Source organism: Ranitomeya variabilis, chromosome 8, assembly GCF_051348905.1.
Source record: "Ranitomeya variabilis isolate aRanVar5 chromosome 8, aRanVar5.hap1, whole genome shotgun sequence".
NCBI lineage: Eukaryota > Metazoa > Chordata > Amphibia > Anura > Dendrobatidae > Ranitomeya > Ranitomeya variabilis.
The window spans coordinates 47,092,683-47,164,771 of NC_135239.1; the positions used below are offsets into that span (position 1 = coordinate 47,092,683).

Consider the following 72,089-nt stretch of genomic DNA (forward strand, 5'->3'; position numbering starts at 1 on the left):
CATTTCATACAAGTATGTTCAGGCGAGGGTCAGGGTTGGCGTCATCCTAGATGGAAAACTCCTTTTTATGTTTATTTTTACTATTGAACTTATACACATGAAAGAAGCCCTGAATATATCATTATAATTCCTGTTAGGTGCAGCATTCTACCTTGTCACATGTGACATCCAGAGCATTATAGACGATGCCCGAAATGATCTGTTTTCTGCCACACACAGTTCAATGTGGCGCTCCATGGTCCGGAGTGAATTGGCCACCATATCGGGAGGGAGCAGCAGCAATTTCACAATGGATTTTATTTCTTTAAATCTTCCGCAGTGCGAGGCAACATTAAGATTAATTTCTCAATACTGTACACCACCATCCTGGAGACATAAAGTGACTGAGTAAAAGTGTACAGGGGTATGCACTCTGAAGTCAAAGCAGAAGTCCAGCGCCTACCTCATTGCTCCGACACGGGGGCATCCTGGCTTTTTTGAAGCTCCATAAACTGAGGAGCACTTTGCACGCTGTTTCTTTAAGGTTGCTCCTTCCAAGAGAGAGTTAGTACACAATATTCTGGGTCTCTTTGGAGTGAATTCCCCTGTAGTTCCTCTATGTTAGTTGATCCTCATCTGCAATCTTCTGTTTTGGGACTTTCTCTATTATATTTATTAAATTATAACTAATGCCGCACTCCTGTGTTCATTTCTAAGATTGCGACACAGGTCATACATTAAATACTTTTCTTGTTACTATTCATTTATTTACCCAATTAGGGACAGGGCAGACTATATTTGGCGGCTTTATATATTTATACTCTTCTACTGTTGATAGTAACCATTTATTGTAATTTTTCCTAGAATATTGGTCATTTTTTCTGCCTATTACATGATGTATTCACGTCTGCATACTATATTGGGTTTTTCCTCACCTCTAATAACATCTCTTCTTCTGCTTAATGTGATCCTACTACAGTACAGAGCAAAAGTTTGGACACACCTTCTCATTTAAAGATTTTTCTGTATTTTTATGACTATGAAAATTGTACATTCACACTGAAGGCATCAAAACTATGAATTAACACATGTGGAATTACAGTATATAATTAACAAAAAAGTGTGAAACAACTGAAAATATGTCTTATATTCTAGGTTCTTCAAAGTAGCCACTCTTGGCATTCTCTTGATGAGCTTGAAGAGGTAGTCACCGGGAATGGTTTTCACTTCACAGGTGTGCCCTGTCAGGTTTAATAAGTGGGATTTGTTGCCTTATAAATAGGGTTGGGACCATCAGTTGTGTTGTGCAGAAGTCTGGTGGATACACAGCTGATAGTCCTACTGAATAGACTGTTAGGGCTCATTTCCACATGCAAGGCACACGTCCGTATCTCGCATGTGGAAACCAAGCTCTGGCGCCGGCACTTTGGAGCGGAGCTGTGCAGCTCCATGTGTTCCTATGCGGCCGCACGCTCCGCTCTGGAGTGCCGGCTCCACAGCTTGGTTTCCACATGCGAGATATGGACGTGTGCCTCGCATGTGGAAATGAGCCCTTAGAATTTGTATTATGGCAAGAAAAAAGCAGCTAAGTAAAGAAAAACGAGTGGCCATCATTACTTTAAGAAACGAAGGTCAGTCAGTCCGAAAAATTGGGAATACTTTGAAAGTGTCCCCAATGCAGTTGCAAAAACCATCAAGCGCTACAAAGAAACTGGCTCACATGAGGACCGCCCCAAGAAAGGAAGACCAAGAGTCACCTCTGCTTCTGAGGATAAGTTTATCTGAGTCACCAGCCTCAGAAATCGCAGGTTAACAGCAGCTCAGATTAGAGACCAGGTCAATGCCACACAGAGTTCTAGCAGCAGACACATCTCAACAACAACTGTTAAGAGGAGACTTTGTGCAGCAGGCCTTCATGGTAAAATAGCTGCTAGGATACCACTGCTAAGGACAGGCAACAAGCAGAAGAAACTTGTTTGGATTAAAGAACACAAGGAATGGACATTAGACCAGTGGAAATCTGTGCTTTAGTCTGATGAGTCCAAATTTGAGATCTTTGGTTCCAACCACCGTGTCTTTGTGCGACGCAGAAAAGGTGAACGGATGGACTCTACATGCCTGGTTCCCACCGTGAAGCATGGAGGAGGAGGTGTGATGGTGTGGGGGTGCTTTGCTGGTGACACTGTTGGGGATTTATTCAAACTTGAAGGTATACTGAACCAGCATAGATACCACAGCATCTTGCAGCGGCATGCTATTCCATCCGGTTTGCATTTAGTTGGACCATCATTTATTTTTCAACAAGACAATGATCCCAAACACACCTCCAGGCTGTGTAAGGGCTATTTGACCAAGAGGGAGAGTGATGGGGTGCTACGCCAGATGACCTGGCCTCCACAGTCACCAGGCCCGAACCCAATCGAGATGGTTTGGGGTGAGCTGGACCGCAGAGTGAAGACAAAGGGGCCAACAAGTGCTAAGCATCTCTAGGAACTCCTTCAAGATTGTTGGAAGACCATTTCCGGTGACTACTAGTGATGAGCGAATATACTCGTTACTCGAGATTTCTCGAGTATGCTCGGGGGTCCTCCGAGTATTTTTTAGTGCTCAGAATTTTAGTTTTTCTTTCTGCAGCTGAATGATTTACATCTGATATCCAGCTTAAGTATATGTGGGGATTCCCTAGCAACCAGGCAACCCCCACATGTACAGTTAGGTCCATATATATTTGGACAGAGACAACATTTTTCTAATTTTGGTTATAGACATTACCACAATGAATTTTAAACAAAACAATTCAGATGCAGTTGAAGTTCAGACTTTCAGCTTTCATTTGAGGGTATCCACATTAAAATTGGATGAAGGGTTTAGGAGTTTCAGTTCCTTAACATGTGCCACCCTGTTTTTAAAGGGACCAAAAGTAATTGGACAATTGACTCCAAGGCTATTTCATGGACAGGTGTGGGCAATCCCTTCGTTATGTCATTCTCAATTAAGCAGATAAAAGGTCTGGAGTTGATTTGAGGTGTGGTACTTGCATTTGGAAGGTTTTGCTGTGACGTATACATGCGGTCAAAAGGAGCTCTCCATGCAGGTGAAGCAAGCCATCCTTAAGCCGCGAAAACAGAAAAATCCCATCTGAGGAATTGCTACAATATTAGGAGTGGCAAAATCTACAGTTTGGTACATCCTGAGAAAGAAAGAAAGCACTGGTGAACTCATCAATGCAAAAAGACCTGGGTGCCCACGGAAGACAACAGTGGTGGATGATCGCAGAATAATCTCCATGGTGAAGAGAAACCCCTTCACAACAGCCAACCAAGTGAACAACACTCTCCAGGAGGTCGGCATATCAATATCCAAATCTACCATAAAGAGAAGACTGCATGAAAGTAAATACAGAGGGTTCACTGCACGGTGCAAGCCACTCATAAGCATCAAGAATAAAAAGTCTAGACTGGACTTTGCTAAAAAACATCTAAAAAAGCCAACACAGTTCTGGAAGAACATTCTTTGGACAGATTAAACCAAGATCAACCTCTACCAGAATGATGGAAAGAGAAAAGTATGGCGAAGGCGTGGTACAGCTCATGATCCAAAGCATACCACATCATCTGTAAAACATGGCGGAGGCAGTATGATGGCTTGGGCATAAATGGCTGCCAGTGGCACTGGGTCACTAGTGTTTATTGATGATGTGACACAGGACAGAAGCAGCCAAATTAATTCTAAGGTATTCAGAGCCATACTGTGTTCTCAGATCCAGCCAAATGCAGCAAAACTGATTGGCTTTATGTTTTGGGTCATTGTCCATCTGTAGTATGAAACGATGACCAAAGCAACCCAGGAGTTTATTAAAGCAAAGAAGTGGAATATTTTGAATGGCCAAGTCAGTCACCCGATCTCAACCCAATTGAGCATGCATTTCACTTGTTAAGACTAAACTTCAGACAGAAAGGCCCACAAACAAACAGCAACTGAAGACCACCGCAGTGAAGGCCTGGCAGAGCATCAAAAAGGAGGAAACACAGCGTCTGGTGATGTCCATGAGTTCAAGACTTCAGGCAGTCATTGCCAACAAAGGGTTTCCAACCAAGTACTAGAAATGAACATTTTATTTAAAATTATTGATTCTGTCCAATTACTTTTGGTCCCTTTAAAAACAGGGTAGTACATGTTAAGGATCTGAAACTCCTAAACCCTTCATCCAATTTTAATGTGGATACCCTCAAATGAAAGCTGAAAGTCTGAACTTCAACTACATCTGAATTGTTTTGTTTAAAATTCATTGTGGTAATGTCTATAACCAAAATTAGAAAAATGTTGTCTCTGTCCAAATATATATGGACCTAACTGTACTTATGCTGGCTATCAGATGTAAATCATTCAGCTGCGGCGCTAAAAACGAAAACTCTGAGCACTACAAAATACTCGGAGGACCCCCGAGCATGCTCGAGAAATCTCGAGTAACGAGTATATTCGCTCATCACTAGTGACTACCTCTTGAAGCTCATGAAGAGAATGCCAATAGTGTGCAAAGCAGTCATCAAAGCAAAAGGTGGCTACTTTGAAGAACCTAGAATATAAGACATATTTTCAGTTGTTTCACACTTTTTTGTTAAGTATATAATTCCACATGTTAATTCATAGTTTTGATGCCTTCAGTGTGAATTTGCAGTTTTCAGTCATGAAAATACAGAAAAATCTTTAAATGAGAAGGTGTGTCCAAACTTTTGCTCTGTACTGTATATTATTTCAAAACAATCTTTTTCGGTGATTACTTTGTATCTCCTTTCATACTGCACCCACACACAAAAATGATACACCATTTGAAAGGTAAACTTGCCCCTTCAACAAGAAAATAGCCAAGAAAAAACACACATCCACGATGTGATCACAAAATGCAGTTTAAACATTAATTTTCATAAACCTGCAGTAAGGAAAAATGACCTGCAGGTGGCACCACACTACCCCAAAGCACGTGATAAACTTGGCCATGTATTTTGAAACAATATGGCCCCCTGCCAGGAATATTAACAGAGTTCACTTGAACTGATGCAAAAGCCAAAGCATTATTAAATTGCCGTATATTTTGCAAATAGTTTTGAGCTATGTGATTATTCTTTTCAATAAGTGTCTGAAGTTCTTTACAAACATTAATGGCATGTAATTGAACCTTTCCCTTGTGGCAACAGATGGTAGCAGATTGGTCACACCGAGTTCACCTAAATAGAGCTTTGCTGAACAATGTGGACATACTTTATCCATACTCCCAACATGGGGGGCTTTAACTTCATTGTCTGGAAGTAATAAGGGAGCACAACAGTATGTCTTTCGAAGTGAATGTTAGCACCTCCTTGCACAGATGTCTTGTTGTAGAGGCATAAAGTAATCAGGTGGAACTAAATCAATACAGTGCTCTTGCAGTAGTGTTCTACGCTGATTCACTATCTGTTGTCTGTGCTTCTGTTGAGCCTATTGTTTTCAAGTCTTTGTTGCCTTTGTTGATGAGGTTGTAGCCTGTTTGATGTTCACCGAGATGGTGTCTGAAGAGGTCTGGGACATCTCGTTCGTGTTGGCCTGCCTCGAGGCATACTTTTTATACGCCTCTTCCTAGTCATCCTGCAGAGTAATTCCAAACCCAAACAATGTCAGGTCTGCGCTCCAAATGCAGCTTGAAATGAACAATAGGCAGCGCATGTTTCCAATGGAATAAGCAGTGCATGTTTCCAAATGTGTTTGCATATGTGACTCACCTGCAGTGAAATGTGCAATCTGTATGGATTTGTTTGTGATGTCTGTAAGCAGCTTCGTGGTAGTGGGCTTTGGGGTAGTGTGGTGCCACCTGCAGGTCACTTTTCCTTACTGCAGGTTTATGAAAATTAATGTTTAAACTGTATTTTGTGATCACATAGTGGATGTGTGGTCTGTTTGGCTATTTTCTTGCTGAAGGGGACAAGTTTACCTTTCAAATGGTGTATCAATTGTGTGTGAGTGCAGTATGAAAGGAGTTACAAAGTGATCACAGTAAAAAAGTGTTTTGAAATAATATAGAAGGATCTTCTAGGATCGGGTGAGTGCTGCAATTCTTTTTGTCCTTCCTGTTGATCTATGAATTAGATCATACATCGGTTCCTATTCCACCCAGGACGACAGCTGCAGGAGTTTGTTTGTTCTCCCTGGGTTGGTGTGGGTTTCCTCCAGGTTCTCCTTTTAACTTGCACACTTCAAGAGACATATTGATAGGGACTTTAGGTTGTGAGACCGTGATGATGACTGTAAAGCGCAGCAGTATATGTTGCCGCTGTACAATTCTAAAACTACATAACACATGTAAAAAAAAAGTCACATTTATTTTGAAATCTCCCTTTTAAAACATTAAACAATATGTAGAATAAACCATTTGTCACGTGTTAAATTTCAACAGTTACAACTAGTGACCAGCAGAGGTCAGGCTCACACACACACTATTGATTCAACATTCAGTGTATGGGCAGACAGTCATTTGAGTTTTGTTTTTTTAAAGATCATTAAAAAAAAATAACTTAAAATGAAAATCAACATTTGATTAAATATTTCTGCAGCAACGTGTTTACCCAGCATTTGGTATGAGAACCAAAAGGTGAGTGCAAACTTAACTCCTTGTAACCCATGTATGGTTTACAGTAAATGCCCTGTGATTCAGTATTTACAGAAATCAGACCCTTAAATACATCATCTCGTTTTACAATTTATTAATGTATATCACGAAAAGGAACTGTGACCGCACCTGACGTGTTTATTTTAGGGCTTGTTCACCTGCTGCAGATTTTCTATAAGGATTTTGCAGACAGAAAACCCGTGGCACATTGTATTAGCAGCAAAGAAAGAAGAATATGTTTTATCCACAGATAATTTCCATGTAAGAAGTTACCTCCAGTATTTTTTTTCCCCCCAGAGTGATACTTCTTACTAAGAAATCTGCAGCCGATCTGCCACATGTGGACATATCCTTAATTCTTGTATTCCCCATGAAACAATTCCGGAGCACGGTTTCCCTTTAATTCTGCCTTGTGCCGCTCCTCCGATTCGTCCTGAACAATTGGGTGCTACCCTTCTGAAAGGGGTGTGTCTGGGTAGTGACACTAGCAGCACTGATTGGTCCATTTAAGACACACCCCCACCTATGAATTTTTAACAGTAGCAACAAAGGAACAGAACTCAACAGAAGTTTGATAAAAGCTGCTGCAGAATTTTTACATGATTGGGAATATCAGTATTTACTGAAACAGACGTCAGGAGAGACTTACTTTTTAAGGACGGAATAGAAAATAAAAATAAAAAAAAATACAACAAACCCTACCAAACCTGGCAGTGTCAGCCCCTCACAGACATGACACCGATAGAGCAAGAGTTCACTGTAGACTACCGATGGCGCGCCGCCATACTGGTCACCCCGTAGACTACCGATGGCGCGCCGCCATACTGGTCACCCCGTAGACTACCGATGGCGCGCCGCCATACTGGTCACCCCGTAGACTACCGACGGCGCGCCACCATACTGGTCACCCCGTAGACTACCGACGGCGCGCCACCATACTGGTCACCCCGAAGACTACCGACGGCGCGCCACCATACTGGTCACCCCGAAGACTACTGATGGCGCGCCACCATACTGGTAACCCTTCTATGCCTCTAGCTATCAAGGTTCAAAGTTATATCCATACTTTGCTGACACCTTCAGGAGCGTTTATTTTCTTGGGGGTGGGGGGTTTGCATGTATTTTAGGCTAAAAAAATGTTTGCAATTGAGGTTCATTAAAAATGCTGTCAGTAGGCTGTCTGGCAAAGTTTGTATCTGTCTTGTTGGGAGCCCTGCCCATATGACTTATGACCACATGAATGTTTGCCCCCCCCTTTGACGTGATCGGTGGTCATAAATCATCTCAGTAAGGTTAAAGGTCCCAAAATGAATTTTTGATGCTGTGTATTATCGCTGCACAAAAAAAAAACAAAAAAAAAAACATTGTCTTATACTTCAGGAAATTGGATGGGATTCTTAGAAATCTCATGCCCCCCCCCCTTTTTTTTTTTCCGCAAAATAACCTAATAAGGGCAGAAAATTCTGTAACATCAAAAACTCACCAAATACAGGTGAAATAAGTTATAATCGCCTGATCAGAATGAGCCTCACTGACTGCGTCTTATTCTGCAGCTAGCAATCAGCACAGAAATTGACAGCCTTAAAAGCTAAAATGTGCAAAAAAAATTTTTAAGTAACCCAATAACAATACAATTTTAGCACAAGATACATGCATAATAGAAAAATATGCCCTGAAGGCGTCCATGTGCTTTAAGAAACCAGTGCCTCAAGCAGCATCTCTGCAGCCCAGCGATCACTACAGTAGAAGATTTTCCGGATATACCTCTGGGATCACCGTATAACCAGAAGATGAACTTTCACAACACTAAATTATACTTTTGCAAAAGCAGGAAGGGATGTCTGGATCAGATAGATGAGCATTAGTGATGAGCGAACGTGCCCGGATAAGGTGTTATCGGAGAACACTCGGGTCCTGACTTTTTTGTTCCAAAAATCAATGTTGGTTATTCCCTGCAATCACTGAGGAAGTGATACAGCACAATTGCACCTGTAAAGGATGGGGTTGTCATCAATGAAATAATGGCGCTTTTCTTCTGCGACATCCTTCTAGAGGTTTCTTGAATAACACTGTAAAAACTGCAGCTTCTACAAAGACGTCTTAAGAACAAGGCACATGGGCAACCGGCTGCCATGCTTTATGGCATTATTGAATTCTATAGATTTGACACCATAGAGCGCGTACACACTAAAGGACAGCTGCATGGCACGTGGACACCACAAAGGCGGCAGTGTGCAGCAATTTTGGCAAGGAAATGTCCATCGAATCTAAGTTTGGTCACGGACCATTTGTAGTTGGTCTTCCAGTTGTGCAGTGCTGCTGGTGAGACGATCCTCTTCTGTTGCTGTAGACTGGCCGGGCGCCACGATTTATGAGTACTATGAGCAGTGAAGGCTTCTTATGACACATCGACATTAATTACTGCATCAGCCCGAATCTTGGCCTGGTTCACACAAGTCCTTCAGTTTTGGTCTGTTCTTGTGCAATTGTTTCGCCATTATACTAACGGCACTAGAATAAGTTACATAATATACAATCAGGAAGGAGAATGTTCCCTCATCGATCCAACTCCACTCAATGCATTTCTTGGCCTAGAAAGGATACGTGCTGCAGATGGCAATACTGAGTTTGCAAGTTCACTTCCAGCCATGATGTTACACCAAAGGATGGATTACACAATGACATGTACATTATCAGTGTAAGAGGATGGATGAGAAGAGACAAACAAAAAGAACCAGCCACGCCTCGCATCAAAAATGAATAATGCAAGGAGCCGTCAGGAATAAGAATTAGGAGATTAGGAAGGAAAGCAAATGGTATGTTAGAGATTATCGCCAAATGGTGCCAACCCCATGCTCATGGCACCAATGGGCACTATTGTTAGAGCAGGTGACTGTTCTGTACAAAAGACCAGATATTACAATAGCTCTGGTCTGGGCCCATTTTGTACACTTGGCATTGCAGCGACGAGGACACATTGTGCTATACAGAGTGCGCAATTACGATATAAAAAGTGATCGCCGAGCTGTAAAAGGACACGCTCAGCCCAGAAATATAGTGAAGGAGCCCGTAAGCTGGGGGCAAAAAAAAAAAATATATATTCAGGTCGACGTCTGGTAAACGCAACCAGATCCAATGAAACAGATACAATGAAATGTCTGCCCCGATTACTCCAACTATCTCCAACGAGGAGGGGGTAGGGGAAAACTAAGAAGGCTACAGAGATCAGAAAATCTTTGGTTATGTAAATCAAGAGTGAAAGGAGTTTGCAAATCTCATTATTGCTTAGTAATGCAGCACATTTGATTAGACGTGGCATGGTGGACATTAGAGACCACTGACAGTCCTATTCGGGCCATGCTGTCTTCACGTGGGAATACATTCAGTAATACGTTGTGCAAAAGGCATTGGAGCATCAGTCGGCCAAGGTCCTGCCTGACATGCACAACTGAGAAACACAGTACAAGGACGGTTTAGGTCAATGCCATGAAGGCAAGAGAAGAATGGGATGGTCCAGGCACCAAATGACACAGAGAACCACATCCTGTATGTAAAAGTGGAAAAACTGAGCATCCTGGATATGTATCCATCGCTGGTTTTGGTGTTTTGTCAATAGGGAGAAAAGTAGAGAGATTTGGTTCCCAAGATCAGTTGTCACAGACCATTTCCAAGAAAACATTCAGTAACAAAGCGAGGAAGTCAGTAGTAGTTTCAGCATTGGAGGGCTGAACAATGTCGCTGCAGTGTCTCCAAAGTTCACAGTTTCTGCTCCTCTACATGGCAAGTCCAAGAGCGTGGCTTCAAGTAATCCAGAAAGGTGGGCTGTAAAACAAATATTAATGGTAGAGTGAGTAAGGAGTTAATGTTGGCAGGCCTGCCAAATCTCATCGGAGTGGGCAGATTCTCAAGAGGAGTGTTCAGAACAAAGACCTGCTGAGGAGCGTGAGCAACCTGGATGGATACAGACAGTGGTTTACTGACTTTGCAGCCCTGTGTTCTGCTATGTGTAGTTATGTATGAACCACCTAATTTATGTACAGAACACCCATATTGACAGAAGGTATAAAATAAACGGACACTCAGGTATGCCCAGGAGATCTGTGATTTTCAACAGTCGATATATTTCTTCTGTTCTCACCATCCGGAGTCTGAATCCCTGAAGCCTCCAAGTTAGAGCTTCTTCAATATCAGTACACAACTACAGGCCTTACTGTATTGTTAATAAAGTTAAATATTAGACCTTCTACCACTGCAGGCTTCATGCTTTTAACCAGCCATTTTACCCAGGCTGATAACAGTCTGAACGAGTGTTTGTCAGACCACTTATTCACCCGTGTGAACACGGTAAAGAATAGTGGAGGAAGCAGTTTGTTCGTCGGCTGATCCCATCTCTAATATGACCTAAATAATAACTAATTTATAGGGGAACAAAAACTGTATAGGGACTGAAAAATTGCATTAAGCATATGGTTTTCATCAACCCATGTAAAAAGACCTCAGTTAAAAATGTGCTTGTGTAGAACTCGTATTTTGTCCACTTTCACAAGTCTGTTTAACGTGTGAAAAACGTTCTGATCTACGTTAGCGTTTGATCAGTGTGCCATCAGTTATATGCTTCTGTTATTTAAAAAAAAAAAAAAAAAAAAAAAAGGAAGTTTTGCAAAATTCTATAAAAATCAGGCAGTGAAAAAAGGACACCAAATGTCAGTGGCATAAAAAAAAAAGAAAATCTAACATGTTGCTTTTTCGTTTTTTGTACATACAAACAACATGTACCCATTATAGTCTTTGGGGCCGTTTACATGATCTATACATTAAAGGAAAGATACACACACCAAAACCTAGCAGTGTACACATAATCGGATCATGCATTCCTAATTTCTTATTTATGTGAGTGCGGATTGTTACTTACATTGCTGAGCGAGCAGTGGCGCTGTGCGTACCACTCCTGAGAGTAAAGGCAGAGCAGGACACCTTGTCCCAAAAACAGTGATGTCCACATGATCACATTCCAAATGGGACCTCTCCGACGGTCGTGAAGAATGAAGTTAAAGATCACTGCAATTAAAGAATTACATTTATTTCACCCAAAGAAAGAAATGGGCTGAGATGAGCCTTCTGCACAACCTACATATAACGTAGCAGATCTGCAGCACAAATCAGAGATTGCAAAAGGCGAACTCTATAACACACACACATTTACAGATGTCACCATTTCTTTTCAGTTAAGCAAAAATCTGGAGCCAAAATCATAACCTTATATCTCCCTAAAATCTCAGTCAGTTTGCTGTCACAGCCACAATGAAATACATGCAGTCATGCTCGGGATGGGAGAATTTCTGGGCTGTCCGAGGATTGCGATCCCCGTCCAATGGTTCTTTAATAAGTCGTAATCCAGAGCAAGGACCCCTCCCCAGTCTATGAGTTGTATATGAGAAGAGGAGATCCACTTACTGCCAAATCCCATAAACAGAATGAACAAAACTGGGTAAAAGAATCCGAAGCAGATCCCGAGGGCATATTCATGAACAACAGCAGAGACCATAAACACGGACAACATGGCAGCTGCTTTAAACCTCCTGCCAAAGAACTGTAGGGAGAAAAAGCAAGAAACACACAACTTAAGCTCATACAAAACATAAAAAAAAAAATATATATATATAAAAAAAGTAGAAATCCATCCCTACCATTCACCTAAAAGGGACATCAGCTAAAGTAACACATACAAAAGATGCCAGAGAAACAGAGGCGTGAAGATAAAGAGCGCTACATTTCTGAGTAAATAAAAGGGAAGGTTCGACATCTTACCCAGAGGAAGTCCCGATAGGCGTAGTAGTACAGCCAGTCATGTACAACCACATTCCAGGTACGGTAATAGTTGGCGAATGAAGTGGAATTCCACCAATCCTGAAAATAACAGTTTAGGCAAAATAGTGAATTAGTGAATCTACAAAGCAGAACTGCTCTAAAAGTTAGGTGCACTTTGTATATTAGCAGATTTTCCTGCAGGAAAATAAAACAATGAAGTGTTCAGGAGAAACACAATCACACAGCTACTAGAGACGGAATGGAAATAAGCCACGGAGCCTCTGCTTCCCCCAAAGCTCAACTTGCTTTAAGACGGCATCTAATGTAAGGGCAGGTTATCGGGATATTACATGAAGGGAACGCGTCCTTTGTCTTCTTTACAGTGACTGATGCAGATACACAGCAGCCATCCCCAGCGGGAATAGTGGAGTCGTACCGATGGGCCACACTGCAATACTTTGCCATTGTATCACTTAGTAGAATGACTGTCCCTGTAATAAGTGGCCGTTACATAAGGCGAGTGTCCTGTATCTTCAGTCACTGGGATCGCCACATGTACAGTTTTAATCCTCTATTTATATTTTTCTGGTAAAACGGGTTTACAACCAATATCACATTATAGCTCCCACTTTCATCATATTGCTACAACATCTCACAATCAAGGAGTGAAATCTAAAAGGAAGTGAGCTACAGCATAAGTTGGTGCAATGTGTAAAAGCATGTTCACACTGGCCATTTCACAGAAAACAAAAAAACAAAAAACAAAAACACAACAACGCATATGCACTACCTCCCACCACGACAAGGTGTACCCAGTCGGTACGATCCTAGAGACAGGACACGACTGTCCCAACTGGGTTCACCTTGTCGCAGTGGGATGACTTACGTTTTTTGATCAAAACAGTGTTAGCCAAGTACCCTAGGTTATTTACATGTACTATTACCATTTACTTACAGGAAAGTATTTTTGTCCACTTTGGTTTTTCTTTTCATTTATTTTTATTTTTTTCCTTTTACTGTGTTTAAGAGAAATCTCTGGCAAATCCTATTTTATCTCACCCTAACTGCAGAGACTTGGATGACTCAAATGTTCAATATACACAGCCGGCACCTGCACTGTTCTAAGCGGGCCCGACACATACAGTACAGCAGCATATCCACTGTAAATGTACAGCAAATAAGAGATTACCGTATATACACGAGTATAAGGCAGGGCACCTAATTTTACCACAAAAAAAACGCTCCGCCTCCTCATGCCCCCATAAGATGCTCCATACAGACACTTGCCCCATATAGTGCTGCACAAACGTTATGGCCCCATAAGATGCTCCATACAGACACTTGCCCCATTTGCTGTTGCTGCGAAATATATAACAAAAAAAAAAAATACACATACTCACCTCTCCGTCGCTCAGGCCCCGCACTTTCAATATTCACCTGATTTCGTTCCGGCGCAGCTCCATGTTCAGCGTCTTCTGCACCGACGTTCAGGCAGAGGGCGTGCACTAACCACGTCACCGCGCCCTCTGACCTGAGCGTCACTCCAGAAGACACTGAAGACGGAGCGGCGCCGGAACGGGGAGCAGGTGAATATCATGCAGCGCTCCCCGCCCCGTTATACTCACCTACTCCTGGCGCTGTGCAGTCCCTACTTCCCCGGCCCCGCAGCTTCTTCTTGTACTGAGCGGTCACCGTTACCGCTCATTACAGTAATGAATATGTGGCTCCACCCCTATGGGAGGTGGAGCAGCATATTCATTACTGTAATGAGCGGTACCATGTGACCGCTCAGTACAGGAAAAAGCTGGGGTGCCGGGGAGCCAGGGACCTGCAGGGACCGTGCCAGGAGCAGGTGAGTATAATTAGACAGCCCCCGCTCCCCTGCCGACCCCTGTGTATGATTCGAGTATAAGCCGAGAGGGGGACTTACGGCCCCCCCAAAAATGGGCTGAAAATCTCGGCTTATACTCGGGTACATACAGTCAGTAGTGAAAAAAAAATTCCAAACTTTGCTAAAAAAATTGCGCCGTTTTCCGATACCCGTAGAGTCTCCATTTTTCGTGATCTGGGGTCGGGTGAGGGCTTATTTTTTGGCTGCTGAGCTGACGTTTTTAGTGATTCCATTTTGGTGCACATATGTTCTTTTGATCGCCTGTTATTACATTTTAATGCAATGTCGCCGCGACCAAAAAAAGTAATTCAGGCGTTTCACTTCTTTTTCTTCGCTACGCCATTTAGCGATCAGATTAATCCTTTTTTCAATTGATAGATCGGGCGATTCTGAATGCGGCGATACCAAATAGGTGTATATTTGATTTTAATTTTATTGTGAATGGGGCAAAAGGGGGGGGGGGGGGGGGGGGAGGGTGATTTAAACTTTTATATATATTTTTTTAGTTATTACATATTTTTTTTAAACATTTGTTTTTTACTTTTGCCATGCTTCAATAGCCTCCATGGGAGGCTAGAAGCTGGCACAACTGGATCGGCTCTGCTACATAGAGGCAAAGCATAGATCGCCTCTATGTAGCAGAATTACAGGCTTGCTATGAACGCTGATCACAGGGTGGCGCTCACAGCAAGCCGGCATCAACAACCATAGATGTCTCAAGGAGACCTCTGGTTGTTATGGAGACCCATCGCTGACCCCCGATCATGTGACGGGGGTCGGTGATAAGCGCATTTCTGGTCGTGCGGCTGGAAGCGGTAGTTAAATGCCGCTGTCAGCGTTTGACAGCGGCACTGAACTAGTTAATAGCGGCGGGTGAATCGCGATTCCACTCACCGATATTGCACGCACATGTCAGCTGTACAAAACAGCTGACATGTCGCGGCTTTGATGTAGGCTCACCGTCGGAGACCACATCAAAGCAGGGGATCTGCCCTCGGATGTACTATCCCGTCCGAGGTCAGAAAGGGGTTAATACCCTGAAAATCAAATGGAAAGGGTTTTTTGGTTTTTTTTAAAGAGTGTTGTATTTTTATGTTAGAATGACTGACCTAATACTACGAAAAGAATGGCCAGAGGAGACACATTAAAACTCATTACAACCCATCACTTTACCTTGTAGAACATTCGGTCAGCGAAACGGAGCATCTCAGCAAAGGCATTGAGCCAGCAATGCAGGAAAGCGAAGAAGGCCAGGAAGAGGATGAGCACACCTGTCGCACAGAACACACCGATATAAATGTCACCTAGGGACAACTAACACTGCCCCAAATCCAGGAAATGACCAAGTACCTGGAAGGATGGAGTTAAAAATACAGAGGACCAGGACACGGAGGCTGAACGGCTCCTGGCTAATGTTGCGGAAAAGCGGGATACAGAGTCGGACAAACACGTAGTAGGCGTAGAAGAGACAGCCGAGCACCTGCAACGTAAACCACCGACCATGAATGGGTGATCAGCCTCACTTACAGGACTAGGAGACAATTTGCAGGAAAAGTCTGTGCAAGAGGGAAATAAAGTAAGCGCATCTCCCAGCAGACTGCCTTGTAATAAGTGCCCCCTGTGTGTTGGCCAAGCTGCACAGTCCGGACCACCTTCCCTTAGTCACACTGGTAGCTGCACCCCTCGCTTCCATGACTGATGGTGCTGACTTCACTTGGCCCAGTCACCTCCCTGTTCTGTGCAGTCGGGACAATGCTGACCCAAGCGAAGGTCATGCAGTCAGTCAAGGAAGCAGGGGGTGGAGCTGGCCAGTCTGACTGTGGGAAGATGCTCCAGACCACGTGTCCCCACCCACTGTGCACAGAGCACCTCATTTGCATAATATGTTTAAGTATTCTTGAAATGTCAATAGTTTCTCCCCTCCCACCCATCCTTTGAAGTGAATATGCTTAGAAAAATATTGTACATGTCTCTCCTCTGATTCTTTCAGACAATATGTTCAGGCTTAAATATTGACAGTCCAGTACCCAAAACATTTTCTGACTTATTTCATTGCACGTTTGTTTGGATTACTAATTCCTATTGTTTCTGGACGCCATTTATATATCTGTTATTGTCTGTTAAAAATTATAATAAAAAGAAGCTTAAAAGAAAAAGAAATGTTGAGAGATTCGCAAAGAAACCGGAAAAAAAAAAAAAAAAAAAAACATTGCGGCGCATCATTTAAACAGCCATAGAATGAAGTCACGTAGGAGGGGATAATTTTTTTTTCATTCATATACCTTGAAATAAATTAGTACTTTACCTGAGCAAATTTCGTGGCAACGTACCCCCATCTTATAGATGGATTCCTACAAGACAAACAGATGCACTTAAAAAAATATATATATAATAATAAAAAAAATATATATAATAATAATAAGCATAAAAGCATTTGTATCCTAGTTATGGGAGCAATCACACGGAGTACAGTGCAAGTCAGAGGTTTATACTGGCCCAATAAAGACCATATTTCAGCCTCCATCAGGTAATATGATTATTATTTATCCATTCTATTACCACCTTCTCCTACAGAAAAAAAAAAAGAAATTCTACAGATCAGAAATAAGTCTATACTAAATTATCATTATCTTTAACATGAAGATGCTCTTCGGAGTACAAACTGCTATTTACAGAGCAAATTTCTTTTTTTGTGAAATTTCGTCAGGCGGCTGATACACGACGTGCGAGGATGGAAGTTGTAGACAAAAGGTCAGCAATGTGCTGTCAAACAGTACAAAGTTGAGAAACTCATTTACCTTGGATAGTTGTCTCGGTAAATCAGAGTAGGAACAAACAGGAAATACAAGTATTGTGTAACTTGTGGCACTGGAACAACCGCTAAAAGAAGAGAAAACAAGACTCATCAATTCCAACGTCAGCAACATAAAAACCAAAATAGTAATGAACATTCCATCTGCTAAAAGACCGCTAGCAAGTGGCAGACCAAAAAAATATATTGTAAAAGCAGAAAGAATGCCTCAAGGTCAAGAGTTTTCTAGATGATTCTCCATCTGAAAGTTTCCATTAGAACGAATTTCTCCAGATGATGGGATCTCATGTTTTATACTCACTTGACTTTTCTTTGGCAGAAGACAAGACCCGAGGGATATTTTCTCTTATGAATGAATGCACCTTCATGATCATTCGAACCTGGAAATGAAATATTATAATAAGTAGATTTTATTTAAAGGGTTATTCTTTTCTCTGGCTAACAATAGTTAGATCAGTTTGGGCTTCACTGCAGGGACCCCCGATAATTATAAGAATAGTGGGCTCATGTCCTCGTCCTCCCATGACCATATGAAGTGACTTGAGTGGCCAGTTGAACATGTCCAGTCGCAATGTGAGTAATGACGAGGACAAAGCAGATTTATCTGATAAGATTTATTACAAAAAAAGTTTAATTTTCATCTGAACTATTGATTGCTGAAATAAAATTGAAACCCAGGTTAAGTTTTAAAAAGTAACCTCAGAGATAAAGTCCTGAAGACCAGACTTGCTTACCTGCTCCAGAATGACAATGAACCTGGAAGCTGGGGGTAAATTATGTTGTAGAACTATGTATGCTGGACAGAAACCAAGGCCAAGCATCTGAAAAGCCAAGTAAAGCGACCCGTAGAACAGAGACCGGATGGTGCGGTGCGATGACGTCTTGTATCCCTGGGCCCACGTGTTTAAGAGGACATAGGGGACGATCAGGGTGCTCAAGAACATGCATATCCAGGTGGAGAACACAATGTGGAACTTGCCAAAAGCATAAAACAGAAGATCAAACTCCAAAACAAGTCTGCAAGACAAAGAGCATATAAATCAGCCGGAAAGAACAATAGCGAACAGCAAGTCATTTGATTTAATTCCAAATTTCAAGTGATTTATAACTGCATTGCCTCAATAGTCAGTATATGGATCCCAGAATACACACAGAAGAACCGATGTCTTCAGTACAGAGGAGTGGATCTGACCAGATTTGTATACAAATACAGTGGATTTTACAGGGAAATACTATTCACAGCAAATGTATGGTCCACGAATGGAATGGCCCTTATGTTATGGGGTCTGAAGAGCCCACGGCCTAATAAACACTTGAAGTATAGAAAGATACACAACTGGTCTCACCACTCACTGTCCCTTTTTGGTCCCATTCTTACTGCTGCTGTGCACTTAAGCTCTGAGCATTTTCGTGCCAGGCCTGTGATGTCCCTGCACATGCCTAGTCACATCCAGAAGTCTAGGCCTAGTGTGCATGCCATAAGGTCACATCGCACATATTAATGTGTTGACTTTACGAAGTGAATGCGCAGAGACATCCTAGGCCTAGTTAGTCGTGGCCGGAAGTGCTGACCTAGAGTGAACGTCGTGACTTCAGGACATACACCATGACCTTACAACATCCTTTTATGGCCGAAATCCCGGCCTAGCATGAAGAAGTGCTGAAAACTGCACACGGGCCAGTAGACAGCAGCCAGAGAGATGAGCAGTAAAGTATCAGGGTTTTTTTTGGCTACCATTTTGCATGGATGAATTACAAAACAATGGTATATATAATATATTCACATTTTGGAAAATACGTATTTTTGAACAATTAGAGTAGAATTAAATTCCACTAGAACAATTTGGCCTTAAGGAATAAAGTAATTAAGAGAAACATAAGAAAAGTAGTAAAAATAAGTACTATGCAGTCTGGAGTCAAAGAATATCCATCTATTAAATTAGAAGGCCAACCGTTTCATAACCTGGTCTTTTTACATTTCCATTTTTTTAATAATAATTCCAAATATACAGAACCATGAGGCAGCATGGCCGCCCATTACACCTTAGCTGATCAGTCGCAATCTGACAGCGGAGTAGAAATAAATGATCAGGGGGAAGGAAAGAAAAAAAAAAAAAAACAACAACAACACGAAGTTATTTTGAAAAAAACCGTACAGCAAAGAATTTCTATGTTTCCATTCAAAGGGTGAAATGATGCAAGAAACCTGAAGTTCCCCCTTGAGATTGCGGCAAATACCCAACTCACCTGTTCTTGTCGATGCAATCCACAACGACTGTACTGAGGATGAAGAGGATGAGGAGAGCGATAAACATGTGGTAGATGGTGCGGAAGTGATTGACTTCAAAGAGTTCACTGTAATAAAACAAGAAGGTCTTTACCTTGTGTTACCAGGACATACAGATGGCAGAAGATGAATGAGGCTTTCTGCCATTTATACGCTCAAATGCTGTCAGACGGGGAGAAAACACAAAGTAGTATCGCTCATAGACGCCGTAATACAAATTCTGCTGACGCTAAGGACAAGGAGCTCCCATGGTCCAGAGTAAAATCATACTATTACTATACTATGCGTTTTTCTGCATGGTTAGTTATAGCCCCCCTAGCTTATACTCCGCATGCATGATTCGTGGAGCCCACTGTATACTTTCTGTAGATATCAGCGCTGATGTCGGCAGCTCCACCTCCGGCTTCTGTTAGGAAACGGTCCTGTATTGTCACTGATGACAGGCGCTCATCGATTGGCTTATTTTAGTAGCTAAGCCAGCCCCCGTCTATCTGAAGCAGACGTGGTAAAGGAGGAAGGCTTAGTTCTTGACATTAACCAGCCTCCTTCACGCACTGCCCTGGTTATGTGCCGACAAGAAACACCAGCCTGAAATGGAGCATCCAGGACCTCTGCATACAAGGTGGCCGGCGTGTGACCACAGCAGCTGTTCTATGGTTATCGTGGCTCCATGGCCGAGTGCTGATGGCAGAATTAAGGCACATGCCCGCTACAGTCACCAATTTGCTTTTAAAAAGAATTTGGTAAAAACTGGATACACCTTTAACAAGAATGGAACCAAAAAGTGTCCTTACTTACTCTAGTAAAGAACGTCTTGATACAAATACCTTCCCGTGGTCCGGGGGTGGTCTCAATGTCCTGTAAATAAAAGTGAAGAATTAGACATGGATGATGATCATTGATGAGGGGACAGTAAATCAGCCGGACAGGACCACAGGGTGCACCACAAATTCAACAGTGCACAACCTCTATATAAAAATGAGAGCTTTACTTATTGTGAAAGGATATTCAGAAAGGGAAGCAAATTAATAATTACATAAGGCGTGAAGAGACTGTTTGCTTTGCTTCTGTAACGGACAAGTTTTTTCAAGCTCAACTTTTTTTTTCTTCATTTCATCACTGAACGTCACAAGGTTGGTTATTATATATGAATGTATGAAAATCTTCTTGTATTTTTCTGAACGGACCAGAGTTACGACATGCATTACAGTCCGGGGCAGCAGTGACAAACAACTGGTTGGTATTGGAGACAGTCAACAAGCTGGGCCGACAAATGGACGGCTAGCGGCTTGGCCGAGTGCCAATAATACAGTAGGAGTAAGGTATCCACTCATCGAATCGCTGTGCGGGAACTTTAAAATAGTTTTAGCCCCTTCTATAAATGTCTGCACAAAAGTAAACTTAAAATTTACCCAGGGTAAGAAATACAAAACCAGCAGCTCTCCTCTGCATCAATACCGATTGGGCGCTGCAGCCAATCAGTAGCCATTGATCAGCTGCAGTCATCACATTTTTTCAGAACAAGAAAAAAAGAAGCTTGTGAAGGCTGCAGTCAACCAGTGGCAGAGGAATGGCTGCACCAATCACATGAAACGCCCTACCAGATGCTGATGCCAGGAAACCAGCGGGGAATGCGGTACCGAGAATTGGCGCTGGTTCGATAGTTGTAGATTTCTGTCTGGATCTTCGGGGTGGAAAATCCACATTTAAAAAAAAAAACAACATCATGGATGAGACTTTATTAAATATCATGCATGCACTGCAAAGAGAATCAGCAGTGGACAATGACCAATCTGGACGATTTGACATCTGCAGCATTTTAATTTATAAATGTTCACCAAAAAGCGAACTCTGTGGTGAAGTCACTGCATTAATGCAAGAATTGCTGGAGATTTTGCTCCTGTAGACAGTTGCAAAAAGAATCCGTAGCAGATTATGCCCTTTCCATCAATCTCCACCATAGAGAAAATTGGCCTACTCAATCCCCAAATATCGGTAGTTATGGGAGACATTACCTCACTTTGTGGCCGTCTTTTTCAGAATTTGCAGGGTAACAGTTGCCGGAAGCAGAAGAGGCTTCTAGAGAAGTGGATTCTTCTATAAAGTTGTTCACAAACTCATTAAAGTGAATGTCCACTTCCTTCATCAATTCACTCTTTAAGACCTGGAGGCAACAAGAATGGACCAGAATGTGATGGATACAAAAACGTGGCAGATACCGTATATACACTCGAGTATATAGCCGAGAATTTCAACCCATTTTTTTAGGCTGAAATTGCCCCTCTCGGCTTATACTCGAATCATGCCCACGGGTCGGCAGGGGAGGTGGAGCGGCAGCTGTCTAGGCATACTCACCTGCTCCTGGCGCGGTCCCTGGTTCCCCGGCGCTGACAGCTTCTTCCTGTAGTGAGCTGAATATGGACCCCACTCCACTCCCATAGGGGTGGAGCCGCATATTCATTACTGTAATGAGCGGTACCATGTGACTGCTCAATACAGGAAGAAGCTGCCGGCGCCGGGGAGGCAGGGACACCGCGCCAGGAGCAGGTGAGTATAAGCAGTGCGCGATGTTCACCTGCTCCCCGTTCCACCGTTGCCGGCCGCCGCTGCGTCTTCTGCATCCTCTGCACTGACGCTCAGGTCAGAGGGCGCGGTGATACGATTAGTGCGCACCGCCCTCTGCCTGAGCAGTCAGTGCAGTCGACAGGGAACGTAGCAGTGGCTGGCGGCGGAATGGGAAGCAGGCGAGTATAGCAAGTGCCGGGGGCCTGAGCGACGAGAGGTATGTGATTTTTTTTTTTTTTTTATCGCAGCAACAGCATATGGTGCAAATGACTGTATGGAGCATCTTATGGGGCCATAATCAGCATTTATGGAGCATTACATGGGGCTAATGACTGTATGGAGCATCTTATGGGGCCATAATCAGCATTTATGGAGCAACAGTTTTTCTACATAAATAAGGTAAGCGGGTCATGTTTGATCAAATGCAGTCATTCATTAATCCAAGCTGCACACACACACAGCAAATGGTTTAGGGGTCTGTCTCCCTAAGTAAGATAGAAGGGAGACGCATCCTCCCAATAGTTGAGTTCTGTGCAAATATATTATTGGACAAAAGCCTTTATTTCTACAGAACGTCAGTATAAGGAGGACATGTCACTTCTATATTTGTGACAGAGCAGACGCTGTGTGTGCACATCGGTGAATGAGGATCTTGACATCTATTTTTTTGCTGTCAGTTGGGTAAAAATGTGAATAAGTTCAAAAGTGTCACTTACTGGGAAAGAAAACTAGGGAATTTTAGCAAAGTCCTGTGACTGTGCGCAATGCATCCTTGATTAATGTGAATGCAGCTTTGGTTGTTTGGTTTCAGCTGTTGACATCAATAACAGCAAGAGTGCGGATCGCGAGTTGGGACCCCGGAGGATTACTACAGGGTGCGCTGTACGACCTACAGATGTTACCAATATGGAGTATTCAGACCCGTCAACACTAGGGGGCCCTGACCATGGATCTCAACAATGATATATCTTTGAACTTGTTTTCAAGAAGAATGAGAGTCACTATAAAACACCCCTGATGCCATTAGAAAACATTATCAGCTGTTCTCGGTTCAGTGACTACATGGGTGCAGCCATGGGACTGCGTTTTACCTCTGCTTTCCTCTTCAATTCCATTTTTCTGTTGATCACATGCTCCAAGTCCATAAAACCTGTCAGTAAGAAGGCACAAGTCAGGTCACAGTAAGAAGGCACAAGTCAGGTCACCATGCTCTGAACATAGGCAAACAGCAATGTAAGCAGCGGAGTAAACAGGTACGTGGCTAGATCACAGCAAAAAGAAGAAGGATGACATGGCCCAGTGGATGGAGAAAGTCAAAAGTTCAGTGTATGAGCTTGAGTTAGAGAGTGTGTGTGTGTGTGTGTGTGTGTGTGTGTGTGTGTGTGTGTGTGTGTGTGTGTGTGTGTGTGTGTGTGTGTGTGTGTGTGTGTGTGTGTGTGTGTGTGTGTGTGTATATATATATATATATATATATATATATATATATATATATATATATATATATATATATAATTTTACATACACACACACACACACACACAATTTCCCTTTTTTATCTCACTTTACTATATGACCCGTCCATCGGCCCTGACAGTCAACTATGGCCACATCACAGGAGCCGTGGTAACTACATCTTTCCTGATTGCATCTATGGGCTTTTTTGAATAACCGGCCTGGGATATCGTCATTGTTGTGGTGTCACTTGTATTTGACGCCGTGCCCAACTGGCCAATCAAAAAGAGAGCCATGGATGCAGTCAGGTAAGCAACAGTTCTCATGGCTTCCATCCAGCAGCCACAGATTACTGATGAGGCCGATGGACTGGATGAATCATTTCGCACCATCTTTAAAAAAAAAAAAAAAAAAAAAAAGTGTACTTTACGAAGTTTCCGTTTTTTTCCGCTGATGATGCTAGCCTTCCCCTGTAGCGCTGCGAGTAAAGTTTCTGGATTTGTTTTGAGACTTTGAAAAATTACTAGGGATGGATCTGCAGTACCCCGTTGTGGCCACTAGGTAGTTGACGGAAATATGATGTTCCGCAACTCAAGGTTCAGCAGCCGCCGTTAACAGCTGAGCGACATGGGTGCCGGCTGTCACACCCCCACCGATCTGGTATTAATAACCTATTTTTAGGATAGGCCATCAACAATGAAGTACCCCTTTAATCAGGTCACAAGTCCAAGTACGACGTGCGGGATGCTGTGCTCTGTACCCTTCACAATTCAGCACGGAAATCTGACAACTGTCTCTGTAACAAAATAACATTCTACCATACATAATATATCTCATGTCTCTAGTGTCACCCAGGCTTGTATTCATAGTGAGCCAAGAACGGCCTCGTCATTGGCACAAAAAGTACAGATTTCATCTCAAGGTTGAATCAATGAAGCTTCTGGTACACGAGACAAACCGTGACATTCACAGAAAGGTCATGGATTTACTCTCATCACAAGAAAAACATTGTCCGAGTGCCTGCATGGAAAGTGCAGAGGATGGAGGTAGCATAAAAAAAAAAAAAAAAAAGTAAAAACGCACCTTACTGAATCTGGTACAACCCCAAATATTTCACTCTCGGTGACTCGGATCTACTGTACGGATCGAGGCTGTAACCACGCACCCAGCGAAAAAAAAGGAACTAAAGCTTTGCATTTTGTGCAAATTGTGCCATGTCAGCAAGAAGCCCAAACAGTGACTTCGGAAGTCACTAAGTGTGTAATTTACTGTAAAACTTATCAAGATACAAAATAAAGTAACAGTTGTGTGTAATTGAAGGAAACCAACTGTAGAACTCAGTGTGAAAGAAAATGGGGGCTAAAGTCTGAAAATAGGATGTAATAGAGAACATACGAAAAATAAATAAGGTAAGGAGTGATCCATGCCCACAGAGGCCTTCATTGAACAGAGCTGCACTGTATAACACCATTCATTAAATGTGTAGCAGCCACTGCTGGGTACAGCAGAACAACTCCCATTTACTGGAATAGCAGCTGATCAATGGAGGTACAGGTTAGACCTCAAGATCTTGTGACCAGGCAAATAAATATCTAATATTTAAATAGTTAAGAGTTTAGGACCAAATTAAAACTAGTGCCAAATATTGCAAAAAAAAAAAAATAAAAAATTGTGCAACTTTTTACACAAGAATTCTGACGGAAACCCCTCAAGGAACTGGGCACCAAGAGTCCAAACATTATAAATTGGTGGAATTTTTTTTTCAACACTAATAGTCTTGAAGGGGTATTTTTTTGTATTGTGAAGTGATTTATTGTAAAGCGATGGAATATTAGGATGTGCAAATTCTTTGTGATCTGTGAGTGACTTCTATGCAAACTGTCTTTCAGAAAGAAAGAACTTGAACTCTAGTGCAACTTATTGGAAGTAGCAATCCTAAAAGTCAATATCGACCTGCATGATTTGGAACAAAAGCCATATCAGAATCTCAGAAGGTCAGGCATGTCACTCTTCATAAGGAGAAACGTTACCCCTTAGGCCCGTGTGACCCCGAGAACAGGAAGTGGAAAAGCCGGCTCGATTCACCTAGACTCGCAGTGTTCCCCAACTCCGGTCCTCAAGAGCCACCAACAGGTCATGTTTTCAGGATTTCCTAAGTATTGCCCAGGTGATTGAATTATTGACTTTCCAGGTGATGCAATTATCACCTGTGCAATACTAAGGAAATCCTGAAAACATGACCTGTTGGTGGCTCTTGAGGACCGGAGTTGGGGAACACTGATAGAGGCTGTGCTACGTAAGTGGAACGCGATTTTTCTCAAGTAGCATCCGTAGGACATGCATATGCAGTTCATTTTTAACATCAGCTTTTTACATACAGCAACTGTAATTTCAACTTAATTTACTAATGAAAATATTTTATACTGACAGACTGATAGAGGTCATTGACATATGTAGTCAGTGCAGTGCGTGTGTAGTTTACTGTTAAAGTATTTAGCAAATAATTAAACAAAAAAAATGGCATGAGGTTGCCCATATTTTTCTTAACCAGTTTAGGAAAAGCCAACAGCTAGGGCTGATGTATGTAGTCTGGAAATGGGGTAATAAACATGGATCTTCCCTGGCTATTAATATCAGCTCCCAGGTGCCAACTTAGCCTTTACTGGTTAATATTTGGGGGGACCCAAAGTCATCCCTTATTAATAAACCAGTAAAGGCTAAGTAGGCACCTGGGAGCTGATATTAATAGCCTGGGAAGATCCATGTTTATTACCACTGTCCCAGACTATAAACATCAGCCCCTTGCTGTCGTGAACTCAACAACCATACAAGAGCCAAGGATTTGGGAACTGCGCCGGCAAGGGAGGTGATTATAAGCCTTATTTTATGGAGGCCAAACATTTTGATCAAGAAGAGGCTGTCCACTAGCTTTAACGGAAACATGGGTGGCAAATTAGAGCATGGCCAAGGAGTGACGTGCCTGCTCTGCTTTACTTGAGAATAAAACTTTAAGAATATCTCAAAAATGCTCCAATTATTCTCCAAGCAAGGTATGAATGTAATAAGCATTAGGCCACGTCCAGATGGTCTGTTTTTTTTACCTCAGTATGTGTAAGCCAAAACCAGGAGTGGATGAAAAATGCAGAAGTGGTGACTTGTTTCTGTTATACTTTTCCTCTGATTGCAAGTCAAAAACCAGGAGTGGAACAAATACTGAGGTAAAAAAACCCTCAAATACTGAACGTGTGAATGTGGCCTTAAAATAATTTAATAAAGGAATTAACATAAAACCAATTAAAAGCACTGAACTGTGTCCAGAAGTCCCACAGAGAGAGTAACAGGAGGCATGCCTGACCATCACATCAAACCAGAGGTAAGAGTCCTCCATTCTGGTGATTGGAGGGAGTGTCAGTAAGCAGACCCTAAAGGAATTTCCTGAAACACTCAACACGAGTCCGGTATTAGTAAAAGATGGTTAGAGATTAATTTTTTGGTCGTGATCCTATAAGGACTGATCGATAAGAAACTGGATGTATTGTCTGCACAGTAAATGCCGGCAGAGATAATTGTACAGAAGTGTAATAACTCTGGAGAAGCCAGAACAGAGCCATCAGCTCTACCAAATTACAACCTCCTGCTCCTTCTACAGCCCACTCACCACAAATCAGCTTTTCTACACATTCCTAGGGTTCACTAAAGTTCAGACTGAGATGCATCACTTATCTGTAAGTCACGGTGTAGACGTTATGATGAAACGCTTAGTAAGATCATGACTGAGCGTCCGGATGACAGGAAGAAATTGTGTCAACGTCACATGGCAGCATAAGAAGCAGAACGCCGACACCCTATAATTAGAGGTGGAATGACGATATGGAGAACTATTATCCATTCATTAGAACAAGCGTCCTCTGTTTTACACCATTTCTGAAACAGTCTTCCCTGACTTCACTTACTACAGGACTAGTCTGTTCATTTTGTATTATCAAGGAACAGGCTTCCCCAGACAGAGCCAGATCCAACGGTCCCCCCCAGACAGAGCCAGAACCAACGGTCCCCCCCAGACAGAGCCAGATCCAACGGTCCCCCCCAGACAGAGCCAGATCCAACCAGCCCCCCCCAGAGCCAGATCCAACCAGCCCCCCCCAGAGCCAGATCCAACCAGCCCCCCCCAGAGCCAGATCCAACCAGCCCCCCCAGAGCCAGATCCAACCAGCCCCCCCCAGAGCCAACCGCCTCCCCAGACAGCCAAATCTCCAACAGCCACCTCACCCAGACAGAGCCAGATCTCCAACAGCCACCCCCCAGACAGAGCCAGATCTCCAACAGCCACCCCCCCCCAGACAGAGCCAGATGCAACGCCCCCCACCAGACAGCCAGATCCAACGCCCCCTCCGACAGCCAGATCTCCAACAGCCACCCCCCCAAGACAGAGCCAGATCCAACGCCCCCCCCCCCCCCCCCCCCCCCAGACAGCCAGATCTCCAACAGCCACCCCCCCGAGCCGGATCCAACACCTCATGTACAGACATTTCGGTTGGTTCATTGATAATCCATTAAAGAGGACTTGCTGCTGGCCATGAATAATCCCGGAGCATCTGCTCCCATCACTCTGCGCCACTTTTCTCTATTATTCAACCTGAATGTTTATAAAAATAGACAACTGGGAGTTACCACTTGTCAGAGGTGTGTCCCTACAGAGTCTCATTCTGTTAGTACTGATTGGACAGCATCTGACTTTGTAAAGACACGCCTCCAAAAAGGTAACACCCATTTGTCAATATGTTCACAAACTTCCACGAGGAATAGCAGAGCAATGCTACAATGTTGTATGAAAATTTACTCTGGGACTAAAATTTCATAGAAACATATTATAAGAACTCACTAAAATAGATATGACAGCTTCTCAGGGGGTTTCAATTTCCTCTGTTCATTCTTTTTAGACCAGACAAGAGGCAGCTGCTGATCGCACAAGTCAGGTAGTCAGAGGGATGTTAAGTTGCCGATATTGAGAACAGGCCAATAAATAGCACATGTCTAAAGCCAACTTTACTAATAACTCCAGGGCCGCGCTCTCTCTACAATGGGTTTACCTTTATTGTACTTACAGATAAAGGAATAAAGGAAAACTAAGTGTGGTAAAAGTGGTGTTAAAAAAAAATAAAATAAAAAAATTATATATTAGTATTAGTGAAGGGCGAACCCTGGATGTTCAGGTCCAGCCAATCAGTTAAAAAAATTCAGTTTGGATACCAGAATAGTAAGGCCAAGTGCACACGCTGCGGATTCCATTGCGGACTTTTCCGCAGCGGATTTGATAAATCCGCAGTGCAAAAAGTACTGCGGATTTATTGTGGTTTTTTGTGCGGTTTCCACTGCGGTTTTAGACACCTGCGGGTTTCTATAATGGGGCAGGTCTAAAACCGCTGCGGATTCCGCACAAAGAATTGACATGCTGCGGAAAATAAACCGCTGCGTTTCCGCGTGGTTTTTTCCGCAGCACGTGAACGGCGGATTTCGTTTCCCATAGGTTTACATTGTACTGTAAACTCATGGGAAACTGCTGCGGATCCGCAGCGTGTGCACATAGCCTCACTGAACCGCATTCACAAGAATGGGGGCCCGAACATCCATTGTTTGCCTTGCTGTCATGTGCATTTTTTCACAGTGATCTCACTGAGGTCACCGCAGTTCATTGGCCCGGCTGGGAACAGTCTCAGTGACCTGCGGTAACCTTGACGACGTCACAGCTATTCACTAAGGCTGCACTTACAGCAGCTCATTCTCCCGTGGTTTTCAGACTGGACGGCTGAAGACCATTTATTGCAGACATCAATTACGGTGCTGGACAAACCTTGAGACAGGTGAGGGATGTTTTGTTTGTTTTTGTTTTTTTTTTTACTTTTTTTCCACAGATACCATGGCTTCAATGGAATGGGCGTAAGGGGAGTATAACAAGGTTTGTTATTTTTAAATAAATTACTTTATTCTGGGAGCGTGTTTATTCGCCATGACTATAGGATTAGTAATGGAAAGAAGTCCTATAGACAACTCTCCATTACCAACATGTGGGCATGATGTCACCTGACAATGCAAAAGGTGGCATCAACCCCACTTGCAACCATCACAGGGCAAGTGGGAAGAGCTAAGCAGAGCACCAGAATTGGAGAATCTAATAGAGGAGCCTTTTCTGGGGCGGCTGCGGGCTGCTATTTTTAGGCTGGAAGGGTCCAATATCCATGGCCCCTTACTTGCCTGAAAAAACCAGCCCCCAGCTGTCTGCTTTAGCTTGACTAGTTGTCAAAATTGGGGGGGGGGGGGGGGGGGTTCGGGGGCGCAACGACCTTTAATTATTAAGAAAAAAAAAAATTAAAATTACAGGGGAACCCACACCAATTGATGAATGCTCCCATCAGCTGGCACCTGCTATTAGCGACAGCAGGCATAGGATGATGGGAGTAGTACTCCCATCAGACGACACCTCTGTGACCAGAGGTAAACTTTTTACCTCGTCATTACTGTGGGCTCCCGCTATCATCTGACAGCGTGGGAACCGCAGCTCTTTGACCGGTGGTAATCTTACCGCCGTTCAGAGCCGCCGCCGTTTCTTGCACTGTCACGCAGATGACAACCTGAGAAAAAAAAACAAAAAACGATTGTTTGGGGTGTCGAACCCCAACAGTGACATGGACTTCCTGGACCAGTGTTTGGGGATGCATGCCCAAACAGTAGGTGTTCAGTACGGACCCTGAACTTTACTGTTCTCTAATTCGGATCCTATGGAACATCTGTATTGCACCTGATTCTTACAGATACATTGCCACTATTAAATCACGTACATTTGAAACTGCAGAAGAATGTTATACAGATGTTATAACGTCCATGTAGCATCCGTAATAATACATCCGCAGTTTCAAATGTACATTAAGACACATGGATGGCAATTGTGGTTTTGTTTTTTTGTTTTTTTAAGATAAAACTTGGAATTATTATTTTATTCTTCACATGCTCTCCTGAACCTGGTTTTAATCAAATGCTCATGATCAGTGCCCCATGGTGTGACAAAGAGGCTCAGAGCACAGTCCTGCATGCTCTGCCTCCAATTCATAAAAATCTGTACATCTATACTGTGCCTGCTGTATGGCCATATGAGGATCCTAGTTTTGGCATTTAACAGTAAATGCCATTTGAACACTGGAATCTATTGTCTGCAGTCGCTGATTAATTCCCATTGTTTGATTCACCTTGGTTCTTATTGCAAATCCAGATTAATGCTTTTCATTCACAAATTAAGTCATGTGACTAAAGCTTAAAGGGGTGGTCTGAAGGCAGTGTAATTTTCATTCTAAATCCCTATTTATTGCCATAATCTAAACTATTTTCTAATATACTGGCATTAAGCATTAGCTTATTTCTTATCTACACTATAACTGCTATTCTACTTTCTTTCTGATGACACTTTGTTTGATACACAAGCAAAGCGCCAATAGGGGACAGAAGTTGTGGTCACTGCCACAGCCTCTACCCCTCTCCCTGAAACAAAGCGTCATCATGCTCTGTGTAATGTGCACAGTGATAGCATGCTCTGTAGCCGGCTCAGATCAGCAACAGAGTAGTGTCAGAATAACCAGAGCGCACAGATCAGTGCCCCCCCACAAGCGACGTCACTGGTCTCTGCCCACCAGGTATTCTGACACTGCGCTCTGTTGCTGGCTCTTTTGTGCTGATCTGAGTCAACAACAGAGCGTGAGCTGTCATTGTGCACATCGCATAGTGACACTGCAGGGACTAGCCCAGTCCCTGTCCCTGAAAGGAGTGTCACTGATGATGCTTCGTTTCAGGGTGGGGGCAGACTATAAAAAGATGGGTTTTTACCATAATAAACATGATTCTATGTAGGACAGCCTGGTGGGTATGTCTTTGTCTCTCGATCAAAAACCCGGGTATAAGTATGCTGATCTACGTGATGGATGCCAGATAGCCTCCCACATTGCTCAGTGGGAAACAAAAACACACACGCACACACACACACACACACACACACCCCCCTCCAGGCTATGGTTTCCTATCTCTAGTGTCTAAATGAGCTTTACATGGACCAGCTCTCATTTTAAAAGCAAATCATACACTCCTAAACAGAATATTTGTGCCCTTAAGGCACAATTCAGGATAATACCCAGCAGCTGCATTTTCTAATGACCCGGCACTTCAGAAACTATAAGCCGAGAGGCACAAAACTTACAGCTGAACCAAAATTTAAGAAAAAAAAAATAAAATAAATCCACCACATACAAAATGTTATCACGTTCACAACATGTAGCAGGAAGTTTGTACAATTTGTTCAGTTTCGTTATATCAGGATATATTTTGCAATCATTTTGGAAATCACAGATCCCTTGCTGACCCCATGCTTAAGCTTCTACGGTAGATAGCAGCTGCTGAGTACATGGCCGTGTTAATAAGTAATGGACTGGTCACAACATCGTGTGTCAGGTTGCTGGAATCAGCAGAACGCAGTCACCGCTTCATTCTAATATACTGACCGCTTTTTCTGGCTGTGTTTGTGTGACTTTATGAGGGAGATCAGTATAATTTTTTTTATTTATTTATTTTTTAAACAGAGGAATACATCAATGAAGATATTTAAGTAGTTAAACGCTTAGAACAGGGAATGTTTGAAGCCAATGGAGATACATACATTAGAGCACTCTATTAATTGTGCTTCCTTGGCTAACGCCAACGTATTCCGCAGCGCTTGATAAAACATTGTGAGCCCCAATGGGGACAGCGGTGATAACCTAAATATACTTATCAATATGATTGCAGAGGGGGGAAAAAAATAGCAAAGAACTTGGAGGAAACCCATGGGGAGAACATACAAACTCCTTACAGAAGTTACCTGCTATTTGGTACCTAAAAAAAAAAATCACAGGGCGAGCCTCAGAACCCACAAGGCTCTGGGATTTACAAGGGGCGTCACTTTATTATGCAAATATCCATTAAAGGGAACACTGGCAAGGTGCTTGTCTTCCAATAAAAATTATATCCTTCTCTTAGAGATCCGATGAGCCGGTTATGAGAAGTCCAGCTCAGAAACCATATGCAAACCAGGCCGGAGTGCACAGGGAGTGTCATGGCAATCCACAAACATGGAGACTCTCACAATTTTTTTTTTTTTTTTTTATTTGCACATGGCTTTTACGTTAGATTTCTTATGAATGGCCCCCTGGATCTAGTCACAGGGGCCCGTTTACTCTCAGTAGGAAATTTAGCAAGCCAATCTCTATGGACTTCGCCTCTTTAATGCCGAGTTTACCAGCCACAATAAATGATGCTTGGAGATATATATATACACATACATACATACATACATATATACTTCAGTTCCCTATCAGTATGTCTTTGGAGTGTGGGAGGAAACCGGAGGAAACCCACGCAAACATAGAGAGAACATACAAATCCTTGCAGATGTTGTCCTTGGTGGGATTTGAACCCAGGACTCCAGCGCTGCAAGGCTGCAGTGCTAACCACATTTTTATGCCTGCTAATGAACCATAGCACCAGCTGAGTTAGCATTTAGCTCAGGCCGATTTTCAGGATCAAACATTCAACAAATATTGTCTATGATCAAAGAAAGGATAAAAAGTCCAGTGGATACAAGGTTCTCCTTCCTAAAGGCCCCGTCACACTTAGCGACGCTAAAGTGATCCCGACAACGATACGACCTGTCAGGGATCGTTGCTGCGTCGCTATGTGGTCGCTGGTGAGATGTCAAACAGTGAGATCTTCCCAACGATCGCTGCTGCGATCTCACTGTTTGACATCTCACCAGCGACCTGTACAACGATCTCACATGGGAGCTATTATGACGATTCAGTGTCTGAGTCGTCAACGAGGTCGTTGGTAAGGTGTCAAACACAGCGATGTGTGCTACCCAGCGGGACCTCAACGATCAAAAAACGGTCCAGGCCATTCCGACACGACCAGCGATCTCACAGCAGGGGCCTGGTCGCTGCTACGTGTCACACATAGCGAGATCGCTACTGAGGTCGCTGTTGCGTCACAAAACTTGTGACTCAGCAGCGATCTCGCTTAGTGTGACGGGGGCTTTACACTCAGAAACCAGCCTGTTTAGGGTAAAAACAGATTGTGATTTTCCTTTTCAGCTTTCTGAACATTATTCTACTTTAAGCAGTTTTTTTTTTTTGTCACAAAAGGATTCAATGGGCCACGTACATTAGGTAACAACATGGCACAAGTTGCACGCAATTTTTCTACAAATTACATAAAGTTCAACTAAGATTTTGTGTTGTCTGACGCATGTACCCCTTTTCTACCAGCATTTCCCCTCCGCCCACCTAACTACAAACACACGACGTTGGACCAGACTTTCTTACCGTTAGTCATGCTTCTTAATGGCCGGTCTCCCTCCGATCTTCTTATCACATCCTCTTTTTCTGGGGTTACCAGAGGCTTGGAGATTAAGCGGCGGCTCCGCAAAACGCGATGGTCTTCCTCAGACATTGTAAGATCTCTGGCCTGAAAAAATTAAAACAAATGTGGCATATAAAAATAATTCAGACAATAAAAAAAAAAAAAAAAACTACCATAAATAAAAACCCCATTAACGCACTAGGATAGAACATAACTTAGTGGACCGGGGAGCAGTCAGGATACAGACAGCGAGGTAGAAGTTTGGTCACATGTTCTGTACAGGATGCAATTATGTGTCAGACTGAGCAAACACTGAGCTAAATACAGGACTCTGGCAGCCGGTGGCGGTCCGGGAGCTGGTAAGCAAACCGCAAACACTTTTTTTTTTTTTTTATGCTGGAAAACTTCCACAATAAGCAGATTACATCTACCGTAGTATTAGAGAGAAACCTAAGAGGATTAACAAAAAAAAAATATGTTACTTAATAGCCAATACAGACCTTTAAAGAATTCCTAACGATCAGACCTGTCGACACCAATACCAGCAGTGCCCAATACTATGGTTTTATATTATAGGTTATATATCCTCGCTGGGTGTGTATTATACTAGGAGGAAATGGAGAGTTCACGCTGCCGTCCTACAATCGGCACGTGACACTGTACACCAGATATTGGAGACATAACCTCATCCGCCGGATTAGTGCATTTACTTCTTTATCGGGATGGAGGTCGTATCTCAATCACACACTGACTGATAGGCTGCACAGGTACCTAGGGTCAGACTGACCGACAGAAAGTGAGAAGAATCTGATGAGGACATTATGGGGCCGATAACGGCCCAGTAAAATGGGTTCAGACCGAGGATCATTGAATCAGAAATGACCAGTGGATAAGAGGTGGTGTGACTGGGAAGGGATGAAAGGAGCTAAAGTAGGACCAGTCAGCGAGTACAAAGCTGAATATAGAAGCTAACAAGACTATGTGCGGAGGAAACTAAAGTTCACAGCATGTAAAGATTTAATTTTCTGCAGATTTTACCAGTGCAAATTCACAGATACGATCTGCAACATTTCCAATCTGTATTGAGTCACCATTAAAGGTGTTGATCAGGGTCAGTGACTGCAGACTTGTGAATCCTCACAGCAGAGAGTGCACGCTGCTTGCATACATCCAGGTGGCGTCAGCGGCCCCCTAGCCTGCACGGGCCAGATCACTACATCCCCGGATGTTGGAGTGCTGGGGCGATGGCGTGCGTGCCCACAGAGAGGGCTCAGAGTGCCATCCCCGACACCCGTGCCATAGGTTCATCACCACCAACTCACAGTATAGACATATCAGTAATGGCTGTATAAATGGGCACTATTGTACTAAATTATAGAAACGGTTAAAAACGTCTTCACATCAAGGTAAGAGAATATAAGAATCAGGTGATGGGGTTTAGAATAGAAGACGCACAATAAATTTACACATTATGAAACCCTGCCCTATCTTGGTGGATAGTTTTATGCATTTGCGTTTTCACTTCGAGAAGTCGCTCTGTGAACGTCGATCACTTTTCACATGGACTGTAGGGAATTTGTAAATTAATAAATGGATAGTCCTGGACAAGGATAACCACCACAATGCCTAGCCGTTCTCGCCACGGACATTTGGGAAATCCTATACAGCACTTTATATATATATATATATATTTTTTGTACTTTCTACGAAAAATATACAAACGACAGGATGAGGCTGAACCCAGGAGGGACAGTATGGAAATAAACTCATTCTTCTGTACAGAGGGATGCGCTGATCTTCATGCTCTGCCGCATGTTGTGGGGGGGAAGAAGAAGTGGAGACAATGTATCAGGCGCTTCCAGCACAGCTAAGATTTGCCTACAGGTAAAAAACACATGTATGCTCTTGGGAGAAAACCACAGCACAGTGACGGCAGCTACATGTCACATCGGAAGCAATGTGTGAACACAACTGGGAGAGAACACTAATCTGACTTTAGGCTACAGAGGAAACTGCAAACTTCCTGTGAAGGGCAAAGATGCGTTACAGTGCGTTCATGATTATCAAGCAATCAAAACAAGCCGCCCGTCACCCGAGGAACGAGCAAAAACGCTCGATCGTTGGGTGAAATTATCTTTTGGATTGCACATAAGATCACTTTTCTTGGCAGCGCATCGTCCAGTGTAAACAGAATATGTGCTGTCGAGAATAACGGTAGCCTACGGGCACCAAACAAGCTACTACAGATCACTCGGTGCGGATCCGAAGCCTGGTCGATAGATATAGCATTTTTGCAGCTTTTTAATGCAGAAGTAAAGCTGCGTTTTACAGCACCAGCAAAAGCTATGAGACTCCAGAGCTCTCCTGCACACTTTTTTTCTAGGCTGAACTGGAAAACTTTTTGGAAACTGCAGCATGTCACTTCTTTCAGTGTTTTTTTTTTTTTCAACCATGTTTTTCTTTTTTGAGGTGGGGGGGTCTAAATGTTATCAACATGCACAAGAGACAAAAATGCAGTAAAACCTGCTTTGTTGCAAGCAGCTTCTTTACCACCAAGAGAGCAGGTTTTGACTGCAGAAAAAAAAAAAAAGCAGTGTGTGAACATAGTGCTACATTCCATAAAATCGAGGCAGAGGAGAATCTTGTTTTAATAAAAGAAAAACTTTATTTCTGTCTTTGTGTTTCAGTTCTCATCTATAAGCATAAGGGAAAAAAACAAAAACATAAAAAGAAGAAGTATCCATTTCTCTGGAGTATCCAGCCTTTGTAGGTCATATAGGGTCTATTAACCCATCACTGTCAGGGGAGACTTCTTAGATACCAATTGGACAATAGGCTCAGTTATTTTGCATTGAAAAATGTACATCCACTGTAGAGATACATGCCAAATGTGTTACCTAATATGTATGATATAGATTGGAAAATGTAAAGCCCGACATAGAAACCTACACTGCATGCGATAACACTGCATTTACACTTTTGGGTATGTGCAGACATCTTAGAGCAGATCATCCAAAATCATCAACACTGCTTCCAATTCATTTCTATGACAAATCCACAATGTTGTTCATGTCAGTTCTTAAAAAGAAAAAAAAAATAAATTATATATATATATATATATATATATATATATAAAAATTTATTTAGATGGAGAGTACTTGTCACTTCTTTGAAGTGACTCCTGAGTGAAACCTTTCCTAACCAAAGATCTTATTTCTTGAGTTAAGCGGAAGGACGGAAACATTTCTTTAAAGACTAGAGATTGTGAAACATAAGTTATATTTGGGATCTATGACAATAGTCCGGCAGATGAACCTTAAGCCCTATGTCCCATTAAGCAACAACTTTCGGATCTGTGATGAACGGACCATGTGGCGCGTAATTAATATTCCAGTCTACGTTGATCTAATGATTGATGGCGAATAACAAAAACCCAACGATTAGAAACGCCACAGCTCGTCTGCTCACACCTCCGCCCCCCGATATACTATGATCCCATCCCACCCCCCATTATGTGCTGACTGCAGCCTGTATACAGGGGAGCACAATGGCTGCTGGAGTCACACACATCCCCCATTCATTCATTCCCATGATGTAATATAACAAGCCAGTGGCTGCTCACAGAGGACAATAGCTGCACACACGTGTTATTTAGAGGGATACCTGTCTCCTCCGCGCAGTAATATCCGGACACCAGCAGGGATCGAGGACTGTGCAGCTCTGATGCCGGGTACCCGCTCCACAGCGGCTGAGACAAGCTCTGCCCTCACTTCTGGTCCATCTCTTCCTGCTCCTCTGTATAAAGCAGCGCTGGTGACTCACAGTGACGCTCTGTACACGAGGTACCCGCTCTATGGTAAAACAAGACGCGGTGCAGGGTTGTCTGCTTACTGCGCAGGCGCAATGCTCTGTCCCTCAGTAGTTGTGCGCAGGCGCAGTGTCCTTATTAGCTCTGTCTTGTGTAGTGTGTGCTTATATCGCAATAATATGACACATACTGACGACATTGCGTAAAGCTTCCTTCAGTCATTTATGAGCAGCGTGAATTTGAAGGCGCTGAAAAAAGTCTATAACGTTTTTGTGTGTATACACGAGACAGTGTTTTCTAGTGAAAAATCTTTTTGGAGAGTTTTTTTGTGGAGTTTTTGCTGAAACGTCTCCTCGCGACTGCACCACCCACTTTGTTGGCGCTGGTTGCAAAAAATGACGTAACACAACGCCAAAAGTAGCAAAATCTTAGTGCAGCTTCGAGTTGCACCAAAATTTTTCGAATATACAAAGATTTTTACGCACAAATTCTGATTTAAAAGCTTTGATGAATCGGGTCCATTGTCAAGTAAGAATAAAAACGAATAAAGAGTGAAAAAGAACTGCTGTAAATATGTCCCAAAAATCACAGTGAATTTGGTGCAAAAGTAAAGATGCCTAAAATACATAGGACCCGACTCTTCATTTGTATTGTTTTAAAGGGAACCTGTCACCCCAAAAATGGAAGTTGAGCTAAGCCCACCAGCATCAGGGGCTTATCTACAGCATTCTGTAATGCTGTAGATAAGCCCCCGATGTATCCTAAAAGATGAGAAAAAGAGGTTAGATTATACTCACCCAGGGGCGGTCCCGCTCCGATGGGCGTTGCGGTCCGGGGCCTCCCATCTTCTTATGATGACGTCCTCTTCTTGTCTTCACGCTGCGGCTCCGGCGCTGGCGTACTTTGCGCTGTTGAGGGCAGAGCAAAGTACTGCAGTGCACAGGCGCCGGGAAAGGTCAGAGAGGCCCAGCACCTGCACTGCAGTACTTTGCCCTCAACAGGGCAGACAAAGTATTCCTGCACAGGAGCCGCAGTGTGAAGACAAGAAGAGGACGTCATCTGATGAAGATAGGAGGCACCGAACCGCAACACCCATCGGACTGGACCGGGACCCCCCCTGGGTGAGTATAATCTAACCTCTTTTTCTCATCTTTTAGTATACATCGGGGGCTTATCTACAGCATTCCAGAATGCTGTAGATGAGCCCCTGATGCTGGTGGGCTTAGCTCATCTTCGATTTTGGGGGTGACAGGTTCCCTTTAAGTCACTTTTATTCGCCTTGTATTGATCATTTTTCCACCAAATTCATCAAAATGGTGTACGCCATTCATGAGCTTAGCGCAAAATAAAAAAAAATCCTTTTATATTTTTGGCTTTAACATTTTTTGTGACTTTTTAACTTGAAAAAATTCCATGTCCCAGGACTCTTTTTTTTTTTTTTTTTTTTTAAAGTTGCAGTTAGCCCAAAATAGCTGGAAAACCAAAACTGTCCAGAATGGTGACCATAAAACAGAAGTCCACATAAAATAGATGTAAAAAAAGCGCAAATTAAAGGGGTTATCCAAGACTTTTGTGGGGTTTTTCCCTTTATAGTGCTAAGAACTTACCGCAGGTAGTTGCTAATGTCCTGCCTGTTCTACTCTGCAGCGATGTTCCTGGCCTGGAAACAACTCCTGCCAGGGATTCTCCTGCTTCATTTGACCTCAAGTAGATGGAGTAGCTTTTTCTGTTCTGCTCTGTTGATGGTGAATGTTGATGTCATGCTGATTGACAGCTGACTCCTCACTGCCTAACTGCAGGAAGCCCGCTTTCAATCAACATGACGTCATCAGTGATGGCCCATCGACAGAGCGGAAGAGGAAGAGCTGCTCTGCTCAGGTGAAGTGCAAAGAAGCAGCAGAATAGCCGCCAGAGTCAGGAGAGATCATCGCAGGCCAGGACAGGCAGGTAGTGAGCAAAAAAAAAACAAAGGTCCCAGATACCCCCATTAACAGAAAAATAAGTCACAAATCACCCCCAAAATAGGCACAAATAAATAATGAATTGTGCCCAAAGTTTTAACCCAAAAAGGTGCAGAACGATTGGTGACTGAGCACTAAAGCCTGAATAGGTGCGGCATTTACAATAGGTGCGGCTCTGTCTGCTACTCCTCATCGCTGGTGACGTATCCCCAAATCCTGGCCCTCCTCAACACATCCCCACACTCATTTCTAACCCCCTGCCATGATCCTCTACATGTTTTCCCAACCCTGATAATCTCATATCCATTCATCCAGCCACCACTCCCCCAGTCCCCCTACCTGGAACACTATGGAACGCATGCTCCGTCTTCAACAAACTGCCATTTATCCATGACCTCTTCATCACCAACAAACTCTCCTTCCTCGGCATCACTGAAACCAGGCTCACCCTCTCTGATTCAGCCTCTCCAGCTGCACTTTCATATGGCGGATTCCACCTCTCTCACACCCCTTGCCCCAGCACCAAAAGTGGTGGAGGAGTTGGCTTGCTCCTGTCCAACACCTGCTCCTTTACTCCAATTCTACTACCACCCTCCGCTACTCTTCCCTCCTTTTAGGTGCACTCCATCTGCATCTATTCCCCCTCCAACCTCCAGCTGGCTGTCATTTACCGCCTTCCAGAACTAGCCATCTCCCCCTTTTTTGACCACTTCACCACCTGGCTACTTCATTTCCTCTCTGCTGACATCCCCACTATCATCATGGGTGACTTCAATATCCCCATTGACACTTCCACCTCAGCTGCCTCTAAACTTTTATCGCTCACTGCCTCCTTCGGCCTCACTCAAAGGTCTTTTGGGGCCACTCACAAAGATAGTCACACACTAGACCTTATCTTTACCCATTTCTATTGCCTTATTAATCTCACTAACTCACCCCTCTCCCTGTCTGACCACAACCTACTGACATTCTCTTCCCTCTCCACTCCTAGTGCGCAACCCCCACTCCACAAACTCACCCTCGCAGAAATCTCAAACACCTCAATTTACAATCACTCTCTGAGTCCCTTCTCCCTCTTACAGACATAGCTTCCCGTCATGACACAGATGCTGCTGCCACCTTTTATAACACCATAATAACAGCAACACTTGATTCGGCCGCCCCCCTCATGCATAGCAAAACTCGTACAATCAACAGACAACCCTGGCTGATCAGCCTGACCAAAAAACTGAGACGGGCTTCCAGGATCGCTGAGCGGAGATAGAAGAGATCCCGCTCTGCTGAGCACTTCATCGCATACAACGCATCCGCTACCCATTGTGAGTTCTGGGGAGGGGGCGGAGTTTCGGCCGCGCATGTGCGTTACATGGAACGTTTTTTTTGTGCCGACGGTCCGCCAAAACACGACACATCCGTCGAACGTGTGGCAATCCATTGCAATGCGTCGCTAATGTAAGTCTATGGAGAAAAAATGCATCCTGCGTGCAACTTTGCAGGATGCGTTTTTTCTACATAACGACGCATTGCGACGTCCGTCAGACAACACAAGTGTGAAAGTAGCCTTAGCTGTTCAACCCTTTTCCTCCAAAACCAGCTTCTCCACCATGACAGAAGATCAGCTCTCCACCCTCCTGTCTAGATCACATCTCACCACTTGCACACTTGATCCGCTCCCGTCCCACCTCATCCCTAACCTCATCACAGTCTTCATTCCCAACCCTAACATACCTCTTCAACCTCTCAGTCACAACTGGTGTCTTCCCCTCATCCTTCAAACATGCCAAGATCACACCCATCCTCAAAAAGCCCTCCCTCGAACCATCCTCTATGTCTAGCTATCACCCGATATCTCTTCTCCCTTATGCTTCAAAACTACTGGAACAGCATGTCCATCTTGAACTGTCCTCCCACCTCTCTTTCTGCTCCCCCCTTTGACCGGTTACAATCTGGTTCCAAACCCATCCCTCAACTGAAACTGCCCTAACTAAAGTCACCAATGACCAAGTAACCGCCAAAAGCAAGCAACACTACTCTGTCCTCCTTCTCTTGGACCTGTCTTCTGCCCTTGACACTGTGGACCTTTCCCTCCTGCTACAGATTCTATCATCTCTTGGCATCACAGACTTGGCCCTATCCTGAATCTCGTTATATCTAACAGACTGGACATTCAGTGTCTCCCTCTCCCACACCACCTCCTCACCTCACCCCTTGTCTGTTGGTGTCCCTCAAAGCCCAGTTCTAGGACCCCTACTCTTCTCCATATACACCTTCGGCCTGGGACAGCTCATAGAATCCCACGGTTTGCAGTTTCATCTCTACGCCGATGAAACGCAGATCTACCTATCTGGACCAGACCTCACCTTCCTACTCACCAAAATCCCACACTGTCTGTCTGCTATCTCTGTCTTGTTTTCTGCTCGCTTTCTAAAACTGAACATGGACAAAACAGAATTCATCATCTTTCCCCCATCTCACTCTACCTCCCCACCAGATGTATCCATCAAGGTCAATGGCTGCTCACTTTCCCCAGTCCCGCATGCTCAGTGCCTCGGGGTGATCCTTGACTCTGCCCTCTCTTTCAAGCCACATATCCATGCCCTTGCCTCCTCCTGCCATCTCAAACTCAAAAATATTTCTCGGATCCACGTATTCCTTGACAACGAAACCACAAAAACAATAGCGCACGCCCTTATCATCTCTCGCCTTGACTACTACAACCTCGCACTCTCTGGCCTCCTCTCTAGCACTCTGGCACCACTCCAATCCATCCTACACTCTGCTGCCCGACTAATCTACCTGTCTCCCCGCTATTCCCCAGTCTCTACCTTATGCCAAGCCCTTCACTGGCTTCCTATTGTCCAGAGACTCCAGTTCAAAACCCTAACTATGACATACAAAGCCATCCACAACCAGTCTCCTCCATACATGTGTGACATGGTCTCCCGATACTTACCCACATGCAACCTTTGATCCTCATAAGACCTCCTTCTCTACTCCCCTCTTATCTCTTCTTCCCACAATCGCATCCAAGACTTCTCCCGTGCTTCCCCCATACTCTGGAACGCTCTACCCCAACACATCAGACTTTCGCCTACCATAGAAACCTTCAAAAAGAACCTGAAGACTCACCTCTTCCGACAAGCCTACAGCTTGCAGTGATCCTCAACCTACTGAACCGCTGCACAACCACCTCTACCCTCTACTAGTGTATCCTCACCCATCCCCTGCAGACTGTGAGCCCTCGCGGGCAGGGTCCTCCCTCCTTCTGTACCTGTTAGTGCCTTGTTTTTTTGCTCATGTTTATTTTATATGTCCATATTATAATAATAATAAATAATGCAATTCACTACCATGTAAAATCTTTCTTCTGCAGTTAGTTTTCTACCAAAAATAACATAAAACATGTTCAATATTTGTACTAATAACCATATAGTATCTCAAGAGGTGGAACAAAATTCTGATGAAATGTATATTAAAGAAAACAATGGCTGCCTGTAACACCTGTGATAGTAAATAATAGGTACAATACGTAACAGATGCCACAGTTTCCAAAGTAAACAGCATAAGTCAGAATTTTCCCAGCTAATGAGTCAATAAAAATGTTACTAACCCATACGAGTTGTAAAATACTGTACATGCAAATTGTTTAAACTGTGACTCCAGAAATTAAGACCTTAACAATCACATTAAAGACGCTGAATAACCAGTAATTAAATGAAGCTTAGCTGGGAGATGACAGTATGAATTCTCAAACTACTTGGCACATAACTTCTAAGGCTACTTTCCCATCACATTTTGCTCAACTATTGGTGGCATTTTCAGGGCTTACGTTATATACGTTGATGGGGCCATTGACTTCAAAGGGGTTGACTCCTTCTACATCTTTAAAGGGGTTATCCAGCCTTAGGCTACACGTCTGCACTCTTTCTATGTGACTACAGACTTGTCAATCCTCACAGTGCGCACTTCATGCTGTGAGGATTTTTCAGGGCTGACATTGGGTGCGTGATCGCAAGTGTGTGATTTACATACGTGCAAATTTATGCTGACTAGATATGCATTACAACGCTAAATGCAACATCTAGTTGGAATGCAAATCGCATACTTGCAGTCACATGACCGCCCATTCCCGGCACCAGAGAATCCTCACTGCTCACAGTGCGCACACTGTGAGGATTCACAATTCGTCAGTCACATAGAGTGAGTACATGCTTGTAGTCTAAGGCCGGACAACCCCTTTAATTATATAGGAGTCACATTATGCTCTGTAGGATATAATTTTCAGCAGTATCCGCCTATTTGAAGCTGGAACAAAAGCACAGTCAATCACATTTTGATACCCACTTCTAATAGTCGAATGAGGCCAAAAAGGATGTCTGACAGAGCACAATGTGACTCAATCTGCATCACTAAAGACATTGTCGCCTTCAACCCAAATTTCCAAATCGTTTTTTCCAGGGCTTCAGATGTCATTTCCAACAGAGCCACTGACAGTATCCTAAAATGCACTGCGAACATAGCCGAACTGTGTAACTAACATAATAGCCAACATAACAGCTGCATTGGTGTTCCAGCAGGTCAGAGAGGCCCCTAAATTGGGCAAATATAAACCTATGCATTGTAATGGTATAAATCTGCAGTAAAAATGGCAAATAAATGAATGAAATTCTGGATAATAAAAATCCTGATCTTTTTCACTTCTTGCTCAATTTTTTAGCATATTGATAAGATTTGTTAAAATCTCATTCACTTTGTTAATACCACAATACAATGTACAGTAGATCTTCCGCTCACAGTTCAAGATAGAAAATCCATAGTGTGTCCATTACGTGAAGTCAATGGGTACTGAAATAGAGTGCACTTACATGGCAAGAAATGGAAAGAAAAGACAAGGGATATAGACTGAAAAATAACCTTTCCAGTTCCACTCGTGTTGCAGGTTGCGGTCATGTGTAGCCACATTCTTATAATTTTCCTGTATTTTAAGAATTTTTTCACATAATTTCATAAAATTCCTATAGTGTTGATTGCAAAACTCAAAGCTTCATCAAAGATATTTGTGACTTTTGGTGTTGTCACATTTTGCAGAGGATTTTCTGCACAAAAAAAAAAAACTTCTAAAAAACTAATTTCGAACACAGCCAAAAATTTGCCGTTTTTGATCATTTCAAAAAACAAAAAAACACAACTCTGTGCACATAGCCTCATAGAAAATATTCAGGTAGATTGCAAAAGTGTGTGTGTAAAAGTCCACATTTGGAAGGTGTCATCTTTTTCATACCTAAACCATAGTTGTACGAAGTTGAAAATTAAATATTTATATTATAATCAACGGGAAAAAAATATTTGGCCATATTTCCTAAAGTGTAAATGACCTTTCTAGTAACTTCTTACTGTTATCTCATGCTACATGAACTCTAAATCACGAGTGACAGCTTGTCCTCGGATTTGTCTTGTTTCGCTAGTATATAGTAACTTTTCAAGATTCTCCATTACCGTGTTGTGAATAGAGTAATCAGGAGGATAATTTATACCTATGTAAAAACCAGGGTTAGAGTAATTCAAAGCGTATATGTGGATATAGTTACATGCTGGCAAGCACATCAATAAGCTCGTCAGCTAAGGTTCTTCGGTGAAGCAGAAAATAGACTGTGCCTCAGGCAGCAAGGTTTTGGCAGGCCTTGTGAATAATATGTCATGTTGGTTGGTTCCAGCTTAGTATCATAGATATAATTTGTTGGCAGATATAGATCTTTAAATTACATTTGTAAAGTGACCTCGAGCGGTATCCATGACCAAGCTGCTGCTCCATAATTCCCTGGCCCTTTACGGGAAAATCGTGTCCCAGTCCCAATGTGCTCTCAGGTGTGGGGTGAAACATACTTCACCTTCTCCAGGCCTCTGCACACACAGTACAGACCAAAAGTTTGAACACACCTTCTCATTAAAAGATTTTTCTGCATTTTCATGACTATGAAAATTGTACATTCACACTGAAGGCATCAAAACTATGAATTAACACATGTGGAATTATATACTTAAAGGGAACCTGTCACCCCCAAAATCGAAGATGAGCTAAGCCCACCGGCATCAGGGGCTTATGTACAGCATTCTATAGTGCTGTAGATAAGCCCCCGATGCATCCTGAAAGATGAGAAAAAGAGGTTAGATTATACTCACCCAGGGGCGGTCCGATCCAATGGGCGTCGTGATCCGTTTCTGGGCCTCCTATCGTCATAGGATCACGTCTGTCATGATATGTACTTTTTCCCTGTCCTGTATTTGAATAATATGCCATTTGATGTATGTAACTGTTCTCTGGTTCCCATTAGCTGTAATTTATGTATTTTCTTGTGCTGGGAGTTCACCTGTAACAATATGTCTCCATCCCCCAATACTTGCAGCCCTAAGCTATAATGTAATTAAGCTTTGGCAACACCACTAGTGGAGAATAGCCATTCTTCCTCACAGCAGGTGGCTAGTCAAATGTACATACTAGATAGACTAAGCGGAGCCAACCAGTCTAGAATCTTCTGGTGGACCCAACCATTGAATAGAAGGTGTGACCCCTACCCCCCTTCATGGTCGGATCCCAGGAGCTCAGACAATCCATTCTTATTTTTGAGATCAGATGTGAGTTGATCCTTAAAGGAGAAGGAGTGGGGATTCTTAGCTGAGGCAAGACCCCACGTCCATCTGTGACTGCGGAAGCGAACGGGGCGAGACTTGAGCTGAGGACATATCTCGTCGTTCGTGAGATTATTTTGGGATCTGTTGGACTCGTGGAAGGACTATTGTTTCGTTTATCGGGTGGGGGATTACTGGAAAGCACCTCCAGATCTGTTTCTTTACTTGGACTTATTGTGGACTTCTCGTGGACTTGAAGGACATTATGGATATTTGATGTTACATGCTCCCTGCTTTAATAAATCTCGTTGGATTGTCCCTCGGCCTGTTGTCCCTTCTTGCTCTGTCGTGCACCCCATCACAACGTCCTCTTCTTGTCTTCACGCTGCGGCTCCGGCGCAGACGTACTTTGTCTGCCCTGTTGAGGGCAGAGCAAAGTACTGCAGCGCAAGTCTATGGGAAAAATCCACACAGAAAACTCAGCGAATCCAAAAAATAAATTAACATTGTGAATTTGAAACTCGCACCACAGATCAGTTTATGCTGAATAAAAGCATGCACAGTGGGCATGAGATTTGTGTTAAGGCCATGTGCATACGTTGAGTATTTGGTCAGTATTTCACATCAGTATTTAAACACATCCAATCGTGGACATTTTTTTATTCCAAGATCTATTAATTAAAATTTACGGTACTTTGTGAGAAAAACAATTTAAGCCTCTGCTCCCTTAGTTTATGAGTCTATAGGGTTTTTCTACTTTTTAATGGACTGCCCACTAAACTAAAGCTAATAATTAAAGAGGATTTAAATCAATAAAGTAATAATTTTACATGAAGATAAAGGAGTCATCTATGTCACAAATGTTGGTGTAATTCATGCTAAAACAGAATGTTTGTGGCTTTTGCCCTTTTTAAAACTTTTCTAAAAAAACAAGCCAGCTTATCAAAAGGGGGCAAGGTCAATAACAGAAGTTATACCAAATATATCAGGAGCTATAACTTCATTTTCGGGTGCACTGACAACCCAAATATGCTCCAAATTTAGAACTTTGACATTTTATTGTATTTAGTCCAGTAGGCTTTTTAATACGTTTAAAACAATGGTGTTTCGCATAATTTAAATGAAAATCATCGATGTTATGTGGAAATGTGGAACTAAGGTAATTAAAAAATGAAACACGACTTATAACATCACTTCTTAAAATAGCATACGGTAATTTTTCTTACTTTTATGCCACAGGAACACATGGCACATGGTCAGAAAAGCTTCAGCATGTAGTGAGATCCTCCATAATTACAGGTATTGCCACTAACTATAACATTCAATCTAGTTAGACATATTAAATAGTATTCACACACGAACAATGTGATTACAATATCTGATATGAAATCTACACGTGGGTAGGATCAGTGTGTTGCATCATGAGTATACTAAACATGACTAAGGAGGAAACATTCTCATTCTCTTTTATGGAAAAAAAGCCATATCAACGGCGTACATGTTTTACATCTTATTCACATGTTAATATTTATAAGCTAGTCAATAGTTTTTCTCTCTGTAGGTTTTACTATCTATTCAAACTGACGTTGAATGTGTGTTTTGGTGCCACCATTGGCTATAGCTAACAAAATGAAATAATGACCAAGCATACTCTCCAGTGAATAAGGGGTCATACAACTTGCTAATATTCTTTTCTTTTAATGAGTTGGAATACTCATGGTGTATTTAACAAGAATTTGGGCTAAGAACACTTGGCTTTGAAAGTCATTGTCAGGTACATATGCTTGGGAGGTCGCGCCCAATTGGCCACAGTCGGGACTCAGTGAAAAGAAAGCGGAAAAAAGTATGGTACTTGCTATACCTTTCTTTTTAATAACACAGTTATGAAACAAACGGCATCCAGACACATACCGTCCAGACAGTATATTAGTGAAATTGCCTTACTGTATGATGCAAAACTTCCCAAGCTACTGTACAATTGATAAACGCAATGTATAGGCTAGCACTGGTAAAAACCCTTACATCCTTTACTATAAAACCAGATTAAAAGCTGTATGACCAGCAATGTGTAGTTAATGTCCATGTGGAGCCACAAGACCCAGGAGAGTCTGGAGGACTAGTGTCTGGCTGCACTCAACCTAGTTTTACTCTTTGGCAGAAGTGATTGCAAGGAGTAAAAAGATTGATCATGTACTGTAGGTCTGAAACTAACTAGGTAAATGAGCACAGGTCAAGCTAAATTTTCACGTCAGATTTTCTTGCAGAAATAGTGCAGAAAGATTGCAGGCAGTTCACATCGCAGATTTTTTAAATCAATTAAAGGGCTTGTCCTAACAAGTTATCCAAGCAGTTGGATGGATTGTTGAGATACCTTGGGAAAGTGGGATAACCTTTTGGGGTGAACAGTCTGATACACAGAATTCAGAATTCAAAATGACTAGATCTTTTGAAATTCAAATTTGCTGAATTTCACCCCAAAATTTGATTTGCGGTAAATGTAGTCATGTGAATCTCAATTCTGAATAGCTCTAAATTGCTTGAAAAATACACAGGTGGGAGATGAGAAAGCGAGAGGACCCTGCTGATCATAAGATCTTACTCTCTACAGGCGAAAGAGACTAACCCAGTGACTCTGGAAAGGGAAAATGACTGCCGTACAAACTGTGCTCCACTGTGATGATCTCAGGTGCTGACAACCACTGTAGGGCATTATGAGGAGGTCAGCGCGGCCACGTAAAAAACGTTATCCCGCTCTCTGATGCTTCAGCACTTTGGGCAATGATGCCGGACAAGTTTTTTATTTTTTGTGAACCATTTGAATGTTTGAATTTATAGTAAACTCAACTCAAACTGGATCCTCTGTGGATCAATCTGGTCTCTTCTCAGCATTTATTTTTTATTTTTTTATTTACATTTCCGAGCTATGCAGTAATTCTATTTTGCGATTCTCCTGTTCAGAAGTATCTTTATGTTATCTTTTCTGTCCTTCTCACTCCTTCTTACATGGTAACATTTTGATACAATTTTATTATCAGTGGGAAATGTCAGAGAAAATATTTTTCCGGTATTTTCTTTTTAACTCTTAATCCTGTATCCTTGTCGTATATAGTTAAAACATAGATCTAAAATAGATAAAGCTGTGAGAAATAATACATCAATGTAACTAATTAACGTACATACAGTACCTTTTAATTTGTCATTCCTGAATTGCAGGTGAAGGATAAAAACACTGTGTCTCATTCCAGGAAGATTACGTTACGTTTAACTGCAGATTTTAATCCTGGATACATTAAAATACTTAGTGTGCATTTATATTCCTGCACCGGCTTTTGTGATATTTTCTGTGGGAAGTATTGTCTTAGGGGTCATGCACACAGCGAAGCGGGGAAGCAGTTTTTGTGCTGATGTTAATGCCAGAGGAAATATGGACCCTGCAGTAATTGAGTGTTGGCACTTTTTGTGGTCTACTTTTCACATTATGACTTAGTTGCTCTGGTCCATATCGCTTCCATTTTTCAATGATACGACTGATAGTCGATCATGAAAAATATATAAGGGAAGAAAATTGGTTGCTTGTTGCACCAGTGACGTCCTATAACAGGACTGCGGTGGTATCAGTGACATGTATAGAATCTTTATCTTTTCTGTTCTCCTCACCTTTTTGATACAACCAAAGGATGTCAGACAAAATATTTAGTCTTAGGTTTGATCAGATTTTGATTACAGTCTGATCCAATGTTTTGTTGGATCTCACTCGGACCGATAATACAGTTGTCAGCATGAGCGCTTAACTCCTTCCCAACATCCACAGTACATGTACGGCGCTGAGGGAACTGCATTCCCACAAACCGTTGTACATATACTTCCTGACGATCGCGCGGGCTCACGCTGAGCACCACCACGATCAAATGCGGGTGTCAGCTCTATATGACAGCTGTCAATGCCTGCAGCAACGCCCACGATTGGTGTTGGCACCTATTCCTGGAGTTTAACCCCTCTGATGTCGCTGTCAATAGTGACAGTGACATTGATGGACATCGCAAAGGGAGTGAGCTCCCTCTCTGCTTTGTAAAAATAAACAAAAAAATTGCACATATTTGGTATCACTGCATTTGGAATGACTCAACCTTTGAAGGGCCACTGTCACCCCCCTCCAGCCGTTATAAACTAAAAGAGCCACCTTGTGCAGCAGTAATGCTGCATTCTAACAAGGTGGCTCTTTTAGTTTTAGGTTCAAGTATACCCCAAATAAAGCATTTTTATACTTAGCCACAATTCCTGTCTCTAGCCAGGGAGGCGGGTCCTCACTCCCCAGCTTGACCAGCTCCTCTGCCGTCACTCCAATCTTCTTGCGCTTTCGGCACCACCCCCTCAGCGCTGTTATCGTTTCAAAACCGGCGCCTGCACTGTGTACTGGAGTCCTGCGCAGACGCAGTAAGCTCTGGCCGTCTGACGTCCCAGCCAGGCTTGCACAAGCTGGGGAGTGAGGACCCGCCTCCCTGGCTAGAGACAGGAATTGTGGCTAAGTATAAAAATTTGGGGTATACTTGAACCTAAAACTAAAAGAGCCACCTTGTTAGAATACAGCATTACTGCTGCACAAGGTGGCTCTTTTAGTTTATAACGGCTGGAGGGGGGTGACAGTGGCCCTTTAAAACTGTACCACTAGTTAACTCCTTCAGTGAGCACTGTAAAAAAATAAATAAAAAAATAGACTTTATCGTCATACAGCTGAGCACAAAGTTGAATAAAATGCAATAAAAAAGACGAATGGAAATAAAAATAGTATCTCTGAAAACATCATCTTGTCCTGCAAAAAAACAAGCCACCACACAGCTCCAGCAGCGGAAAAATACAAAGGTTATAGCTCTCAGAATAAAATGAAGCAAAGATAATTATTTTTTCTATTAAATAGTTTTTACTGTGTAAAAGCGCCAAAACATTAAAAAAATTATTATATTATTATATAAATGTGGTATCGCTGTAATCATACAGACCCGAAGAAAAAAACTGCGTTTTCAATTTTAACACGAGGAACAGCATAAAAAAATTCCTGAATTTCTGTTTTTTGTTCATTCTGCCTCCCAAAAATTTAATTAGAAAGCGATCAAAAAAGGTTATGTGTCCAAAAATGATACAAATAAAGATGTCAACTCATCCAACAAAAAAACAAGCTCTCACATGACTGTCTGCCGAAATATGGAAAATTACAGCTCTCAAAATATGGTGGTTTGCAATAAAAGCGTATTTTAATGACAGCAGCCAAATATAAAAAAAATCTAAATCTGGTATTGCTGTAATCACACCGACCCAAAGAATAAAGTCGTCTAATCACTTATACCGCACAAGGAACAGAGTAAAATATAAATAAAACCAAATCTTCACCTGCTGTTGATTTGTTCATTCTGCCTCCCAAAGATCACAGTATGGCTTGGCACACATTTATCCTGCGCTCTATGCTGAGCGCTTACATCGGGGTTTCCATGTAAATCTCTAAAATAGGTGATTGAGACAGAACTTAAGATGGAAGATTCCCTATAATGAGGCAGATGGAGGCACTGTGCATGCCGTTTGGCTTATCATCCGACGGTGTCCATCTTTTTAGTCGTGCATAAAATCGCGGTCCACCACAGTTTTGTGCACTTTCGCAAAGAAGGACAACGCTGAACACAGACCAGATGGAGTCCATAGTAACTCTGCTTCCTCATTATAGCGATTGGATCCCTCGGGGTTTCATCTGAATCCCATCACTCAGAGATTTAGATGGAAACCCCAATATAGGTGCTCAATGTAGTGCCCCGGATAAATGTGATCCCAAATGTTTTGTAAAATGTTCCCAATAAAAGCTTTAACTGAATCCACAAAAGCAAGTACCCACTCAGGTTCATCATCTGTTAACAGAAATATAGGGAGATTGCACGTTATTGGTAGCACAAACGCTCTCTGGCTCTTTGCCCCACAAAAGAAATTCAGCTAATTCTGTGCTCCCAAATCCAAATACCCCCTCATTTCTGAGCCCCACTGTGCCGAAACCACAGTTTGCATCCACATGTTTGGCATTTCTGTAGCGATGACAACCCACCTAATTTACAGGTGTATGTCTCCAAAAGCATGAGCTGGGCACTACACGATACTGGTGACTACAACGTACTGGGAACTACAATGGCAGATTTGCAATTTTCACTCAGCAACATCCACTACTGCTTGTTTCTGGAAAACACCTATGGAGTCAAAATCATCACTACACCTGTAGATATATTCTTAAAGGGGTACAATTTCCAAAATGGGGTCACTTTATGCAGGATACTGCTTTTCTAGCACTTAGTGACTCTGTATATGGAGTCTGCAAACTATTCTAGGAAAATCCAGTAGGCAAATAGCTCTTTGTCATCTTGAGTCTCGCCGTATAGCCACATATAGGGTATTTCTACATTCAGCAGAAATTATGGGACAAATTTTGGTGCAATTTTTACCCATTTCCCATTGTGAAAATGTAAAACCTTGGGCTAAAACAAAATTTTTGTGGTAAAAATGTAATTATTTTTTCTTCATTGCCCAGTGGTTTAAAATTCTGCTACACACTTGTTGTGCCAATGTGATCACTACACCCCTAGCTGAATTAATTGAAAAGTGTACTTTGTAAAATTGAGTCACTTAGCGGAGGGTACTGCTGTGCTGGCTCCTAAGGTGTTCTACTAATATAACATTGCAAACCAGTCCAGCAAAATCTGAATTCTAATATGGTGCTTCTTTCCTTCTAAGCATTGCACTGTGCCTCAAAAGTAATTTTCGACTATCTGTGTACTCAGGAGAAATTGTACAACAAATTTTGAGGTCCATTTCCTCCATTGACGTGGCAGTTGGGCTCACATGTATTGCCCAATCTATGTGCTAAGTACTCTCCTTTTTACTGTATTTTTTATAGCAATTTTGCAGATGAATATTTCATACATACACTATATAGCGCTTTTTTTTTTCCTTTTTTCCATTTTTCTATGGCAGTAATGCAGTTTCAATGTTCTAGAATAACAATTCTTGGTAATGCATGGTAATTCATGGAGCAATGTCTCCAGACTTGTCTGCTATTGAGCACATCTGGGACGTCATTGAATATCATTTTACATGGAGGAATATGCTGATTGAGAAGAGGTTGTCCAAGTAGTGGATAACCCCTTTAAGTGTATGTATTTCTGCACACGATGCTCATTCTCAATTCTTTACAAATTTAGATGTTTTGACAAATTTGTTTCCATGTTGTTATCATTTGCAAATCATTAATATGTCTATCGAGCCTGTGAGTTCCATAAATCCACGAGTTTTCCTTCTTGATGTTGGATTATATAGCTAATATACTGTACATGTACTCTTTAATGATGCTAAAAGTCAATTATAACCCATCAAAACCTCCAAAAATGGTCTTATGCAGCAGGTTATGTAGTTGAAGAAAAATGACAATAGTTGTTTAAATGAAGAAAGAAACAATAAGAGCTCCTGCATCTCAATAACATAATGGACTAAATTTGCTGCAACTTTATGACAATCTTGTAAATGTTTAAAGACCTGATTAATTAATACTATTTTTATTGTTTAGGGTTATCAAATGTTAATGTTACATTTGTCTTCATTTTAATACTAATTTTATGAGTTTTAGAGAATTGCATTGTTCTTCTGTGACATCCACCATGTTGGAGGAATGACAGATGACCTACTCATTAGCATGAATTTATGACTGGTCGTAAGAAGGATACTGTTACATTAAAAGATCAGTATGCATTCCAAAAGGCATTAACCCCATGTTAATGTGTTTATTATATGTAGCCAACACATGTGTCATCAGGACAAAAACATTCACTGAGGCTATTGTAGAAATAAGTTAATGATTGCAATATAGGAAAATATTTTTGTTTCTGGATAAACATCCTCAGTAATAAGCTGAAAACAAGTGATAAATATTTACCATAAAGAATCAATTTTCCATGGCAACTTTATAAACATGTTTTGCGAGTTTGCACTAATTGTTAACTATGAGACAAACTAATAAACCTAAATCACACTGAATAGTTGAGCAATGTCATTACTTCACTCCACCAGACAACTGTCTACATGTGAAGCCTTGTTAAAGTGTATGTGAAAATGATGCAATACCATTACATTAGATGTTTATTATCATTTATGCTAAATTTGGATTTACACCACCTGACAAGTTCTGTGTACTGCCAACAGTAAAAATTCTAGAGACCATTCATGTTTGGGGGCTTTTTATCCATGGAGTGGCCTTACTCATAATTTTGCTTAAGAACAGTGGCATGGGATCTGATCTGATCATCCTCCAAGAACAACTTCTCCCAACGATCCAGAAGCAATTTGGTGATGAACAATACTTTTTCCAGCTTGATGGAGACAATGTTACAAGACAAAAGTTATAACTAAATGGCTCAGTGAACTAAACAATGACATTTTGTGTCCATGGCCAGATCTCCTAAAATCTCCATCCCATTGAGAACCTGTGATCAATCCTCAAAAAGCAGGTGGACAAACAAGAAAAGTTCTGATAAACTCCTGGCACTGATTAGGTAAGTATGTGTTGTCATCAGTCAGGATTTGGCAGAGGAACTGATATCCAGCCACCAGGGCGAATTGCAGAAGTCTTGTCAAATAAGGGACAACACTGTAAATATTGAGTCTTTGCATAAACATGATGTATTTATCAATAGAAGTTTAAAACATATGAAATGGTTATAATTTGTGTCATGATTAAAACTTTTGTCCACGACTGTACATGAGATCCTGCCATCAGCAATCACAATTCTTTGATCAGTTGTATTCCAAAGTTCTTGTTTATTTTATAACTGTTTTTCTTTAAAATGTTTGCTGTCTGTGGATGGATACCATGTTTTGGCATAGGTGGTTTTCCTTTATTGGATGCTGCCCTTCCCGTGGTTGTTCCTTCCCGGTGAAAGACCTGGCTATTCATTGCTTGCGTTGAGAAACACGTGATGGTGTCTCCGCTTCTTTTCTACATGCATTTGTTTTGATACATAACATGGATCAAAAACGGACATGTCTCTGTGATTTTTTTACGGACTCACAGTCAGCAAAAAAAAATGGACATGCGAACGGCTCCATAGATTATAATAGGCACATGTTCTACCTGTGAAAAATGTACCAATGTTACCGTATTTTTCGGACTACAAGACGCACTTTTTCCCCCCCCAAAAAGGGGGGAAAATGGGGGGTGCGTCTAATAGTCGCAATGCAGGCTTACCGTGGCGGCAGAGGTGCGGCGGCAGAGGTGTGGCAGCAGAGGTGCGGAGATGAGGAGGCGCAGTGAGCGGGGTCCCTTTTCCCGGTGAGGTGATGCAGCAGCCCGGTAAGGCAGCAGAGCCGGGTGAATCCTGTTGTTATCGGTGGGCGCGGCCATCTTCCTGAGGCCGCGCGTTCGCAGATGGAGCTCTGCTGCCCGGGGCTTCAGGAAAATGGCCGCGGGATGCCGCGCGTGCGCAGATGGGGATTGCGGCGGCCATTTTCCTGAAGCCCCGGGCAGCAGAGCTCTATCTGCGAACGCGCGGCCTCAGGAAGATGGCCGCGCCCACCGATATCAACAGGATTCACCCGGCTTTGCTGCATTACCGGGCTGCTGCATCACCTCACCGGGACTTTGGACTCTGTATACCGTACTCCATCCTTTTGCTTCCCAGGATGGGTGCAGCAAGGTTCAGGAAGGATCTCGTGGGCACATGGACTGGAGATGATGGAGGTAGTGGTGTACATTGTGAAGCGAGTATTCCACAGGAGATCAGATGTCTGAGTCCTTGCCGCTTCCCGGCGCTCCTCAGCACAGCATGGCACGGCCGGCTCTCCGCCTCCAGCAGGGCTCGCAGCAGTACAGAGGCGCTTTTCCCGCAGTGTCCGGTCATGGCGGCTGTGTCTCGGTAGCGGAGCTCCTCACTTTTTACCGGCTTCTGAAATAATTATTGCGCTGAGGAGCGCCGGGAAGCGGCAAGGACTCAGACATATGAGCTCCTGTGGAATACTTGCTTCACAATGTACACCACTACCTCCATCATCTCCAGTCCATGTGCCCACGAGATCCTTTCATCACCTCACCGGGGAAAGGGACCCCTCTCACGCCATACCTCTCACTGCTCCTCCTCATCCCAGCACCTGTGCCGGTAACCACTGCTGCAACCCTTCCATGGACACCAGGCCGTGGCGTCGCCCACCTAAGCAGGAAGGGACCCTGCTCAGGTGCACGCCGTACCGCATCACCCCACCTCTGCCGACACCATGCCTCTTGTGACCCTGCTCTGCCACCGCCAGCCCTCAGGTAAGATACTGTAAATTCGGACAATAAGACGGACCCCCATCTTATAAAAAATCTTTTTTTCTGCAATTTTCACCCCAAATTTGGGGTGCGCCTTATGGTCCGGTGCGTCTTATAGTCCGCGAAATACGGTACCTAAAAAGCGACAACATTGAGATTATTTGGTTTAATAATATATAAACCATGAAAAATAACAGAAGTGTCGAAAGTCTCAGAGCCTTTGGAGAAGACACCTAAAGGGTCTCCCTTATTCTGTATCAAAATGGTAAGATCCTAATTCCAAAGCATAATTCTAATATAGAGGGAGGACATTTTTGGCTTTAGCTTCTGGCTTAATGTTTGATCTTTTACCTTCTACCAACATGAAACATGCAAAAGTAAAATTAGTTTCAAATCACAAATCAGTCAACATATCTCACACATTTTTACTGGTTCTCAGTGGCGTAACTTGAAACTCATGGGCCCTGATGCGAAAGCTCCAACGGGGCCCCCAAATATTTTTGACCTTTAATAGCAATAGTCTTTTTCTATAGGCCAAAGGGACTTTTAGGGCCCCTAGGCTCCTGGGCTCGGGTGCAATGGCAACCCCTGCACCTGTTGTAGTTACACCTCTGCTTCTATTAAAGCCAGTGCAAGGGTTGATGAATAGGGAGGATGTTATGGTTTTAACATATTTTTTCTATGATTCCAACCTCAAAAAAAGATCCTGTCTTGCTCCCCCCTTGTATTTATGGAGGTATTCTTCACGTGGAGAATGCAAGTCCATTTGGGCCAAGGAGCCACTGCACAAAATCTGTCATGAATAAATTGCCCTGTAACAAGCACCATTTGACCAGCTATATACAATAGTTGATTGATACTTGCTACTTGTGTTTTACTAACATTTACAAGTTACAATTATCATGAGGTTTCCACCCTCCTCTTATACAGATGAATGAAATTACTGTTGGCAGCCCATCCCACTTTCACATGAGGATGTGCTGCAGACAAATGATTTTTATGTCTGCAGAAAAGATGCAATCAACAACAATCAAGTGAATTATCATTTTTCATTCAATGACTGGGCATGGTTGTGCTGGAGAATAATCAGAAATTAGCATTTCAATTGTCCCCTTTTAAAGACCTTTAAAAGCAATCTGACTCCTTATTCATGCTGCCCAAACCACGGCCAGCATGAATCCGAGTTCAGCTGGGTCATTTCAGCCAGGTATGATGGCTTCTACTTGCCCCACGCCACTTAAGTAACAGGTCTCCTATTTGGGTGTATAGAGACAGTAACCTTTAAGTCAAGGGGAGCAGGCAGGGAAAAACCTCCTGAGGACTGGTCTCTTGGACTAGTCTCCTCAGGCATATAGTCCCTGCCTGGGTTTTAAAAATATGGATTTTTTTTAAACACCTTAGCATTTCAGAGGTAAAGCATACCAATTCTAATTTATGTTGCCCATAGCTCAGGCAGCAAAAATCATCTGTCAGGTTTCCCTAAAAGCGTACTTGTCCTTTCAGATGATTTTTTTTTTAGAAATAGCTGTGCTTATAAATTAGGAATAACACTGTTTATCTTCAGCAGACTCTATGTTTTATTTTTTAGTTGTTTCTAAGCTATTGTGAGAATACTAGAAGCTCTGATGTTTCCCATAAACACAGACATGAGTAATTCCTTCTCTCCTGTCACAAGCAGTGTCAGCAGTATATTGTGTATTGTACAGCTGTACTTGCAGTGTAACTGTGAATCCAGCTCTGAGACGAGATAAACACTTGCTAGAAAACTTCAGCATGGGTCTGTGTATTCCTTTTCTCTCTTGGAGGCCAGAGTCACACTAAACATATGGAAAATTGCTCCAAGTCTCCCTACTGAGAGACGCATAAGTGTTCTCTCTATGGTCAGCCGTGTGTAATGCATTTGCAATGCGATGATGCTATTTTCTTGCACTTATGCATCCGTATGACACGCGTATTACATGCATATTACATGTCTATGGCTTTACATTTCTGATTTTCCCCATTAAATTTAATGGCTCAATGGGCTGAAATGAGGAAAATGTGTGCGTATTTGTCGCAAGCTAGACGAATGGTCCGTGTGGAGTTTTTCTCGCACCCATAGGCTTGCATTGGCGAGTCTCGAGCAATATACGCGTACAATGGCAGCATGCTGTGATTTTACATGCATGTCAAATAAGCCTGAGAAAAAAACGCTGATGTGATCTGCCCCATAAATTAACACTGGTCCGAGTGCTATGCGATGTTTTCTCACATAGCACTCGCCAGTATTCTACAGTAGTGTGACGCCGGCCGTATTCTGTTTCTCCATTCTCCTCCAAATACTGAACGTGTGAACGTGGCCTTGATGCGCCAAAGCTAAATACTGTAACTCCTGCCTAAATCAATGGGTTCAACTTCCACCCTGTGATTTTTTAAATCTGTAGAGCTTTTGTTTGTCTGGTAAAAAAGTGTAGACATTTAGTTCGTCGCAGGATGAATTGTATGCAGAACATATCAGATTTCAATCTTTTAATTGTGTGATTAAAATGTTAAAAACAAATAAATTTTTAAGGCCATGGGAGTAGTATTCTAATATTTATAGAATGTAAATTAGATTTTTCAAAACAAAATATCCCATAAACATGTGTGATACAATTGCAATTAGGAGTATTGTCATTTGTAGAACAGGTAAAAGGTGATTATACTAATTACATTAACGAATACTTGGAAAACAATATGTAGCGCCCCCACTGCCGCAGGGCCGAGGGGTACCCGGTACCGGGCCTCTGAGTCTCTGCTCTGGGGTTGTCACGGTGGCTAGACCCGGTCCGTGACCCTGCTGAGGGGCGTACAATAATAGATGTGGCTGGTGGTGGAGGTGCGGTGCAGTAAATAACGAGGACACCAGGTTGCAGTCTCTTTACCTCTTTACTGAAGGCTTCTGGGTCCTCAGTCCTGAGTACGGTTAACCAGGCTGCGCAAGTCTGGCCGGTCCGATGGCACCTCCAGAGTTCCCTTTGCAGGTGGAAATCTGTGCCTACCTGCTAGCGCTTGTGTGTTGTGGTCCTCCCCTGCTGTGCTTACGGGATAGTACCCCACAACTGTTGTGTCTGTTTCTCGTGTTCCCTCACAACTCGATTCTGATGTTCTTCTACGTCCCCCTGATCTTACGGTTAGGACGCACCCGTATGACGGGGAGGCTCGGAGGTTCTTCCTGGGCTCTATCGTCACCCCTCTCCTGTTGTTTCCCCCCGTGTCTTCCTGGGTCTGTGTGAGACAGCCCGCCTCTAACTGACTGTCCTGCCGTGGGTTCGAAGTTTGGCTTGGAGCTCTATACTTCCTCGGCGTTCCGGCCACCGGTTATGCGCCTCAATAGGATGTTGCCTCGTCTTACAGCACGACTCCTACTGGTATTCTCCTTGTTGCGTTGATCTCGTTTCTCACTCAGCACAATAAATCTCGCTTCTTATCCTTTCTTGGGGTACCGCTGCTATATCGTGCAGGCGCGGTCCCGTAACGTTCTCTCTGTTCGCTAGGCCTCTGTCAGGATCCCACCCCTGACAGGGACCCCTCTGAATCTTCCCCTACAACACCCTCTGCCACAAGGTGTTGCCTGGTTCCAACCCAATCAGCTTTCTGTCTAACTTCCTATCTAACCCCCAGTTTTACCAGACTGTGAGGAGTGGCCTAATGAATAGTACCCTTAGCTCCCACTGGAGGCCAGACTGTGAAATGTATTGGTGTCTGTGATACCTGGTCAGATGAACTCCTTCAGTGCCATCAGATGTACCATAGCCCCCCTTAGCGGCGGAGCCACAGTACTGCAACGACCAGGACTCTGGGGCGCTGCACTCCCCCCCGGTTAAATCCAGTACTCCTGGACTGGGAAGAAAACAACAATACATGTCAGCAAAAAGACATACAATTTTGAAAATGCAAGTACAAGTAAACTTTTAAACAGAGCTTCCCTTTATGGGAGGTGAGGACACTTGAACGTTACAAACATAGTTAAATACTTTAAATAACAGACTATAAATAACTTTTCTTACCCAACCGGGTATTCTACTAAGTGCAAAATCTTTGAACAATAATTTAACATTGCCTTAAAGGACGTACTCGCTGAATCCACTAAAGACCTTCTTATAAGACATTATAAGGCTACTCAACGTTTTTGCATTCTCCTACTTTACGTCTGCAGGACCGCCTGTCCTATCTGCTCCAGACCTACTGCCTCTCCTTTCTATACAGGACCGCCCCTTTCCGCCCGGGCCTACTGTCCTTCCACTACTATACACAGTATAGAACATATAATTTTTCTTTCAGTTCAAGATCACTGAGCCATCTCTGTATGGCTCCTAGGGAGGACTCACTAACTAACCCCGTACGGGTTCACTTCCTGTCCTCGTTCTTCTATCAACATCATTAAACATTTCTTACAATCAACTAGTTGTTTACATTTAACTTTCACATAACAGCATTATTACTTTTCCTTTTAGAGCACCATCATTCTCTAAGTACTATCAATGAACATCCCCTTTAAGAGGGGACCAAGTCTGTATGTTTTCAAAAACAGTATCTTCGCAAAGTGTCCTTTCTTTATGTAAAACCAGTAGAGAGCACCCTTAAGAAGGTGCAAACTATTTACAAAATCAGTTTTTGAATCATTCACCGTCCATGATTCGGCAGTCCTTTGATAACTGTGCAAAAGTAGAAAACAAACAAAAGACAATAGGGATCCCGGGTCAACAAAGGGATCCCTTTAAGAATAACCCTAAACGGGTTTTAGCAGCAAAACAGTGAAAACAATTAACTATGTACAATCATTAAAGCATTTTTGCTTACTCATCTTGTGGTGTAGGGGGTATAGTTACTTGAACCACTCAGGAGGCAGCACCGGCGGAGGCAACCCCCTAGGGTATTGCGCACCGCCTGGTACTGCATAAGGGGAAGTGTTATCCCATCTGGGGGTCTGCGTACCCACTGTCTTCAGTTCTGGAGCAGCACGAGCACCACCCACCTGAAGAGGTGCCTCCTTGGCCACGAGGGTGGTTAAGGTGACGATGCTGCATGTCGTGGTCTTGACCATAGTGCACGTTGGAGTGACCTCGGTGGTCCTGGTGATGACCATGGGCTGACCACAAGGGGCACTTTTGCTACAGGGGTCAGCTTCACTGGCACCTTAATCGGGGGTATCACAGGGTTCTGCCTCTTGCGGACATTCAGGGCAAACCACCCCTTTTCCCCAAAGTGCCTAGTGTACGAGACTTCGTCCCCCGGGTAGAGATCCCGGTCTGGGTGGCCCTCTCTGAGATGCGACTCCACGTCCCTTCGGTTGACAAACACCTCCGCATACAGGCCCGGCTCTTTAATGAAGCCCCAGCCTCCGCGGAGCTTGAAGGTGGTGATGGTGCCCTACCTGCGTGGGGCCTGGTGAGCGGCGGGGTCCTTGCGGGCCCGGTCCTTGACCGCCAGGTCTTTTTGATGGTGGGCCTCCAGCCCGGCCTGGTACGCCTCTTCCTTCTCCTCCCACTGCTGTTCCAGCTGGGCCTGGTATTCCTCCCAGCTCAGGGCCTGCACAATCTCCCCTTCCTGTGTCTTCACCCCGGGGAACCCCATGAGGTTGGATCCTGGGTTCACCCAGCGGCATACTGTGCGCTCTGCATGGGCTTCGCACAGCAGGGTAGTTGGCAGAATCGGGGCTTTCAGGAGGTGCTCCATACCCGTTGTCTCCTCCCATGGTAACAGGCGCTGGAGTCTATGGGTCCCAGGGAGAGGGGGTGCTGCAACGGGGCCTACTAACAAGTCCTCTGCCAGCGGGACGGGGTCGGCGGACTCACCGGTCACTGCAGGCTCTTCCTCTGCGGCAGGTTCCGCTGGCGGTGTCGGCGAGGACCTCAGCAGCAACTCCGTTAGTGGCACAAGATCCGATGCCAGAGAACTTCCTTCTGGCGCTACCTGGTGCGGAGCCTGGGCCTTCACATTCAGCTGAAGGAGCTGGTGGATCAAGTCTCCCATCTCAGCCTGCAAGAAATCAGCGCTGTCTGTGGAGAATTGGCTGCGGTGCTCGTCCGGGTAGTTGGGGGAGTCTTCTGCTTCCACCCCACGTTCGGGTTCCGACCTGCTGGCCATGGTGTCCTCCACGTGGGTCACTTCCTGATCCTTTTCCTGCTCTCTCCTTCGTGGGCGGTTTCATTTCCTCTGCCTCCGCCCACCATTGAGAATCAGGAGGCAGATCTCGGCTGCTGACGGACACGTCCTCACGGTGCAGAAATATTTAGACTGGGCGGCCATTGTCTTTCGCGCTCTCCAGCTTGTCTACGCCCACTCCACGCCCCTCTTCTTCTCCTGCGCTCTCCTTAGCGCTGTAATGGCGGCGGTTTTTGGCGGCAAGTGGCACAGCACAGTCTTTGCAATAAGTCACAGTCCAAGTATAATAAATCACAGTTCCAAGGCACACATGACCTGATTCTTCAGGCTTAAGTAGATCCTGTTTGTGATGCCAAGTTGTAGCGCCCCCACTGCCGAAGGGCCGAGGGGTACCCGGTACCGGGCCTCTGAGTCTCTGCTCTGGGGTTGTCACGGTGGCTAGACCCGGTCCGTGACCCTGCTGAGGGGCGTACAATAATAGATGTGGCTGGTGGTGGAGGTGCGGTGCAGTAAATAACGAGGACACCAGGTTGCAGTCTCTTTACCTCTTGTAACAAAACACTCCGGGATCGCCTTTGCTGGGGTCAAAGGTCACGTGGTTTGTGCATTAAACTCTGAGGCGACAGCAGGTTTCCAGGTAAACTGACCTCAGGTCAGGTTTATTAAAGTGAAAGCAAATACAGAAAACAAATCATAAAAATAAATCCTTGCCTGTCCGGCACTTACTAAACAAACACGTTCCTATCTAACAACTGGGGGGGCTACTCCCACCCAGCAAACATAACACAGGTCATGAGCACAGCTCTTACTCACATTGTCTCACACAGACAGGCATTCTGTGTGCCCCAGGCTGACACCTGAAACCTCCAGCTGGTCAGCCTTTATTCCTGCAGTTATTAACCCCTCGGTATCCTGAAGATACTGAGCGGCCTAATTCACATAGGACAAATACCTGGGCGAGATATACCTGCCCCCGACTACCAGGCCGACATGACTCTTACATATCCTCCCCCCCTGCTCAGACCACTCCGGTCGAGCAAAGACACTCCTGAAACAGTGCACTCGGGACAGGGCATCAGCATTCCCCATCTGTACCCCGGGGCGGTGCTCCACCGTGAACGAGTAAGCCTGCAGGGCAAGGAACCACCGGGTTACCCGACTATTATGGTCCTTGTGGAGGTGCATCCATTTGAGAGGGGCATGGTCCGTGACTAGCCTAAACTTCCTACCTGCCAGGTAATATTTGAGGGAGTCGAGAGCCCATTTGATGGCTAGGCACTCTTTTTCAACCACGGCATACCTCTGCTCATGCACATTCAGTTTCCGACTGAGGTAGAGGACCGGGTGTTCGACTCCGTCCCTGACCTGGGAAAGTACAGCTCCAATACCAGTATCAGAAGCATCCGTTTGCACCACAAACTCGCTGCTGAAATCAGGAGTCACTAGTACGGGCTGAGAGCACAAAGCCCGTTTCAGGCTGTGGAAGGCCTCTTCAGCCGCTGAAGTCCATTTTACCATGACGGAATCCCTCCCTTTGGTAAGATCCGTCAAGGGGGTAGCCATGGCCGCAAAGTTGGGTATGAACCGGCGATAATAGCCGGCAATGCCCAGGAAAGCTTGAACTTGTTTCTTGTTCACTGGTTGCGGCCAGCCCTGAATTGCCTGTATCTTGTCGATCTGGGGTTTAACCACTCCTCTGCCAATCACGTAGCCCAAGTATCGGGCTTCTTCAAGGCCGATGTGACATTTCTTAGGATTCGCCGTTAAGCCTGCGTCTCTCAGGTCATCAATCACCGCCTGTACCTTCCGGAGGTGAGCTTCCCAGTCCACGCTGTAAATTATGATGTCGTCTAGGTAGGCAGAGGCGTACTGCCTGTGGGGCCTCAAGACTCGATCCATCAATCTCTGGAACGTTGCTGGGGCTCCGTGAAGTCCAAACGGCATGTAGATATACTGGAACAGCCCTTCCGGTGTAGCAAATGCCGTCTTCTCTCTGGCCGCCTTGGCCAGAGGGATCTGCCAGTACCCCTTTGTTAGATCCAAGGTCGTAATATATCGGGCTTTACCCAGTCGATCGATCAACTCATCGACCCGGGGCATAGGGTAGGCATCAAATTTAGAAACCGCATTCAGTTTCCGAAAGTCATTGCAAAACCGTATAGAGCCATCCGGCTTAGGTATCAACACGATTGGACTGGACCAGGCGCTGTGCGACTCTTCAATGACTCCTAAGTCCAACATGGCCTTCACCTCCTGGGAGACGGCTTCACGGTGTGCTTCCGGAATCCGGTATGGCTTCACATGAACTGTGACACCAGGCTCTGTGACAATCTCATGTTTCACTAGCCTAGTCTGGCCAGGTTTTTCCGAGAAAAACTGTTGGTTCTGTAACAAAAACTGCTTAACCTCAGATTTTTGTCGTTCAGACAGAGTCTCGGCAATCTGCACCTCCGGTATGGTAGGTGAGCAAACCGGACGGGGCAGATCCGCTGTTAGGGCAGCGCGGTCTTTCCAGGGTTTTATCAGATTCACATGATAAATCTGCTCGGGTTTTCTCTTACCAGGCTGGTGGACTTTATAGTTCACTTCTCCAACTCGTTCCATGACCTCAAAGGGGCCCTGCCATTTCGCCAGAAATTTACTATCCACCGTAGGGATTAGGATCAACACCCTATCCCCGGGTGCAAACGTACGGACCTTGGCGCCTCTATCATAACTTTGCCTCTGGGCTCCCTGGGCCTGTAACATATGTTCCCTAACAAGGGGCATGACAGCAGCAATCCGATCCTGCATTTGCGTTACATGGTCTATCACCGTTTTAAAGGGAGTGACTTGACCTTCCCAGGTTTCTTTTGCGACGTCCAACAGTCCACGGGGACGACGGGCATATAATAGCTCGAAAGGCGAGAATCCTGTGGAAGACTGGGGAACTTCCCTAATGGCAAACAGCAAATAGGGTAACAAGTAATCCCAGTTCTTCCCATCTTTGTCTATCGCCTTCCGGAGCATCTGTTTTAAGGTTTTATTGAACCGCTCAACCAGGCCATCTGTTTGAGGGTGATAGACAGACGTACGCAACTGGTCTATTTGTAAGAGCCTGCAGAGCTCCTTCATCACCCTTGACATAAAGGGAGTCCCCTGGTCGGTGAGTATCTGTTTTGGAATTCCCACCCGACTAAACACGTGTACCAACTCTTTGGCGATCGTTTTGGTAGCCGTGTTACGCAAAGGGATGGCTTCGGGATAATGAGTGGCATAGTCCATGATGACGAGGATATGTTGATGCCCACGTGCGGACCGGGGAAGGGGCCCAACCAAATCCATCCCAATTCTCTCAAACGGCACCCCAATAATAGGGAGGGGTACCAAAGGGCTACGGAACCGAGGTTTAGGTGCCGAGATTTGGCACTCTGGACAGGACTCACAATAGTCACGCACATCATTGTGTATTCCGGGCCACACAAAACAATGCAATATCCTTTCTATGGTTTTTTGTACCCCCAGGTGTCCCCCCATTAAATGTCCGTGGGCCAGGTCCAGTACCTTCCGCCGATAAGGTTTGGGTACCACTAACTGTTGCACAGTGTCTTCCCCTTTTTTCTCTACCTGGTAGAGTAAATCATTCTCAAGAACCATGTACAGGTACGCTAGCCTAGTGTCAGGTTCTACGGGCACCCCATCTATCATTTTTACATTTTTCCTAGCCTGAGTCAGGGTAGGATCTTTCATTTGTTCGCTGTGGAAGTCATCCAACTGGACTCCCAAATCTGGCAGGCCGGGTGCTGGATGGCTATCTGCCTCCGCCTCTCGCTGAATTTCCTCAGTTTCCTCAGTTTCCTGTTGTGATTTTGCTTTTTGCTCCCTCTAGTGGTCATTAGTGATTTGACTCTGGAGCTTCTGTCTTTTCCTATATCCTCACCTGGGCCGTTAGTTCAGGGGCGTTGCTATATAAGCTCCCTGGACCTTCAGTTCAATGCCTGGCATCGTTGAAATCAGAGCTAATCTGTTGTGCTCTTGTCCTATGATCCTGGTTCCTGTATTTCAAGCTAAGTCTGCTTCCTTGCTTTTTGCTTTTGTTTTGTTTGGTATTTTTGTCCAGCTTGTTCCAATCTGTATCCTGACCTTTGCTGGAAGCTCTAGGGGGCTGGTGTTCTCCCCCCGGACCGTTAGACGGTTCGGGGGTTCTTGAATCTCCAGCGTGGATTTTTATAGGGTTTTTGTTGACCAGATAAGTTATCTTGCTATATTCTGCTATTAGTAAGCTGGCCTCTCTTTGCTGAACCTGGTTCATTTCTGTGTTTGTCATTTCCTCTTACCTCACCGTTATTATTTGTGGGGGGCTTGTATCTTGCTTTGGGGTCCCTTTCTCTGGAGGCAAGAGAGGTCTTTGTTTTCTTCTCCTAGGGGTAGTTAGATTCTCCGGCTGGCGCGAGTCATCTAGCTATCACCGTAGGCATGATTCCCGGCTACTTCTAGTGTTGGCGTTAGGAGTAGCTATTTGGTCAACCCAGTTACCACAGCCCTATGAGCTGGATTTTTGAATCTCGCAGACTTACACGTTCCTCTGAGACCCTGTCCACTGGGGTCATAACAGTATGCCAGGCCAGTATTAAATGTTTAATGCATTGCAGAAGTGGGATTATAAGAAAGAAAATTTTGAGTTTTTTTTTTCCCTCTCTCATTTTTTTTTTTTTTTTTTCTTTTCCCCTTTACCTCAGAGTGGCTTAAGCTTGCTGCAGACATGAATGTCCAGACCTTGATTACAAGTGTGGACCAGCTTGCCGCTCGTGTGCAGGGTATACAAGATTATGTTACCAGAAATCCTAGGTCTGAACCCAAGATTCCGATTCCTGAACTGTTTTCAGGAGACCGATTTAAGTTTAGGAATTTCAGGAATAATTGTAAATTGTTTTTGTCCCTGAAACCTTGTTCGTCTGGAGACTCTGCTCAACAAGTAAAAATTGTTATTTCATTCTTACGGGGTGACCCTCAAGATTGGGCTTTTTCGTTGGCGCCAGGAGATCCGGCATTGGCTGATATTGATGCGTTTTTTCTGGCGCTCGGTTTACTTTATGAGGAACCCAATCTTGAGATTCAGGCAGAGAAAGCCTTGCTGGCTATGTCTCAGGGCCAGGACGAGGCTGAGGTGTATTGCCAAAAATTTCAGAAATGGTCCGTACTGACACATTGGAACGAGTGTGCACTGGCCGCTAATTTTAGAAATGGCCTTTCTGAGGCCATTAAGAATGTTATGGTGGGTTTTCCCATTCCCACAGGTCTGAATGATACCATGTCCCTGGCTATTCAAATTGACCGGCGGTTGCGGGAGCGCAAAACCGCAAATTCCCTCATGTTGTTGTCTGAACAGACACCTGATGTGATGCAATGTGATAGAAAAACCGCAAATTCCCTCATGGTGTTGTCTGAACGGACACCTGATTTGATGCAATGTGATAGAATCCTGACTAGAAATGAGAGGAAAATTCATAGACGCCGGAATGGCTTGTGCTACTACTGTGGTGATTCTACACATGTTATCTCAGCATGCTCTAAACGTATATCTAAGGTTGTTAGTCCTGTCACCGTTGGTAATTTGCATCCTAAGTTTATTCTGTCTGTAACTTTGATTTGCTCACTGTCATCTTATCCTGTCATGGCGTTTGTAGATTCAGGTGCTGCCCTGAGTCTTATGGATCTCTCATTTGCTAAGCGCTGTGGTTTTATTCTTGAACCATTAGAAAATCCTATCCCTCTTAGGGGTATTGATGCTACGCCATTAGCAGAAAATAAACCGCAGTATTGGACACAGGTTACCATGTGCATGACTCCTGAACACCGCGAGGTGATACGTTTTCTCGTTCTACATAAAATGCATGATTTGGTTGTTTTGGGGCTGCCATGGTTACAGACCCATAATCCAGTCCTTGACTGGAAGGCTATGTCAGTGTCTAGTTGGGGCTGTCGTGGTATTCATGAGGATTCCCTGCCTGTGTCTATTGCTTCTTCTACGCCTTCGGAAGTTCCGGAGTATTTGTCTGATTATCAGGATGTCTTTAGCGAGTCCAGGTCCAGTGCATTGCCTCCTCATAGGGAATGTGACTGTGCAATAGATTTGATTCCAGGCAGTAAATTTCCTAAGGGAAGACTGTTTAATCTGTCGATACCTGAACATACCGCTATGTGTTCATATATCAAGGAGTCTCTGGAGAAAGGACACATCCGTCCGTCTTCTTCCCCTCTTGGTGCGGGATTCTTTTTTGTGGCTAAAAAGGACGGATCTTTGAGGCCTTGTATTGACTATCGGCTTTTAAATAAGATCACTGTCAAATTTCAGTATCCTTTGCCGCTGTTGTCTGACTTGTTTGCCTGGATTAAAGGTGCCAAGTGGTTTACCAAGATAGACCTTCGTGGTGCGTACAACCTTGTGCGCATTAAGCAAGGGGATGAATGGAAAACCGCATTCAATACGCCCGAAGGTCATTTTGAGTACTTGGTGATGCCTTTTGGGCTCTCTAATGCCCCTTCAGTTTTTCAGTCCTTTATGCATGACATTTTCCGGAACTATCTGGATAAATTTTTGATCGTTTATCTGGATGATATTCTGTTTTTTTCTGATAATTGGGACTCGCATGGGAAGCAGGTCAGGATGGTCTTTAAAATTTTGCGTGAAAATTCTTTGTTTGTCAAGGGCTCAAAGTGTCTTTTTGGTGTACAGAAGGTTCCCTTTTTGGGGTTCATTTTTTCCCCTTCTGCTGTGGAGATGGACCCAGTCAAGGTCCGAGCTATTCTTGATTGGACTCAGCCCTCGTCAGTTAAGAGTCTTCAGAAGTTCTTGGGTTTCGCTAACTTCTACCGTCGTTTTATCGCTAACTTTTCTAGCATTGTGAAACCTTTGACGGATATGACCAAGAAGGGCTCCGATGTGGTTAATTGGGCTCCTGCTGCCGTGGAGGCTTTCCAGGAGTTGAAACGTCGGTTTACTTCGGCGCCTGTTTTGTGCCAGCCTGATGTCTCGCTTCCCTTTCAGGTTGAGGTGGATGCTTCAGAGATTGGAGCAGGGGCCGTTTTGTCGCAGAGAGGCCCTGGTTGCTCTGTTATGAGACCTTGCGCCTTTTTCTCTAGGAAGTTTTCGCCTGCGGAGCGAAATTATGATGTGGGCAATCGGGAGTTGTTGGCCATGAAATGGGCATTTGAGGAGTGGCGTCATTGGCTCGAGGGTGCTAAGCATCGTGTGGTGGTCTTGACTGATCACAAAAATCTGATGTATCTCGAGTCTGCTAAACGCCTGAATCCTAGACAGGCCCGCTGGTCATTGTTTTTCTCCCGTTTTGACTTTGTTGTCTCGTATTTACCAGGTTCAAAAAATGTGAAGGCCGATGCTCTTTCCAGGAGCTTTGTGCCTGATGCTCCTGGAGTCGCTGAACCTGTTGGAATTCTTAAGGATGGTATTATCTTGTCAGCTATTTCTCCAGATCTTCGACGTGTGTTGCAGAGATCTCAGGCTGATAGGCCTGATTCTTGTCCACCTGACAGACTGTTTGTGCCTGATAAGTGGACCAGCAGAGTCATTTCCGAGGTTCATTCCTCGGTGTTGGCAGGTCACCCAGGAATTTTTGGCACCAGAGATCTGGTGGCCAGATCCTTTTGGTGGCCTTCCTTGTCTAGGGATGTGCGGTCATTTGTACAGTCCTGTGGGACTTGTGCTCGAGCTAAGCCTTGCTGTTCTCGTGCCAGCGGGTTGCTCTTGCCCTTGCCTGTCCCTAAGAGACCTTGGACACATATCTCCATGGATTTCATTTCTGATCTTCCGGTGTCTCAAGGCATGTCTGTTATCTGGGTGATATGTGATCGCTTCTCCAAGATGGTCCATTTGGTTCCTTTGCCTAAGCTGCCTTCCTCTTCCGATCTGGTTCCTGTGTTTTTCCAGAACGTGGTTCGTTTGCACGGCATCCCTGAGAATATTGTGTCAGACAGAGGATCCCAGTTCGTTTCCAGATTCTGGCGATCCTTTTGTAGTAGGATGGGCATTGACTTGTCGTTTTCGTCTGCTTTCCATCCTCAGACTAATGGACAGACGGAGCGAACTAATCAGACTTTGGAGGCTTATTTGAGGTGTTTTGTCTCTGCTGATCAGGACGATTGGGTGACCTTCTTGCCGTTGGCCGAGTTTGCCCTTAATAATCGGGCTAGTTCCGCCACCTTGGTTTCGCCGTTTTTCTGCAACTCTGGTTTCCACCCTCGTTTTTCTTCGGGTCATGTGGAACCTTCTGACTGCCCTGGGGTGGATTCTGTGGTGGATAGGTTGCAGCGGATCTGGAATCTTGTGGTGGACAACTTGAAGTTGTCACAGGAGAGGGCTCAGCGCTTTGCAAACCGCCGCCGCGGTGTGGGTCCCCGACTACGTGTTGGGGATTTGGTGTGGCTTTCTTCCCGCTTTGTTCCTATGAAGGTTTCCTCTCCCAAATTTAAACCTCGTTTTATTGGTCCTTACAAGATATTGGAAATCCTTAATCCTGTATCCTTTCGCCTGGATCTTCCTGTGTCGTTTGCTATCCACAACGTGTTTCATAGGTCCTTGTTGCGGCGGTACGTTGTGCCTGTGGTTCCTTCTGCTGAGCCTCCTGCTCCGGTGTTGGTCGAGGGCGAGTTGGAGTACGTGGTGGAGAAGATCTTGGATTCTCGTCTCTCCAGGCGGAGGCTTCAGTACCTGGTCAAGTGGAAGGGCTATGGTCAGGAAGATAATTCCTGAGTGGTCGCCTCTGATGTTCATGCGGCTGATTTAGTTCGTGCCTTTCACGCCGCTCGTCCTGATCGCCCTGGTGGTCGTGGTGAGGGTTCGGTGACCCCTCACTAAGGGGGGGGGTACTGTTGTGATTTTGCTTTTTGCTCCCTCTAGTGGTCATTAGTGATTTGACTCTGGAGCTTCTGTCTTTTCCTATATCCTCACCTGGGCCGTTAGTTCAGGGGCGTTGCTATATAAGCTCCCTGGACCTTCAGTTCAATGCCTGGCATCGTTGAAATCAGAGCTAATCTGTTGTGCTCTTGTCCTATGATCCTGGTTCCTGTATTTCAAGCTAAGTCTGCTTCCTTGCTTTTTGCTTTTGTTTTGTTTGGTATTTTTGTCCAGCTTGTTCCAATCTGTATCCTGACCTTTGCTGGAAGCTCTAGGGGGCTGGTGTTCTCCCCCCGGACCGTTAGACGGTTCAGGGGTTCTTGAATCTCCAGCGTGGATTTTTATAGGGTTTTTGTTGACCAGATAAGTTATCTTGCTATATTCTGCTATTAGTAAGCTGGCCTCTCTTTGCTGAACCTGGTTCATTTCTGTGTTTGTCATTTCCTCTTACCTCACCGTTATTATTTGTGGGGGGCTTGTATCTT

General features: G+C 43.8%; 1 protein-coding gene across 1 annotated transcript; it reads right to left on the reverse strand.

The window, feature by feature from the left end:
• Window positions 1-6,313: 6,313 nt before the first annotated feature.
• SOAT1 (sterol O-acyltransferase 1) lies at window positions 6,314-37,814 on the reverse strand. The gene is made up of 16 exons (XM_077277459.1): window positions 37,529-37,814; window positions 33,829-33,970; window positions 23,074-23,132; window positions 21,433-21,581; window positions 20,216-20,275; window positions 19,378-19,485; window positions 17,865-18,147; window positions 17,432-17,510; window positions 17,117-17,198; window positions 16,624-16,669; window positions 15,669-15,798; window positions 15,492-15,589; window positions 12,428-12,526; window positions 12,074-12,209; window positions 11,532-11,677; window positions 6,314-10,441 (listed from the first exon to the last, which is right to left on the reverse strand). Exons 2-16 carry the CDS (start codon window positions 33,953-33,955, stop codon window positions 10,376-10,378), a joined length of 1,668 nt encoding a protein of 555 aa, XP_077133574.1. The 5' UTR covers window positions 33,956-33,970; window positions 37,529-37,814; the 3' UTR covers window positions 6,314-10,375.
• Between the last annotated feature and the right edge of the window lie 34,275 nt (window positions 37,815-72,089).

Coding starts and splice junctions, on each gene's coding strand:
- SOAT1 (XM_077277459.1), bottom strand. CDS start 33,955: ATGTCTGAGGAAGACCATCGCGTTTTGCGGAGCCGCCGCTTAATCTCC. Junction 17,511..17,864: donor TCATTGTCATTCTGGAGCAG/GTAAGCAAGTCT, acceptor TTTCATTTCCAG/GTTCGAATGATCATGAAGGT. Junction 17,199..17,431: donor TTCTGCCAAAGAAAAGTCAA/GTGAGTATAAAA, acceptor CTCTTCTTTTAG/CGGTTGTTCCAGTGCCACAA.